At 31.4% G+C, this 63,174-nt stretch overlaps 4 protein-coding genes across 7 annotated transcripts; all 4 read right to left on the bottom strand.

Annotated features, from left to right (window-relative positions):
- Positions 1–26,116: 26,116 nt before the first annotated feature.
- On the bottom strand, positions 26,117–28,888 carry LOC137822972 (heavy metal-associated isoprenylated plant protein 9). Of its 3 annotated transcripts, XM_090294715.1 has the most exons (6): positions 28,683–28,814; positions 28,564–28,589; positions 28,332–28,470; positions 28,066–28,238; positions 27,886–27,976; positions 26,117–26,768 (listed from the first exon to the last, which is right to left on the bottom strand). In XM_090294715.1, exons 2-6 carry the CDS (start codon positions 28,582–28,584, stop codon positions 26,269–26,271), a joined length of 924 nt encoding a protein of 307 aa, XP_090150841.1. In that variant the 5' UTR covers positions 28,585–28,589; positions 28,683–28,814; the 3' UTR covers positions 26,117–26,268. The 3 variants fall into 3 exon arrangements, with proteins under 3 accessions (XP_090150841.1, XP_068484132.1, XP_090150842.1); XM_068628031.2 differs by having other exon boundaries at positions 28,581–28,888; XM_090294716.1 differs by lacking the exons at positions 28,564–28,589; positions 28,683–28,814 and having other exon boundaries at positions 27,729–27,976.
- A 5,083-nt stretch (positions 28,889–33,971) lies between these two features.
- LOC137823004 (uncharacterized) lies at positions 33,972–34,853 on the bottom strand. The gene is made up of 3 exons (XM_068628073.2): positions 34,717–34,853; positions 34,209–34,640; positions 33,972–34,120 (listed from the first exon to the last, which is right to left on the bottom strand). The coding sequence occupies exons 1-2, from the start codon at positions 34,774–34,776 to the stop codon at positions 34,224–34,226; spliced, it is 477 nt and encodes a 158-aa protein (XP_068484174.1). The 5' UTR covers positions 34,777–34,853; the 3' UTR covers positions 33,972–34,120; positions 34,209–34,223.
- Positions 34,854–49,583: 14,730 nt separating this feature from the next.
- On the bottom strand, positions 49,584–54,007 carry ILL3 (IAA-leucine-resistant (ILR1)-like 3). Its single transcript, XM_068626250.2, has 5 exons — positions 53,477–54,007; positions 53,275–53,400; positions 50,787–51,101; positions 50,462–50,590; positions 49,584–50,162 (listed from the first exon to the last, which is right to left on the bottom strand). Exons 1-5 carry the CDS (start codon positions 53,813–53,815, stop codon positions 49,785–49,787), a joined length of 1,287 nt encoding a protein of 428 aa, XP_068482351.1. The 5' UTR covers positions 53,816–54,007; the 3' UTR covers positions 49,584–49,784.
- Positions 54,008–56,031: 2,024 nt separating this feature from the next.
- LOC137820156 (NAC domain-containing protein 91) lies at positions 56,032–59,739 on the bottom strand. 2 transcript variants are annotated; one of them, XR_016515458.1, is made up of 6 exons: positions 59,133–59,599; positions 58,497–58,774; positions 58,113–58,418; positions 57,083–57,435; positions 56,621–56,995; positions 56,032–56,541 (listed from the first exon to the last, which is right to left on the bottom strand). XR_016515458.1 is itself a non-coding variant. In XM_068624018.2 (6 exons), the coding sequence occupies exons 1-6, from the start codon at positions 59,335–59,337 to the stop codon at positions 56,251–56,253; spliced, it is 1,764 nt and encodes a 587-aa protein (XP_068480119.1). In that variant the 5' UTR covers positions 59,338–59,739; the 3' UTR covers positions 56,032–56,250. The 2 variants fall into 2 exon arrangements, 1 of the variants encoding a protein (XP_068480119.1); XM_068624018.2 differs by having other exon boundaries at positions 57,127–57,435; positions 59,133–59,739.
- Between the last annotated feature and the right edge of the window lie 3,435 nt (positions 59,740–63,174).

Below are 63,174 nucleotides of genomic sequence, written 5' to 3' on the forward strand. Positions count from 1 at the left end.
ATTTTCAACCATATCTTTGATATTCTTACTTATTTTTCGGATGATTTCGTGTGCATAGTGAAAAATTAGTTAGGACTTTATTCACACACTTCATAATTATGTTCTGCCGAGAAATTTTATATGGATGAGTAGAATTTCACCTGCCAAAACTCTTGTGAGGTGGTGGAAGTTGTTTCATAATAAAATATAAGGATATTAAATTGGGGTTAGTATGTGTTTAATAGTCCTGTAACCTGTAACCGTGCACACGGTATTCTATAACAAAAATTACTATACCTAAATAGACTATATAATTATCTATAAATAAAATAAATATTACATAATAAATAATAAATAGTTAATAATTAATAATAACTAAAAATATATACAAATAATTTTTGTTTATAAATAAATTAGATAATACAAAATTATAAATTACATTCTCTCCCCATTCTTATCTACCTCTACAAATAAATCAATAAAACATTGACAAATGAGGGAAGTACATGAAGTCACCTTCTAGTCATATACAGATCTTCTCACCCTCTTCATTTTCTCCTTTACCAAAAGTCTAATCTTCTCTATTCCCTCCAAAAACTCTGATTTTGCTCTCTTCCTCTACTTTGCTTTTACTTTCATCCATTTGTCAAGTGCATACATTCTCATTGCCATATGGCACAAATTTGTGTTGGTTTAATACTTGAACAATTTATTTTTTTACGTGTATTATTTATCTTTATACATTATTTATATTAGTATCTTTAGTTTATTTATTTATTCGTATTTATTTCTTATATAATAATATTTAATTTATAATTTATTTATTTTCTTGAAAGAGTGTATTTGGTATTCCTCCCTCGTACTTATTTAGTTATTATTCTTAAATAAGTTTAAAATTATTTGTATTTAAATTTGTAATTTGTATTATTTTGAAGGTTAATGACATGATTATATTATTATATTATTATGCTTGAGTTAATTTTTTTCAAAAAAATAAAATGTCATTTCTTCGTCTATTTTTAAATTTCGTAGACAATTTTTTTATGGTATTTGACATTTTAAATTTTGTTTTATTTTTTTATTACAGTTTACAAATTGTTCATAAAGAATAAAATATTGAAAAGTGACGAATTAGTAGGACACAAATTATAAGTTAAAAAAATGAATGAATTAATTTTCTCTATAACATGTACATTACAATAATATGAACTAATTTCCATAAAAATTATAGAGGTAAATTCGAATCTTGGCCACCAACTTCCTGTTGTAGGTCCATCTCCAAAAATAACTTGCACTAATTACTGTAATTAAAAGGTTAAAATTATGTTAAAAAGTATAATTCATTATATTATAGAAAGTACAAATGATGATAGCATATTAATACAATCAAATAGTATTGATAGAAACAAAAACAAATTGTAAAATCCCCAAACATGTATGCCTAACAACATCAAATAATTAATAAATGACTAACTACTTAATAATCAACAATATAATCACAATCAACATTACATAATATTAAAACAAAATAAATAAAAAATAAAAAATCATGAAATAGTTTTATGAGTTTAATGTACTAACCATTGTTATAGCTTAAGCATATGTAACCATGTCAACACATTATAAATGTCAGATAATGAATAAAAATTTAAAAATAGTATGTATAGAGTAATGCCTACCACAAATACAATGAAATCAAATAAGATAACTAAACATAATAGCAATAAACATAAACATTAAAAGAAATAAATTGTTCTATTTTCAACCAAGTGAAACCTTGTCTTACGGGGAAAGATAATAACTAATTGTTCTGAAATAAAACACAAAAAATAAATAGTTCTTTCGTTTCAAACCAACAAAAACGATTATCCTAAAACATTAAAAAATATAATTATGCATGCATATTGCAAGTAATGCAGAGAACAAATACAATTAAAAACAATTACACAATTAAACATAATAACAATAATAATAAACAAAAACATTAACACTAATTAACTGATATGGTTTCCAACAAGGTGAAATCTCAAAAAATAAGTAATAGTTATGAAATAAACCACCAAAATTAAATATTTGTCTTCGTTTCAAAGCACGAGAAATGATTATCCTAAAAGGGAAAGAAATAAAATTATCCGCGTTAGGTAACATAATGACTTGTCATTAGTAGCAAAACCCTAATATAAGAAGAAGGGTTTTTGCTATCACATTTAAAAATAATTTTGTCGCTTCACGGAAAGAATGAAGACGACAAAAATTCTTCCCACCATTACCAAGTTTAATGGTTCTAGTAGGAAACCTTCATTTTAAAACCTTGCATTCGACCTCCTTCAGTGGTCCATGTAGAGTAACATTTTTGAATCTCCCTTTACGAAGATATTCCACAAATGGATCAGGAATATCCTTCAAGAGCATCCAAATAATAAGTCAACAAAAGGAATAGATTATAAGGCACGACATTTTTAAAAAAAGTAATGGTAAACTCACCAGATAACTTGCATGAACTTATATGTGTTTAATGTGTTTATCGCTTGCATATTTACAAATATGAACTCAAATATGCAACACAAAAGCACATAGAATTTTCTGATTCAACTTTTCTATCAAAAGCAAAATTAAACTGCTAAATTAGACAAATTGGATTACATATTACTCGAAAAAACATATGGATGATCTAAAGAAAAATTATTCATATATAAAACAATTGAACTTATTAAAATTCAATGAAAACTCAAAAAATGAAAAACATCAAGATTTTATATGAGATTCCTTAAAGCACACAAGGATGGTTCAAGATGAAGTAAATAGTTTTGAACTAAAACTTATAGATAATATGAGACAAATTAATCGATGAAAACACTTTAAAATAAAAGAAATAATTAACTGAAACAACATAAATTACACAAGAGTAGAAGGATAAGACACTTATCTCTTGAAGAACTTTGACTCTAGATACCACATGATGGAGTTATTTCTAGTTAAAACATCTTCAATTGGAGGAGAATGCATGTGGAAGGCGAGAGATTTGGTTGGAGGACAAGTTTCTAGGGAGCAGAAAGGGTGGAAAGGTTTTTCTATGAGAGAGGTTCAACCACTCTCTAGGAAGATGACTGGGAATGTAGAAAATTAGGGAGAGGTTATCCTAAAGAGACTAAAAAACAAGTGAGGTGCAGTTTGTGCATCATAACTCTACTGATTTTTACAATGCATCAAAAGTGTTATTTATAACTTTCTTGGTTGGCCATCGGGAGAAAGAAGAACAGGGAAATTCAAATTTGAATCCCCTATATATAGAAAAGTGGTGTATGAAGTGGATCAAATGTGCTCAAAATGCAAGAAGCATGCGCATTTCCCCATGTTAAGACTGACCTAGGGTTTCTCTTGGTTTTTAGTTAGCCCAATTGAAATCCTAGTTAGATTCTATAACCCTAATATAGTACAAGACCCAAATAAATACAAGCCCAAACACTTAGAATACTTGACTCAAATACAAAACTCAAATGTCCTAGACTACTTGTTCTATCTGCAAGCCTTTTTTATTTCTACTTTGTACATTTTATTACACATTAGGGTTAACCCATGTAGCTTAGATCTATTGAGATTAGTGGTAGCCTAATTTTCTTGTATCCTTCAAACTATGCCCTAGTTGTTGATGGCCTAGGTCCTTCCATAAATAATAGTGTTACTAACTTTTCTATTTTAAAGTTCTTTGATATTCAAATGTGACCTCGGAAAAAAGTTAGCTATCGTCAAGTTATTTGGAGGATCTTTGACGTTGGTTGGGTGAAAGTCGACACTAATGATGTTGTTAGGGGATATTCTAGTCATGTTGTTTGTGATGATATTTTAAAGGGAAGCGTGGAAAATACATTGAAAGATTCACATCTTACTTGCTATCAATAAATCCTTATATGTAGAGCTTCTAATTGTTATTATAGCTATTAAGATTTTTGTGACTTTAACTTTAATAGTTTGTGGTTGAAATGTGATTATACTTTGAGTTGTAAAGATGTTTATAGTTCTTAAATTGTTCATTGGATTCTTATGTGAGTTTGGGTTGGTCCAATGTTTCTTGCTTATTTTTATTTTATTTTTTCTATTTTTTAGTGCTACTTGAAATCTTAAAATTCATAGTGATGTTTAATTGTGATTTTTATTTTAAAAACATTAAGATAATTTATTAATATAAGACACTTAGGTCAATTTATTAATTTATTATATATATATATATATATAAAACGGCCACATAATTTGTACCGACCAGTTCTCAAACTCGGGCGTTGACCAAAGTCATGGTGGGGTCTCGAAGGCTGGGTCCACTGGGGAGGTTGGCAGGACAGGGCAGAGTCTCGTTGGGCTCACAGATAAGGGAAGTCGAGGAGGGGGCGGCATCAAGGCAGGGCGTGGAGGCCTCGGGCCTCGGCCACCCAACAATAAAGATGGACCGAAAAAGGTGGTTTCCAAGCCACACTCCAGTTATCAGTAAGTGAGAGGCCTAGATCACCAAGCGCCCATGCATGGGGTGTGGACGACGCGGTGGGGCGCACCACAGTTAAAGAGCCACTGGGAAAGAGACAACTCAGGAGGGTCACGTTCCAGGGGTGATCTGCATGCATGGTACATGGACGACTAGGGGACTCCCGGGGCGGATGACCCCAGAGATTGGGCGCATGAATTGGCACCCAAGCAGTCATCTCGCGCCAGTTGCACTCTGGAAGGGGAGTCTTACGCACTAAGGGCCCTGAGTGCAGGGTTAGTGACGTTAAGGCATGCCTCCAATTAAGTCTAGCTACAGTGAGCGAAAGGAGCAGAAACACCAAATGGTATATATAAAAGGTAACAAATAACATAATAAGGTACGCGTTTCTAATGCAAGTAACACACAGAGAGAACACACACACAGTGATCTCAGAGTTAGGAGTTTTTGGTGTTTCTTTTCCCGAGAGTTTGACTTGAGCGTCGGAGTGCAAACGGCCGCGAGGGTGCCCTTTGTCTCTTTCTTACATGTGTTTGTTCATCGAGGAAAGGGAACATAGAGACAGGGGTTTTGGAACGCAAAGTTATCATAAGTGCACGAAGACGTTTAGGTCACCGGCGAAAACATAATTAATATTTATTCAAATAAAAAATACATATAAGTCACTGTATCTTTTTATTTTAATATTTTTTCTACCATTTAAAATAGACACATTTGATATTCTATTCAGTAAAATCGATAATTTTGTTTAGTAGCACTTTTTATTTTATTTTAGTCAAATTAAAACTTCAATATGACATATTCATATTTAGAGTACAGTAAAATATGATTTAATTAATTAAAATATAATAAATTAGATAAATAATTGGAAAAAAAAATCAAGATGTAGTCAAAATTAAAGAATTTATAAAATAAAATGGAATATCTCTATTTTAAGACAGAAATAAAAAAATTAAAACTGTGTTTCATAATTTTTAATGGACTAATATCTTGTCAATCTTGGTATATTATATAATCAATATACACGTATATATAAGTTATTATTTTATTTCAAAAATTTCTTTATATTTATCATCATCTTCAATATAACATTTTATTATTAAAAATGTTATTTTAAAAAAATTGGATACCAAAGATATTTTTCACTTCTAATAACTACTTGTATAAAATATAATCATTATTTTTTACGGTTTTTTCACGTGATAAACTAATCTTACGAACTCTAGAATGCTTTAAAAATTTCATACTTCTTTTACATTTGGTAAAGGTATTTTTATTCATTTTTTGAAATGATAAATGGTGTTCTACTATTTTTAAAAAAAAAATATTGCAGGAATATCTTATGGTGCTAGCATTTTGGATAAAGTCTTTCAGTTTTGGATAGGTTATGATTAGAATATTCCTTTCTTTTTACCGCAGATGCCTCATTTTTTTAATCATATCATGGTTAGAGAGGAACATGATATTCCTAATTGGATTCTAAATGAGTCTGGTCGTTTCACTCTTAAATTGACTATGACTTTTTTCTTTGAACTAGGAGTTCCATGTGATTGGGGTAAATTCATTTGGTATTCATCTATTTCGTATTCCAAAACTCTAGTATTCTGGAAAGTTTTTCATGGGTGGCTTCCTACATATCAACATATTCAGAATAAAGATTTGCATGTATGTTTTATGTGTATGCTTTGTGAAAACAAGAGGAATCTATTCAACATTTATTTTTTGAATGTTCAAATGCTTTGCATATTTGGAGTTGAATTCGACAGATTTTTCTTACTTCTTTCATTAAGAGTGATGGTAGTCCTTTGGTTAAATTGATTAAGCTTGTTGTGATAACCTTTTTGTATGAGGAATTATGCTAGATTTCAGGATAAGATTAAGGTTTTTAGGGCTATTTCGATAATTAAAGACTTAACTTGTCTAGTGGGAAATTCGTCTAAATCTTCAATGAAGAATAATATGTTGGATTTCAACATGATTAAGTTTCTTGGTATTAATACTCGTTGTGGTAAAGTTCTTCGTCCTCTTCCTTTTAGATGGGAGTTTCCACCAGATTGGGTTAAAATTAACACTGATGGGACTGCTAGGGGTATCCTGGTCTTGATACTTGTGGATGTATTTTTCGTGGGAGTATGAGGAAGTTTATTGGTGCTTTCTCTGCGTTTCTTAAAGTTCAAACTGTTATGGTTGCTGAGTTTTATGGAGTTATACATGCTATAGAGGAGCTCAAAAGATAGGGCTTTCTAATGTCTGGCTTGAATGTGATTCAACCTTGGTTTGTGCTACGTTTACTGTTAGGACTAATGTTCCGTGAATGTTTTGTAATCGATGGAATACTTGTTTTAATTACCGTGGAAAAATCAGATTTAGAGTTGCTCATATTTTTCGTGAAAGAAATGCATGTGCTGATAAGTTAGCTAATTTATAATTTATTCATAGAAAATCATTTCATTGATAATATAGGCTTCCATCTAGTCTGTTCTTATAATTCTTTATGAATATGGATAGTCTATTTATGTATCGTTTTTGTCAACATATGAGTTTTGGTATAGTCCCTCATATTTTTGTAATTTTTTTTAATAATATTTTTTTCATGTGATGGCAGATGATTGTTATTGTTTGAGGTGTGAGCCTAACTGATATGTCAAGTTGCATAGTGATGTCTAACCTGAAAACTTTTATAAAAAAATAAATAAAAAATATTTAGTTATTATATTAATTAAATTAGATATTATTCTATATAAAAAAATTAGAAATATTAAAATAGTTTTTTTAATAAAAAAATTATAAACTAGTTTCTAAATTAGTATCTACCATGTTAGATTTTAACTACCAACTACTTTAAATTCAAAAATTAATAACTAATTAAATATCAATGAACTAATTAGATATAAATTTAAAATTAATTTACAAATTTTTATTAATAATAAAAATTAGTTTAAATATTAATAATTTGTTAATCTATAAAATAATATATAATTTAGTTATCATAGTAACTAATTATTTTTTCTGAAATTAGTTTTATTTAATAAATTTTTAATATTACGTGTACTTTTTTTCATTTTTTATCTCAATATATTTTAATATAAAATTAATGCATTAGAATATATAGAAATATATATATATATATAATAAATAAATAATAAAGCACTACTTTGATTATATATAAAATAGTTAATTTTAATTAATTTTATTTAAAAATGAAAAGAAATGATGATAAATAATATTTTAATTAAATATTGTATAATTAGATTTATGGGTTGTTAAAAAATATAAAACGCATGGTAAAATATATCTGAGGAACCTATAACATTTAGAATAAAGGGTTGTACCCAATAATTGAATAGTTTCTATAGTGAAAACTCTTTATCATTTGTTTTTAGTGGCATGTTCTATCATCACTCCTACAACCACATTCTTGGGCATTCCTGTTAACACACCATTTACCCATTTCTCATCTATCCACAAAATATGAACTCCCACCATTCAACTACTCCCAACACCCATTTACTTACATTCCATTTGCTCTTTAGATATTAAAAAATAAACATTATTTCTCCATTACTTTTCCACAAGCTTTGTTGACTATTCTTTTTGTGCACCAGTTATTGCCTTTTCTTTTTCTCACCATGCTCTTTTATCCCCAAATGGAATCTCACTACACTATTATTACACACCCACCCTTTTCTTCCCTTAGTTACTACCATACAATAGTAACAACAAGCTCCAACAAGATCCACTAATTTCATACTCATCCAAAACTCTCCTCCCCAACTATTACCTCCCATCACAAATAAAATATATACATATTTATTTTATTAAAAATATGATCAAATAATAAATTTAAATTGTCTAAATAAAATAATTCTCTCTTTATAAACTAGTTTTTCAAAATTAATTTACACTTAATATGATATCATAATTTATTTTAACAAAATTGTTCGATTTATCATGTCTAACTATGCATATAACCAATTATAAAAAATCTCCATGCGAGAACTTATATTAGACTTAAAAACAGATAGATTTGGTGTGAAATGTGAAGAAACATACATAGAAAATAAGATAAAACCTAAAATCCAATGCAGCATTTAAAAAACAATTAAATAAAATATGTGCTATGTGTACGCGACGTGGGGTGTGCATGTATCATTTTGCAAGTGTGGGAAAGATGTTTTTGGAAAGAAGTTAACTCTCCTCTTCCCTAACAACCTTCCGATCGCACCGCCACTTCTCGCACAACAACAGCCCTATGCATCAATGCGGCGCCATGTCCGGTCCCCGCCGCCACTGATGTAATCGTCATGGGGTCGGCGCCACCGTTTGCGCTCTCGCCTACGCCGTCGCCAAGGTGCCCCTTCCGATTTTCATCGTCGCGCATTGGTGTTTTTATAATATGGAATGAAATAGAATTAAAATATGTAAAATTGAATAAATTAGGGTAATTCAAAATTTTACACAAATTTAAATGTAACATTTTAGATATTTTTAAAGCTTATCAGTATAAAATTGATTTTTTTTTCGCAATAATTAACCTTGTATTTAATGTTGACTTTTATTACCAGGTTATTGATATTAATGAAGCTCTAAATCAGCTAAACTAGCTAACAGCAAAAGTTTCGCAACAGATTTATTGAGAAAAACAAATCATTATTTTGTTATTTTGATTAATTTAGGATTTATTTATAAAATATCATATAGAATTCTTTATGAATAGGTATAATCTATATGTATCGTTTTTGTTAATATATGAATTTTAGTTTAGTCTCTATATTTTTGTATTTTTTTTTATTTTTTCTAATAATATATTTTACATGTGGTGACGGATGATTGTTGTTACTTGAGGTGTGAGCATAACTGAGATGTCAAATTGTATAGTGATGCTAACATGATTAGTAAAAAATTATAAAATAGTTTTTAAATTGGTATCTAACCATTAGCTACAAAGATTTTAACTACTAAGTTTTTTATATTCTAATTAGTCTCTATTACTTTTTTATAATTCTAAAATATTAGTAACTAAAATCTTGGTAACTAATTTAGATGTCAATTTAGAAACTCTTTTATAAATTTTTATTAATAATAGAAATAACTTTAAATACCAATAATTTTGTAATCTCTAAAATAGTATATAATTTAGTTAATATAGTGACTAATTAGTCCGTCACTCCATGTTTTCTATTTGCACTCTAGTAATTTATTTATATACCCTAGATGGTCTAGAGCTGCATTGGGTCTAAGAAGGTTCAATTGTAATTCTAGCTAGATTTGTTTTTCTTCTATTTACACCTTATTGTAATTACCCTAATACGTGCCCATGAAATTGGCCCAAAACATAGCTCGAAAAAATGGTCCAAATACAAACCAAAAATAAATCCTCCAGAAGAGAGTCTTCTAACTTTTTTTTTTCCAATCTTTTGGTCATGACTCTTGTCAAGAGTCGAACATGAGTTCTTTTACATGGTCCTTCATCAATGTCCCTCTTGAGTTGGCCCGACCAACATAATTATATTTTTTTTCATAGGCTTAGTCTACACAAATACAACGTTTTTAGTCAGCCAAGTAGCTTGACCTACATTATTTGCATCCCATTTTGAAGTCGACAGTAACATCAAGGTTTTAATGTGTGCCACTTAGTCCACGTTTAAGTGTCAGTTTTCGTCTCTTTGTATCTACTTTTGGTCACCGTTAATTCATGTTTTTTTGCGTAGTTTTAATCGTTGCAGAGAAACTTACCTAAATTCAAAGGTTAACTCGAAAACCTATCTTTACAAATGTTAGAAATTTATGAAAACAAATGTACATATTAAATAATATTTATTACATTCAATTATTTTAAATTGACCACTAATTTAGAGATCAAAGTACTTTTCACCACTTACAAATCAAAGACCGCACAACATTTTTAATTAAAATCAGCAGCAGTTTAAAGAGTTTACCGAGACCTTTCCAACTTTTTTCTGTAAGTACAATAATGTATGTTGAAGAAAAGCTCATCAGTATGCTAACGTTTGATCATCAGTTCTTATGATGTTTGTTATTTTTTTTTGTCTTTTGTTATATTGTATCTTTTTTATTCTGTGTTTCTTTTACCCTTCTTTTTTATATTTTTTTTATAATTATTTGAATGTGAAATATTTTTTTTTCAAATATATTATTTTAAAAAATTAATTATATATTATTTATAATAGATTAATAATTACAATGATAAAATTAATATTAATAATAATATAATTCTCTTATAACAAAAACTTATTACTAATATTTTTTAATTCTTTGTAATAATAGTAATTACAAAAAGTATTACTATAATAAATTAAAGTTATATAAAAATAACACTTGAATAATATTATAATTAAAATTTATTAGGGTTTAGGGTTTATTGAAATCGTAATTCTTTATATTATTTCAATTTTACTATAACAATATTAGTTATAATACTTATTATTATCATTGTAAAATAATAATAATAATAGTAATAATAATATTTTCATAATTATAAGAATAATAAAAAGTTGTAATCATAATAATTATAATATAAAAATAATATTAAAAATTATTATAATTAGTATATTATTATAAAAATATATTTTCCACTGTAGTGTTACAATAATAATAATAATAATATATTATAATGATTTTTATAATTATATAATCAGTCATAATTATTATTATTATTATAAAAATAGTAAACATGCTAATAAGTGACTAAATATATTAATGGTTTCTAACTCAATATACATCAAAATATATTATTCATAATATATATGGAAGAATCAACCCAAATTTTAACACATATCCAAGTTCATTGTATTCATCCTTTTTCTCGTAATTGACAATTTGTCGTCTATTCATTATGATCTTCAGAATATTTATACTCATTAAATCCACTTGTGATCATAACAATGTCATGAATGTTTTGGTCAAATCTATTATTAATCTTATTATTATTAATTATATTAAGATTTCGTTTTAAGAAAAAATTGAAGTTAAATTTCATAACACATGCATAAAAACTTTAACCACTATACTAAATAAATATTTTAATTATATTATAATAATAATTATTATAACTATTCTTACTTATATGATTATTTTTACTATTATTAATAGGAACAATATATTGATAATAATATTTACAATGTTAATAATTATATTAACACTACATGAAAATATAAACCAATTTTAGAGACAAAAATAATTAATTATTATATTAACTAAATTAGATATTATTTTAAAAACTTTTTTTCTTTAATTTTTGATTTTTTTATTATTAAATAATTTCTAAATTAGTATCTAATTAACCACCAAATTTTAATGAACCTTCATAATACGAGGGACGAGGAAAAACTAGCATTCAAGAAAAGGTACATGTACCTGTATGGATATTGGAGGCCAAGTAATCTTAATCCACGTCGATACTCTGTCCACTTCACTCTTAGTTGTCTTATTCTTCACGTATAATTTCCTCTTCGCGTGCCTCGGTCGGTCGGCGGGGTACTTGCGATTGCACTCCGACGCTCAAGTCAGCGATGGTGCTCAAGTGAGAATTCTCTGATATTATGAAAAACGTACCTTTCCTCCTTTCCAAAGTCCCTTTAGTAGGTTGACTTGGGCCTTGGCCATGTGGACCAAGCAGCTGACGGTTAGAGACGTGCTTGGTGGTCTCTGGGTCGTGCTTGGTGGCTTCCTGAAATCCAGGGAGTATTCCAGAAAATTCAGGGAGTGTTCCAAAGAACGTGTTTGACTTATTCAGCGGGAATTATAACTGTCCATTCCACGTGTAACCACGTTCTTTATTTAATTAAGTCATTTAATGCAAACCATCTGATCGTTCGGCACCGACCGGTACACTTGCCCTCCAGGCTCGAGGATATGGATGGTCGAAGAGTCGTATGAGACGCGTGGGGGCTCCCGAGGTAGTGCTTGATAGCTGGCATCATTAAATGCGTGGCAGAGATGTGACGCATGGCAGAGATGTTGCTGGGGGATGTTGTCCCATCTTGATGGTTTTAACGGTAGGGATTTCGTGTCGATTCGCATGCCGAATGTGCTTAACCGTTGGATTGAACTTGATCTGACGGTGTTGGACGAGCGTTAGGGTTCTCTTCTCTCACTTCTCACCCTATAAATAGCGCTTCACTTTATCCTTTGAAGGTTTTCCAACTTTTTCTGCTCTCTGAATCTTGTGCCGTTTCCTTCGATTGCCGAGTGCCGAGTCTGTTGCCAGTGTCAATTTCTTCGTTTAAGGTTATCCTTCGAGGTAAAGGGCAGTTTATATACTCCCTCCTCCCTTCACCCTTCGAGGCGCCTTTTAAGGACAAAACCGTGACGGAGCACCGATCTCCAAAGCGGACAATACCTCAAATGCGATGATTGACCCTAGCAATACTGTCCAACGACTTGAGGTCGGAACAGTACATATTGCCTAATACAACAAAACTAATGCAGAAAAAAACATATTCCCAGATAAAAAAAATACTCTCCCCTTCACTCATTCAAAATATGAGAATTCCATTTACACATGGTTACGTAATATAAATCAGTTAGATGTCGTTGTTATCATAAACATTATGTTCTCAGTTTTACTTGTCCCAGAATTGTCCACGACAGGTATCTTAGATTTAGAGCACTTCAGAAAATGAACTCATTGTAAATATGCTTAATTCATAAGAACTCCATTGGACTTTTTTTGCATAGGCACATTATCTGTCAGAAAACAAAGCTTACATATGATTTAATCTCTTTGTAACACTGCTACCAAAAGCTCATCCAAATTTGTGCTAACTCCTACAAACGAAAAACTAACAGATTAGGACAAAAGTTAATATTGTCAAAAAAATCAGCATTTGAAAAGACACCTTCCTAAATTTTTGTTTTTGAGTCACTACTTTTTTATGCCTTTCAAGCAAGTAAGTAAAAGGATGAAGACACCACTCATAATAAGGAGAACCTACTCAATCTAATTTAATCTGTTATTCATCATCAAACTTTTAATTAGATAGTATTATTCTTTTGTCTCATACTATACTTATCCACGAGTAGTCCCATACAAAATTTCCCATTTTATTTAGCCTCAAAGTACTAAACTGTATAAAATGTGCTATAAGGGTAATTTATGTTAAACAGTAACTTCACTAAACCATTTATAATATTGATTCCAGATTGCCCATGAAATGCTATAGCCAAAAAAACAAGTGGCTAACAGTTTTCACCTCGTTGCCACAGAAAACACATAACAATTAAGTTGGGTAGATCTAAACCTCTTGTGTGTAAATTATCATTTTGTTGTAACTCTATTTTGTAATACTTTCCAAACAAACAAATCAAATGAGACTAAACGATGAGAAATTAGGGAAAGAGAAAAAAGTGAGTCGTGAAAATGTGATGAGCAACTTTCCTTACCTCTCTTGCATAGAATTGCTGTTTTCAACCATTTTGGCTTAATCTGTAATTTGGTGGTTTCTTCATATAATTTAATGCATGATGGTTGATCCTGTTTCCAATTATGAGCATAGTACATTCTGCATCACTTTCTAACACAATAAGACACTCAATTATCATATATTTGAAATTGCAAATTTTGTTCGGCCAAACCTATGTGTTGGCAAACAACAGCTAGCCAACTCACATGGCATATTTTGAAAACAGACAAATTAATACATGCATGTAACAAACCAAATATCCTCCAAACTTGCAAGATACTCCATGTTTTCACCATATTAACAATATATATTAAGAAATAATTTAAATTTAATTTATTTTTATAAAACTAATTTATAAGATGAAAATTATTTTATTTATATATTATAAATTTGTTTTATTTATATAAAATAATTTTATATTTTTTGAATTGAACAATTTACTAATACGTGTTATGTTAGGTAGATGATCTCTTTAGTTTTAGGCTCTTTCTTGTTATGTTAAAATAAGAGCCAAATTGTTTTGTAAGCTTTTTTTTATAAGGGTTGTGACATTCCTCAAGTATTTCCCTTTAATTCAATTGTCTATTGCTGATAAAATAAAACATGTCATATGAATGTCATGTTCAATATGTGTGTCCGAATACACCATTTAGCAGATTCGAATCTCTTAGATTATATATGATTATTTGTAATTCATCTATATAACCTGTTTTCTCTTCTTTTAATTCAGTATAATGTTTGGAAAATTTATTTAACATACCCCTCATGTATGGGCTTGAAGCATGGTACCTGACAGGAATTCAGTATTTTACTAAAAGAATGAAAGTGACGAGAATAAAATTTATATCAATCATCTACTTCAACAAAAGAATCTCTGTTTTTTTGAACATTTTCGAACTCTAAAATATTGTATACAAGTTTATCTGGTTCCAGATTACTTTAAGATAAACATAGATGTCTCAAAATTATCCAAGAAAAAATATTCAAAAGCTTCAACTATTTGATGAAGACACACATAAATGGTTGAACCCATGCTACATGACAAGTTACACATGATATTAAGTTCCTTTTCACCATGATGAGGACCACCATTTACCTGCAATTAAGTGAATCCACCCAATAAAGAGCTCGTGAATCCATTGCTTTTGATATGGTCCCATAATACCGTATATTATATATCATGATTGCGGTAATCATCACATAAAAAACGTTAATTGTGACATGCCTAATCCCTGTATATTCCACAGAGAAAGTGGTAGATTTCAAACCTTTTTCGGCCTAACCGCTTGTGCTTTGTATATGTCAGATCAATTTCCCACCCATAATTCAACACCCTTTCACCAGAAGTCCACTCCCAATAACTACCAGAGCCATGTATAAAAGGGAGTGAACTTTGCTTAATTTCTATGTCTCTCTGTAAAGTTTTGTTCCAAGAAAGAAGAAGGCAAGAAATATGATAATGGTAGTGAGCATGATGAAGATATTGGGAGAATACACGGCGGTGCTCACAAGGGTCACAGAGCAACTTCTTCCACGACGTAGCAGACGACTTGGCGGTTTCCGGAACCTTTTTTCTTCCACAACCTCTTCTGCAGAATCAGCTTCTTTCTTGGTTTACTTTTGATAACTAAATGTAACTATTAAGAATGTTTAAAAATTGGATTGATTTTTCTGTTTTACATCAATGTTATTACTTTCATGCACCAACTCCTCTCTTTCCTCACTATCTTCTACAAACTCCAAAATGCTTCAGAAAAGCTCTTACCATTTGCAGAAATTCTTCTTCTTGCTCATCTATGCCAAAATCTCTTCTCTCCTCTTCTGCAAGCAATGCCACCATCTTTTGCAACCTACACTCTATAACATTTTACATCTAGAACTATAGCAATGTCTGTATTTGTGTAGTAAAAATTATTGCTTTGGAGAGCAATTTTGTGAATCGTTAACATATATAGTGACTTTTTTTTTTCAATTTTTAGACAATATTTTAAAATCATTCTCTAAAGTGAATAAACAATGGTGAATAAATAATCTACAAATCTAAAATAAATACATATAGCATTTAATTTTTTTAAGATAACCAGATAAAGAAGTTAGAATTGTAAAAATTATATATTTAAATAAATAAAAGTATAATTAATAAATATTTCTTTGATAAAATTATACTAATTAAAAAAATCCATGAAGTAAGTTTAATAATAAAAATATTTAAAATTATTAATTACAACTAATAAAAAATAGGAGACAGTATAATGACAACAATATTTAACTAATTATATAATCATATTCATTAATTTCTAATCTATATTCATTACTATGATTATTTTAAAAAATAAAAAATATTAATAAATTTTGGTAATTTCATTTTCCAATTAAATATATAATTATATTTGTTATTTATAATGTATTTTAAAATATAATTATAATTTTTTTTATATTCCTTTTAAGAACATAGAAATTTAAAGAATTTTTTTTATATAAAACTTTTTAAAAATCTGACCTCGTGATTAGGCTGTTATGATTTTAAATTAAAAGAATTGTGCTTTAATTATAAATCATACTTTTTAGTTTAGTAATAAGTACTTCATCTAGTTATTGATGTTAAAGTCAAACTCATGAATTTGTACTATCTAATTAATGTTAATTAAATAATTAAAAAATAAATAAAAACACGAAAAAAACAAAAAAAACACTACAAATTTAACAGATATGAGGAATAATTTTTGCTTATCGATGAGCTCATCATCATGTTAAGAGACAACTTCCCATCAGTGTACCTAATAATAACTTTTACAACTTGGCATTAGTGAAATTAATTTAATAATAAATGAAACAGGAATTTAAGGATAAACTTGAATTTTATATCAGGCATAAAGAAACTATTTTATATTATTATTTTTTTCTTTCATCATCTGGTAGAGGAACTTAATTTGACCCTAGCTATCCAATGAAGCCATGTGAAATGTTTCAGTATACATATCATGAAATTAATTCCATAAATAATGAAAATTGAATTTATTGGTTTTTCTCAATCATTGTATTGGTTGTGAAGATGAGAATTTTGATGGGTCTTAATTATCCAGTTCTTTATGGAGTGCCCTTTACCATATATCATTGCAATTATTCTCCCTTTTACAGTTCATATTTCTTTTCACAATCATTATCTTTTCACCCTTCATTCATCATTAGGATGTAGAAGTTCCAAGGAAATCAAGGATAAAGAGAGCCACACAACAATTTTGTTTGTTCAATATTCTCAATTTAATGTTATAATCGGGGAAAGCGAAAATCCTCAGATTTTTTTTTAAGGGAATGTAACTATCTAGATATATGGCTTGTTATCACTAATCATTCAATAAAATCAGTAAAGGAAATAATTACAATATTTATTTGTAAAACTTTAAATTATTTAATGTACCGAACAGTTAATGTCACATATCGATCTTCGAGCTAATCGAGACCAACATGTCCGTGTAGGTCAATCGACACACCCAATTTATTAACGTTTAAATCAAGATCAGTAAAGGCAAACCACTATTAAGAACTAGGTAATATGTTCCTAAGCGGGATTCACTTCACTAATTTGGCCCAATAAGATAAGCTCATTAAAATAATATAAATAGTGTATATCCAAGAACAAGGTACGTCATAATCATTGTACACTTCCGAGTGCCGAATACCCCTTTTGTTGACTTGAGCGTCGGAGTACCTTATCTAGATACCCCATTCAGCATTCACCCAAGATAAAGCAACCAAGACTTGAAGGAGTAGCACTACGGCGAGAAGGAGCATACTGAGGTTCTAGAAGACTGTCCGATAGGAAGGAAGGAGACGAGGTCAATCAATAGTTCTCTAGATCTCATCTCCCTAGCATGAACATTTAAGAAAAAATATAAAGTTTAATGATTATATAATATTAATTAAGATGCAAAAGATTTTTTTTATCCGCAAGAAAAAAAAATATAAATCATTTTAGGAGTAGTCTAACCTTTTTATTTCTTTTGAAAGAAAGATTTTAAAAGGTTACCAAAAACTACCAACTCAAAATCAACATGAGCAACTAAAATAAAACACCAAAATCCAACTTACTCAAACTATCAAAGGCTCTTGATCATAAACAAATAAGTCAGCGAATTAAGATATCAGTAAAAAAAAAAAAAAAACAAACAGAAACACATTTAGTTATAATTTAGGATCAAACTTTTAATTAGACCAAAGAAAAAATTTAAGAATGATGAATCACTTAACCACTCAATTTAGAATTCAGAAAATAATAAAATAACCAACTGCTATTTATATAAATATCTCTCTCATTGTGTGTGAACTTTGATGATAAAAATTCCTAAACTCTCCTCACTATCACAACATTTTTTTATACTTCTTTATTGAACTCTTCATATAAAATCTTGAGAAGAAAAGTGTTGATACATCTTCCTTCGCCTCTAACCCAATTGTTCTTACATTAATGCTTTGTTTGAATTAGGGAGTGCGAAGGAGAGAGTGGATTTGAGATGATTTAGAGGAAAAGTGTAAAGAAAGTTAGGATGTTTGGATTAAGGTAAATAAAGTAGAAAGTGTGGAGAAAATTTATAAAATTTTGTAAATGACGTGATGAGTTAATTGAAATTATATATTTTTTAATTGATAAAAATGTAAGTTTACAAATTTATCCTTATATTTAAAAATGGTTAAAAATTAATTTAATATATTTATTTTTAATTAAAATATTTATAATTATAAATATTTGATAAAAAATTATTTTTATATTAAATAACATTATTTTTTTTATCTTTATTTTTTTTAATTAATATAATTATTATATAAATTTATTTTTTAATTATTAAAAAATATGTTTATTTTACTATTATTTATATTTATAATTTATTATATATAATATGATTAATTATGTTTTTTATAATAATTATTTTTTATAATGTTTATATTTTTTATATTTAAATTATAATTATATTTTAAATAAAAAATAAATTAAATTAAATTTAAAATAAAAAGAATAAAAAAGTAAATTAAAATTAATTAATTAAATATATATATATATACCACTTTGTTCCCAAAGTTGCGAAGAAAGTTTTGCATTGAAATGTTTTTGGAATTTATGTGTTTTTTTTGTCGTTATTAGGTTTCTGTGTTTTTCATTGCAAATAGTATTTCTACTTCTTTCTCTGCTAAGAAACAACCTAACTGATTTTCAATGGTTAGTTTACATTAATTTCGTACATTCAAATTGAATAAGCTTTAACCACATAGTAATTAGTAATTAAGAATAAAAAAAAACATTCTAATAAGTTAGAGAGTTGTATACTATCAGTTAGTATGACCTCATATTAAAAAAAATTGTAACTTAACTAACAGGACCCTCTTGCGCCATTCCTCTTTACAGTGGTAGCAGAAGGTTTGGCTGGTATAGTAAGGCAAGCGGAAAAGGCCAGATTACTTTCTGGTCTAAAGATTGGGAGAAAGGAGGTTGTACTGAGTATTCTACAGTATGCAGATGACACTGTGTTTTTCTGTGAGGACTCTTACACCAACGTGTTGACACTGAAATCCATCCTCAGGGGGTATGAGCTCGCTTCAGGGCTGAAGATCAATTTTCACAAGTCAAAACTTACAGGTATCAATGTTCAAAGAAGTAATCTTGATTGCTACACAAAGACCTTAAACTGTATTCAGACGGGTTTCCCGTTCAAATATCTGGGCCTGGAAGTGGGAGGTAACCCGAGAAAGAAGAAGTTTTGGGAGCCTGTGATAAACAAACTTAAAGCAAGGCTCAACGTGTGGAAAGGAAGATTCTTATCTATGGCAGGGAGAATATGCCTTATTAAATCCGTGCTTACCTCTGTCCCGCTGTACTATTTGTCACTTTTCAGAGCACCGGTCACGGTTTGTAGAAGTATCACCAGAATCCAAAGGAGGTTTCTATGGGGGTGGGGGAAGGAGAAGGAGACGATATCATGGGTAAGCTTGAAAGAGTTATGTAAGTCAAAAGAGGAGGGTGGCCTGGGTTTGAGAGATGTGCATAACTTCAATCTTGCTTTGCTGGCTAAATGGAGATGGCGTCTTCTTGTGGAAGAAAAAGTAAGGTGGAAGGATCTGCTGGTCTCGAAGTATGGGTCGAGTCTTAATGCTTCACAGTCACCAGTGAAACTCCAATCCTAGTGGTGGAGAGACTTGTTCAAAGATTATGGGGAGGACAGAGGAGATGATTGGTTCAACAAAGAGATCGGGTGGAAGTTAGGATGTGGGGACAAAGTAAAGTTTTGGGATGGATCGGGAACTCTAATCTCAAATCGTTGTACCCAAGACTTTTTTCTTTGTCCTTAAATCAGGGGCAAAAGGTGGAAAAGGCTGGTGTGTGGATTGGAACGGTATGACAGTGGTGTTTACGGTGGAGGCGTCCTAGATTTGTGTGGGAAGCTGAAATGGAAGTAGAAATGATGATTCACTTGTCGTCAATCAAGTTGAGTAGAGAACAAAAGGACGTCCAAGTGTGGGAAATGATGCAGGAAATGGGTTCTCTGTGAATTCTGCTTATGATTGCCTGACAAAACAGGGTAGAGGCCCACACTCAGAGGTATTCATAAACCTATGGAAGGCTAAAGCTTTCCCTAGTTTGGTGACTACAACGTGGAGGATCCTGACGAACAGTGTACCAACAAGAGAATGTCTAAGTAGGAGAGGGGTGATGTTGAATAATGCCTTATGTGCTATGTGCCAGGTTAATGCTGAATCATGTCAACATCTTTTTTTGGAGTGTAAACACGCGATGAGTGTTTGGTTCATGTGCTTAAGATGGGTTGGTATTTTGTTTGTTCAACATAATGATGTAAAGACCCACTTTGAGAATTTCCACCTGTTTCAGATTAGTAATAAACAAAATATGGTTTGGAAAGGGATCTGGACAGCAGTTGTGAGATGCATATGGGACCAAAGGAATACGGTGGTGTTCAAGCAAGGTGTTGGATGTGGAGGAAATTTTTCAAAAGGTAGAACTAAAATCCTGGTTATGGTTAAAGCACCAGTATTCTTCCTTCTCTTATTCCTTAGTGGATTGGATTTTGAATCCAATCCCCTGTATAAAAAGCATTAAGTAATTGGGGCTGGTAGGTTTTGTTTCAGCTGGGAAGGACGGGCTGTTAACCTCTGAGGGGCACTTTTTTAGTTATGAGAACTTGTTATTCTGTGCTGAAGAAAGCTCATATAGGTGGGGTTGGAAGGGTTGTGGGATATGCTCTTAGATAAATGAATTATAGTCCATGGGAACTGAGTTAGTTGTGGAACAGGAGCAGAACGTAGGCTGTAGTGGTTGGGGTACCTAGAGGTATTTCTCGGTTATATGTAGAAGGTTGGTTTGGCCACAATGAGCAAAAGCTAGTGGCATAGGACTAGTAAGTGGAGATGTAGTATTCTGGTTTTGCTGATTGGGGCTGCTGGGGCTGCAGAGGTCATGTTATGGGAAGCAAAGACGCTGAGCCTAGGATTTGTAATAGGTGGGATGCTGTTTGACGTGAGGAATGGTGAGGTAAGCTATATAACAGCTGGGATCTTTTGGTGTTGACTGACGGGAGGAGCATCAACCATGAAGAATCAGAATTGGAGAAGACCAGTTCTGGAAAATCCTGCTGCTGGTGCATAATCAAGAGCAGGAATTTATCGGTTTGATGTTTTCACTGTCTTTGGAACAAATCTTATGTCTTTGGCTGAGTAATTGAAAGCTTCTCTATGCTTTTAGTTCTCTGGATTGTAATTGTGTATTTGAGATTTGTATAAGGGTTGGGACACCCCTCAAGTGTCCCGTTTTTATTCATTAATTCATTGCTGATAAAAAAAAAACTTAACTATCTTATAAGATTTGTTAATTATTAACCGTTCAATAAAATCACTAATGTAAGAAAAATCATTACAATATCTGTTTATGATAATTAAAATCGAATGAAAAAAATATAAACTTTAATAATTAAATAATATTAATTAAGAATTAGAAGAAAATAAAATAATTAACTATTATTTATACAAAAGCTCGTAATGATAAAATATCTCAAACTCTCCCCACTATTACGACATCTTCCACATATCCTCTTTATTGAACTTTTCATGAAATCTTGAGAAGAAGAGCGGTGATCTACCTCCATCTCTAACCCAATTATTATTACAATAAGTAATTTTCGATGATTAATTTACAATAACTTCTTACATTACAAAATAAATGAGCTTTAACCACATAATAATCAAATAGAAACCAATTTTTAGAGATTAAAATAATTAGTTGTAATAGTAACTAAATTAGAGATCATTTTAGAAACTAAAAAAAATTGATTTCTAAATTAGTTTCTATTATTGTTAAATAGTTTCTAAATTGGTATCTAATTAGCTACCAAAATTTTAACTACCAATTATTTAGATTCTAAATTTGGTAGAAAAACTTGGTTGCTAATTAGATATCAATTCAGAAATCATTTATAATAATAGAAACTAATTTAGAAAAAAAAAATTTATTTAGTCCTAGAATTGTATCTAATTTAGTCATTATAGCAATTAATTATTTTTTGTTTTTAAAATTAATTTCTGTTTCATGATTTTCTTGTAGTGAGTTAAGAATAAAAAATTGAAAACATAAAACTTCCTTTATTATGTAGTTTACAAAAATTAACATCGGTGTTCAAAATATACATGCTATTGAAAAAGAATATGTGCTGCCAATATCTAATATATAGTCGCTTGTTTATATTTTACTGGCATTATTAGTTCAAATAACCACTCAATTAGGTTAAAATTTTTGGGAAGAAGTCTCACTTAAGTTATATATATTCTTCTTAATTTCATTTATACTTTATATTATAAGCATCAATTATTTATTATTATTATGATCATTTCATTGTTACTATTTACATTTTTAATAGAGAAAATGGTTTATTTAGTTTTTGAAAGTGTGATATTATTTTAATTCAGTCCCTCAATGTTAATAAATAAATAAATAATTGAAAGAATTTTCTATCTTATTGCATGCGTCTTTTTATTTTAAATATTTTTTTTCCATATTATTATTAGAATGCAATTGAGTCTGTTATATATAAAAATTATATTTCAATTATAATATGTAGGGTCTTATCTGAAACAGAAAAAAAAAACGAAAGATATACTTAGAGCTTTTATTTTAATTTAAATTCAAACTAACATTTTCATGAATTAAATAAATTATTCATTAATTCACTAGTACATCATGGACTCACAAAAGTCACCGGATTTGTATACTTGTCTTGTTCTTAATTGATGTCTATATATATTTAGTTATGCGATTTCGATTTTATGTTTAATTTACGTTAATTGATTTTTTTTTATTTACAATCAAGTTTTTCATTAAAATTTAATAAATTTTGTTAACATCACATTAATGTGACATTGATTGTGAGAAGTACACAATATTTAACATGCCATGCTAGAACATTGAAAAAGGAATTTAAAACTCTCACATCTATTATCCAACAACACACTATAACCATTGGGCTAATGTGTTTGCATAAGGTGTATATATATATATATATATATATATATATATATATATATATATATATATATATATATATATATATATAGAGAGAGAGAGAGAGAGAGAGAGAGAGAGAGAGACTAGTATGATTAAATTCATATTAATAGATATAAATTATTAATAATTATATACTAATAACATTAGAGTAAATATAAATTAAAAAAAAACTAGTAGTAATATTTATTAATACCTATTTATATATTTATCAATATAACATGATGTTAAATATTAATATATACGTATAAATATTAATATATACGTATAAATATGAATATATATATATGAATATATATATATATATGAATATATATATATATATATATAAAAAGAAGTAATATATGAGTAATAAATTTTATTAAAATAGAGTAATTAAGTTATAACTAAGATGTATAACATTTCATTTATTTGCGAGTCAAAATAAAAAATATTAAAAAATTGATCTTTGTTTAATTAAAGTGTGCGTCAAATACTGTAAAAATACAATTATTGTTTTATATAAAATATATTATCCTATATGTTTCATTACTCTCTTTTTTTCTCTCAAGGGCGTCCTTCATTCGATGATGTTTTAGCTTTGGAAGTAACTAATCCAGCTCCATAACTATTTAGGCGTGAATGATTTCTAATCCATAAACACTGATACAATTATTGGGATAAATTAACTTTAGAAATTGAACTTTTTAAAGTAAAAACATTTACAAGATTTTTAAAATTTTTGCTTCATGTGTGTGAATTATTATTATTATTATTATTATTATTATTATTATTATATTCGATTATTGCAATAAAAGCATAAAAATAAAACAGAAAATATGAAAGAGAAAAATAAAGAAATAAATATAATGAGTTTAAAAGTGTTTAGTTAACCAAATTAAAGAAAAAATAAATAAGAATGTGACCTGACGAATAGTAAGATAACTAATAAGATATTAGATGAAGTTTACAACTTAGGGTTTATACTTATTTGATTATGTTTTTAAGTTGATATGAAATCAGTTAAGTGTGGTGTGGAAATCCTGAAAGAAGCTAAACACACTGTGCTCGCTGATTCACTGAATTTCATACACATTAATTTTCTAGTTTACCGCTTCATCTTAATTAGTTGGTTCACATTTCCTTTTCAGTTCTCTTTTCACATTTAATGACATAAAATTACGAATATAAGAGGCCTCCCACTCAACAGATCAGTTAATGCTTGGGTTTTCTTCGATATATCTCTTTCGCATGGATTTGGGTAAGCAATTTTTCATGTATTTGTTTAGTTGTTGGATGTATCTTTTTAGGGTGTGACCTCTCTGGTGGGGTGATATAACTGTATTTGTTGAGTTTCTTTATTTTTGTCTGGGATTTTATCTTGATCTGTAGTACAATGTTTGTTGGATGATGTATAATAAGATTGTTACTAGTGTAAATTTGGAAATGCGAGGGGTGGTGGTAGAGAATCTGGTGTGTGGTTTGTGTGGGAAGGTGTAAGAGTCGTCCAGTCATCTGATTTCCGTCTGCGAGTTTACCTCGCGGGGGTGATGTCTTTGTTTTGAGTGGCTTGAAGTGTCGTTTGTTATCCACAAGGACCCTTTGGTAAACTTCCAACAATTCAGGTTGTGTTCGGCTTCTGATGTGGTTAATGACGTTTGGGGACGATTTGGGTTGGTGTTATGAGTGGAATTTGGAGACATAGGAACTCGGTGACCTTCGACAGGGACGTGGTAGATGCGCTCGAGGTATTTGCACTGGTATAGGTAAATGTTTGGTCTTGGATTTTTTCAAAGTCCTGTTGTAATTCCTTTATGTACCCCAACTAGGTTTTGAACCCAGTGGATTGTATGAGGCTGATTGTTTAATGCTTTCTTGAGTTGGTTTGGTTGTTCCTTATTTAAGTTAGAAGGTGTTCCTTAGTTGGAGGTTGGTAAGGCGCTAGCTCTTTATGTATAAGGGTTGGACCACCCTAAAGTGGTTTTCATTTATTTATTTTTTATTGCTAATTAAAAAAAACAATGTTTGTCGGATCCTTAGTTAGTAGAGTTCTAGGAAACCTGTTTTTAGGGTTTTGTATAAGGGTTGAAACACCCTGAAGTGTATCATTTTATTTTATTTATTCTTTGTTGATAAAAAAAAAAAGGTAAGCAATTTTTCAAAGAAAAGTTACAAGCTTCAGATCTGAGAACATGTTTGAAGAAATCACGTTTATAAAGTGAAAAACACAAAAGGTTAAAACTCCCATTCACTTTTACGTGAAAAATCACATTTCCTCTTACATGCTTTTTAACATGTTTGGAAAGAGCAAATAAGCGAAGAAAGGAAACACTTCAAAAAAACTATTCCTTCTCGCTCTGCTAATGTGTCATACAGGAAAGAACCGTAAAAAAGTGAATGACACACTGTTTTTTTTTAATCTGTCAAATTTGTACTGAAAGAAGAAAGAAGATGTATTTCTGTACTTAAATATATTAAATTATCCTTATTTTTACACTTTTTTATTTTATACACATATTTCCTTTTCTAATTTCTTCACAATTTGTGATACTTTTCTTTTCTTTTGTTTTTTCTGTATTTCCTAAACCAAATAAATCCATAGTGCATATTAAAATCCAATTCATGTTCTGTTGAATTCGGGAAACTGCATTAATGGATTCTTTTGCAGTATGAAAATATTATTAATCATCTTCATACAACAAATTGATTAAAAAGACGAAGTTGCATATATATTTCACAAGCATTTCCATTTGTTACATTTCAATAGAACATACATATCTAAGCTATAATTTGTTTATATTGTTGCTAGTTATAAAATATAGAACCCTTTCTCCTTCTCGATTTGAGTGATGAGTTTATGAAATGCAACATGCATTGGGATTTTCATCACTGAATAGCTGAGGGGGTGGGGTTGGTTCAATAACATAGAGTGGTGGTTGGTAATAGTAAGAGTACATCATCCTCTTCATGCTTTCATCATCAACGTTATCCACCACTCCATTCTCATCACCAACCACTTTTTTCTTCGCTTCTTCTTCTTCTTCAACGCCTTTCTCTTCTTTACTCTCATTATTACCATCATTGCCACCTTCTTCTTCCTTAGGTTCTGCTGGTTTCTCCTCTTCTTTCTCCTCCTTTTCTTCCTTCTCTTCCTCAGGTTTCACCTCTTCAGCTCCAGGCTTCTCTGATTCTTTATTTTCTTCTTTCTTTGGTCCTGGTTCAGGTTCTGGCTTGGGAACTATTTTGACCTGTTTTTTGGTGCGTCTATGAACATAGTCCACTAGCCTGTTTGCATCCATGGTCCCCGTCACAATAACCTTCCCTGTGCTAAGCTCTGCCACTGCTGTTTGAACTCCTACATTGATAACGAACACATGTTTTCACATTCAATAACATTATTTTGGCCAAAATCAAGGGATGATTTCGACTTTTTAGGCGTCTATCATTCATGTATTGCGCATGGTTATATTTAGGTTGTTCATAAAAAGCTGATAAAACAGTTGTTAGATGAATCAGTGTTTTGCTGATAAAAAAAAAAGGATGAATCAGTGTCATTAATAATTTTTAAACCATGTTGCATTTGTTAAATTGTCCTGCATTTTAGTTTACACGAGTGTTTACATTGACTAAATTTTATTAATTTATGAAATCGTGAATGAAATGTTTGATAAATTAAAAGAAAACTTGAATGATTATTTAATTTTTAATAATAATAAAATATATAAAATAAATATTAAACTATTATTTTAATTTCTAAAAGTGTTAAGACAAAATTTGGCTTCGCAAAATCTTCATTTCTTTCTTTTTTTAGATGCATTATGAAGCAAAAGAATGCCACGTCATATGTTTAGCCAAAGTGGTAATCTGGGAGATAAAAAAACATTAATGGATGGACTATTTTGTTAGTGTATACTCTTTGTCTTCTTAATTTGTACTATTTTTTATCAAGTTATATATTTTTTTGTATATTTGTGAAAATGACTTTATTTATTATTTTTATCTACATAAGGGTAGAAAGTAAGTAGGTCTCGAAAGATAAATATATTAATATTGGTCCAACACTTTCATTGAAAAAAAAAATCATGAAATTTTTTTTTGTCCTTTAATGAATATGTCACTCATGTTTTCCTCTATTTATTTTTTCTTATAGTCTATTTTTCCATATACAATCTCTGATCATAAGTATATCACTCGAAATGAACGCGAAAAAATGATAATTATTGTAAATGATTAATGGAGTTTTTTGTTGTCACAGTCACTAAATTGTACTGGAAGCACTAAATTTCATCCTTGATAAAAAAAAAAAAAAAAGTACCTGTCAATTTCTTTTCTGTTTTATGCATGCTTTGTTCAAAGTAATTCTTCAAAGTGATTGTATTCCCCCAAATGAAGTTAATCCAAATCAAATCAATCCTTTTCAACTGCAGCAATTAACGTTGGCATCACATTAGATGAGAATAAGTAAGTGTTACCTCTCAATTTGAGTATCTTCCGTTTGAGCTGCTCAGCACAGGCCTCACAATGCATGCTTATCTTAAGTTCCACAGTGACTGCTTCACTAGCCTGTAACAGGAAACAATTACCATTTACTAATTTAACTTTGTATACTTTTCTTTTCTCTGGAAAACAGGAAAAGGGAAGTCTCTTGATACCTGAGAAGTGACAACTTCTGGTATAGATTCTCCTTCAGGTTCTGGCAATGGAGGTATAACTTGGGCTCTTTTCTTTGTTTTCTTCGTAATCATGTTACATATTGCTTCAGGCTCCACTCTTCCCCTTATGGTCACTTGATTTTTAGCCATATCAATCACCACTCCCTCAACTCCTGTTAGAAGAAAAATACAAATGAATGAAAACGAGCGAGTATATGCATGCACATATGGAATCAAAACAAAAGTGACAGATGACAGAATAGAACCTCTCATCTTCATAATAGATTTTTTAATTTTCTTGGCGCATCCTATACAGTGTAAGTCAACAAACAACACACACGGAGATGGTGGTTTAGACTCTTTCTCTTGTTTCTCTTCTGCTGAATTTTCCTCTGCAGCTAATTCCTGCCAAAAACAAGAGAAGTATAACAAAATATAGTGAGTTCGAGCGTAGAAATATGCAAGAAAAATTGATATAAATGAGAAAGCAAAGCTCACTTGTTTTGCTTCCTCACCCATTTGCTCTTGGAATAACAAAGATGAAAAATGAAGTAAGTACTTTGATTTTTGGGAGAAAAGGAGCTTAAAAATTGAAGAGATGATGAGAAGACAGTTACATAAAGAAAGGGTAGGAGTATCACACAGTGAGTATGATAAATTGGTTGTGGGTAAACAGTAAATAGCATAAGCCAAAGTAGGATATTCCAGAGCACATGCAATGTCACTAATTGCAGGAAGAAACTCCTAGTTCAATATTTCTTTTGGAATATTTTCCAAACATCAAGGTTAACTGATGGCGAAAAGAGGGGAATCTGTTGGAGAATGGTTATCATATTTATGGACAGGAAGAAGATGAATGTGCATGAGGTGGAGAGGGCAAAAAGTAGCCTTGAAAATGATAGCACTTGCCGACTAGTTGATTTTTCATGTCCACCAGGTGATGAAGTGTCAATTTCTGAGACATATGCATGGCATGTGTATAAGTATATGTGACACTTGGTTACCACAACAGGAGAATTACACAGTTTTCTAATTCACCTTCCTACGTGGATCCATGTGGATCTTAATTTCGTATCACTTATGTCTTTCATAACTATTTACTTCAAACTTGCTTCAAATTATTATAGCATATTAATTCTTCGGTTTCTATGTAAGACTTTTCTCTTATTTATACAGAGAATTCTTTTTAGAATTCGAGGATAACGTTCCATTTTATTGTATCTAAGTGGGTGCAAATCTTATTTCAGGAGTCGGTTTTATGGGGTTGAGTTAGACTTAAAGTTTACTTCGCAATATGGTATTAGAGTCATTTCGAATGTATCCTAGCAAGTGTTTGTTGGGTTTATCAGACCACCCGCTATCGGATCGTTCGATGACCATTCATAATATGTTATCTCACACACGAGTTGTCATTAAATATTAGAACATTTCATTGTATATAAGTGGGTGCAAACCTCACCTCAATAGTATGTTTTACGCGTTGGGTTAGGGTTAATCCCAAAACTTTAGTTTCTCTTGAGTCTGTTTTCAAGATTCATAAATCGGTTTAAAAGCGATGATTTCACTGTGATAATGAAGATTTCGAGTTTTAAGACATAAGTTACAAGTACTCAATCTTGATAGGACTAAATTAAACTATGAGAAAATAAATTATGATACATGGTCAGGTTTTATAGAGTTCCTTTAATCATGAGGGTAATAACTATTTTGAATTTTAGGTATTTTTTCTTTTTAGGTAATAACTCTTTTTTCTATCACAGATCCGTAATTGCAAAATTACAATAACCACACCTATAAATGAAGTTTAAAAAAGTTTTTTTTTAATTTGTATTATACTAAAAATAAAAATACTTTAATATTTACAGTTAGATAAAAGTATTTAACGAAGTGAATAGATTCTATTTCAATGAAATGTCAAATATGCATGTCGGATAAAAAGAAAATTTTCATTAATCTAATTTTGAGATGTATGAATATGAAAGGAAAAAAAAAAAGAATGATAAATGTAATAAATGGTATCACGAAAATTAAAGAGAAAAGATTGGAAAATAAATATATAATGAAATTAAAATGGAAGAAGAAATAGATGCACTACATGCTAAAATTATATAATATTACATTTTTTTAGATTTAAGTTACATTGTTTGTTTATAATATATTTTTATCATACCATTTCAGTTTATTGTATAAATTTTTGAAGAATTAATAGTGATTTATAGTCAGATCATATCCTCTCCCACACTTTTTTTTTCCAGCTTCTTTTGTACAATCTCTATATTCCTTCTCTCTCTACCCATGCTTTTCTTAATTATTTTGTCTTCTAATACTCTTTTTTTTTTCAATTTGGTTTAGGCTATATTTTGCTCAATTATTTATGATTTAAATATTATTTTTAAGTTGAAAAAAAATAGAACTGTAAATATAAAGTCGAAAATGTTAGCTTTTTATAAATCCATAGTTTAGTGTATAGGAAGAGAAAAGAAAAAAAAATAACTAAGGTCTACACTTTATTTTGAAAAAATGTTAAAATTAGCTTTTAAACTTATTTTTTAATTTTTCTTTGTTGTAGTTTTTTCTCGAAATGTATTTGATGTAGATTTTTCTTATAAAAAAGAAGAAAGAAAGAGGAGCTAGAAATGATTATGGTGAAAACCATTTTGTAAAATCAGATACTTTTAAAATTGTAAAATTCTTATAAATAAAAAATATCTTTTTCATTTATAATTTTAAAGATTAGTCTTCAAACACCAAATTACAACTAGAAAAAAAATATAAATAATTTTAAAATGGTATTGACCACGTAAACTGATATCTTTTCTTACTAACATTTTTCTTTCAAATACTATTTACTTAGCTTAAGGTAGAACTTGTTTATTAAACTATCTTGACCGCATAACTAAAATTTCAGTTGCAGTGTAAGTACTAAAAAGTGTACATTAAAAAGTGTACATTAACTTGTTCAAGATTTTTGGATGAAAGATCATTTGCAAAAAAATCAATAAGCGAGTGTCATCAACGTGATCATCAGATGTACACTGTATTACAAGAAAAACATGAAATAAAAACTAACTTTAGAAAAAAATAATAATTAATTATTATAATAATTAAATTAGACATCATTTTATAAACTAAATAAAAAATTAATTTTTAAATTAGTTTCTATTATTGTAAAATAGTTTCTAAATTGATATCTAATTAGCTACGAAGGTTTTAACTACCAATTATTTAATTTATAAATTTGGTAGCAAAAACTTTGGTTGTTAATTAGATACCAATTTAAAAACCATTTAAAAATAATATAAACTAATTTAGAAATCATTTTTTTTAGTTTTTAAAATAGTCTTTAATTTAGTTACTATAGCAACTAATTATTTTGTCTCTAAAAATTGGTTTCTATTTTTGGTCTCCAAAAATTGATTTTTATTTTGATGATTTTATTGTAGAGTGTGATTTCTTGAAATGAGTTGTAATATGAGGCTCATACACTTCTTCTTAAATGGCGTATCCGTATCGACACTGGTAGGATACTTATCGGTGAAGTGTTCAATTCAAAAAAATATTTGTTGGATTTTTGAAAATTCTAACATGGTTCTAACACAATTTTAAAATGTATAAATACAATAACTTTCTAAAAACTCAAATTTATTGTATAAATTTTTATTATGATTATAAAAATAAGAACAAATTCTTTTGAACCAGTCACGAAAAATACCTTCGTGCTCCCAACAAAATCTGAAACATACATTTACACATAAATATTTATTTTCATTCCATATCTACATTTTAAAAATTATACGTATATTTACTTTGTGTACATATCGGTATATCGGTATCGTATTAGTGTGCAAATCTATACTACATAATTTGTAACATATTAAGCATTATCTTTCTTGAATATTATGGCTTAAGCAACGGATTCAACCCGATTTTCATGACCTATAATTGGGATATGAATGAAACGTGGGGATCTGATACAAGAAAGTTAGTCCCCACATGGACTGTTTCTCACCTTTTTCTAGTTTCAATCATTTATCTTATCTGCATTTCATTGCACCCTCATCACTACATAGATTCATTTGGATTCTACAATGCCTCTTTTTCGCTTTATGACCAATCAAATCCACCTTCCTCTATCAGATATAAACAAACAAAAAACATAACATATATCAAAACGTGATCATGGAAAACTCTCTATTACCTTAACCAGATCAGATGGATGAATTGGTCGGGTAAAATTGTTTTTCAATCACATCAAAACCAAACAAGTGAAACTTTAATTCCAAACATGCACATATTTGGAACATTAGTGTCACTGACGTATTCAAGTTGGTAACAGACATCCAATAGGAAAATATTTCAACTACAAAGCTAGCAAAATCATTATTCATTAATAAAGATAAAAAACAAATTCTGTCTGGTCTCGTTCATTCTCAAGGCATCACGCGCATCAATGAATTGTGGCCATCGTTTTTTTTTTCTGTATATCATTCTGCAAATTTTGAAATATTCTTAAATTTTTCCTTTCTTAATAAAAAGTAATGTTAATTCAACTTTATAAAATTAATTTATAAATTTATATATATGAAATGTTTCTATGCATCTCCAACAAATTTGTGTGAGATTTGACAGCCAGCAACATTTAGGAAAAAATGTAAATGGTTGAGCAATGTTTATTGAATACAACCCATGAGAATCTTGAAAGGAAAACATGAAAGAGTTGGGCACATTCTTTTACACTCTTTTTGCAACCGTTTTTAACACATTTCCTTTCAGTTTCAATGAAAACCAATGAGTATATTTTCACTCTCAAAACATAAGACAACATTGATGTTTGCATAGTGATCATTTAACTTTATCTTTTGCGAACTCGAAGAAAAAAAGTATAATAAATTTGTTACTTACTTAAAAGTAAATTATAGTTGCCTTTATAGATATTTGGTGTTTTGTGAAAAGACAACTCTTTAAAGAACATTTCTCATACAAAATGAAGGTTTCCTGATCTCATTCACCACTGATAAATTAATAAAGATTAATATTCTAAAGAGTTAGAACTCTTTTTTTTATGTAGGAGATTCAAACCGAAACATTTAATATCTGCTATCTATTTGATTAATTGTCTTTGTCATGGTTCGCATTATGATTTTCAAGGAAATAATTTTCTTACTCATTATGAAGGCTGAATTACTTATCACTACAAGAAAAAAAGCAATTTTGCGTGCATCTGGTCCCGGAGCCTGAGGATTCGCCGGTTTAGGAGGCATGGGAGTGATCAGTTTGGATGCAATCAATTCTGGAAGTAGGCGGGATGGCAGAATTGGGAGGGGATCGAATTCCCTCTTCTTTTTTACCTTCTTGTCCATTTATTCTTTGTGCTGCTGGACAAAAACGGACGCAAAAGCTAGAAAACGGACGCTTATGCGTTCGATTCGCGTCTGTTACACATCCCACGAAAAAAGCCTGGAAGCAAATGAAAATTAGCGTGGGCCAGAAAGTTGGACGCATCTTGCGTGGGCCAAGCCCACGCAAAACGGACGCAACATGCAGAAGATAGGTAGACACAAAATGGACGCATATGCGGCGGCTTTTGCGTGGGAGATCCGACGCAGAATTTTTATTTCACTTGTGCGTCGGTCTAGCCGACGAAAATGATAAAAATATATATTTAAAAAATATCAGATTTTGCGTGGGCTTGGCCCATGCAAAAGCGGACGCATGTTTAAAAAAAACTTGCGTGGGCCTATGGCCGACGCATGTGATGAAGAAAAAAAAAACATTTTATTTTGCTTTCTAACCAGATTACCTGTAAAAATTAAATACCAACAAAACCAAATCACATTGAAACAAATTACTATCATTCACAGTACATCTATAAACACCCAAATCCACAAACACATCCAAAGTATGAAATCAAAATCCACAAACACATCCAAAGTAGAAAAGCAATAGAAATAGTTAAACAAAAGATATGAATACTTGAAAAAATGTTACAACTAAAATTGTACATTACAAATTTAACTAGAAGTAGCAAAATGAATCTCATAGTGATGTGATAAACCTGTAAAAAAATATAAACAATATAAATAAATAAATCAAATAATTAAAATATTTAGTATATAATAAAAATATCAAATAGTTAAACTTACATTATAGGATGTACTTTAAGAAATAGGTTGATCATCCTGTTCTGGATCATACTCATGATGGAATTGTGTTGTGCTATTGGAAGTAGTTTTTTCACGTTCCATAGAGATAAGTTTATCTTTTATAACCTTCAGCTCATCCTCCAGGTATGCATACTTCTGACTCCACATACTAAGTTCAGCACGAAGCATTTGATTTTCAGTCACTTGTCCAGATTGTGAAGTGTCGGACGCAGAGGCTTGGGTGAGAGAAGAGACTCCTTGGCGGATGTTAGCAGCCAAGTCTGCCGTACCATATACCCGACCTCTACTCTTTCCTCCGGCAGCTTCCTTCCATGTTTGAAGCTTAGTTGCAGGATCAAGTTGGTGGACATCAGTGTTAGAGTCCTGAGAACTATTTGCTTGAAGGACCTTCAAGCGCTCATGATACTTTTCCTACACAGAGCATTACAAAATGAAAATGTTAGAAAATTAAAATATAAATATAAAACAATTTAAAAGAATAACTTACATAAGTTTCTCGAGCACGAGAATCAACCCATTCACCCTTCTTATTTGTGTGGGTGGCCATAAATAGTTCATCAGGTTCTGGAGGACGGCCATATTGACGTTCCTAATAATGTTGTACAATTAAAAGCATTATAGGTTGCAAATGTAAAATGATTTTCATGTAAGGCATTGACAAGTACTTACCAAGGTAACTGCAATATCTGAAATGTGATTTTCTACCTGTGGAGTGCAGTGCTCCACCACGAGCTGAACTCCTATTGACTTTATTTTGAGTTGATTTATCTTTGAATTTTTTTGAATCCCAATAGTTTAGAAGTTTAACCCATGCTTGCTGACCTATTCAATTTTGTGAATCCCAAAGTTTTTACTCTCTGCAGCCCTTATTCAATTTACACAACCCACATCACTTTTTTCTAATTTTCTGGCCCAATATGCTGCCCAAAGTTTTTACTCTCTGCAGCCCTTATTTAATTTAAACACCCTACATCACTTTCTAATTTTCTGGTCCCAATTTTTTTACTCTCTGCAGCCCTATTTCATTTTAAACCCATGTCACTAAATGAACTTTATTGTTTCAATCATCAATATTTTTTTTTAACACTACAAAAATTAAAAACTTCATAATTATTAAGAATTCTACTGGAACTTAGCCTTACTATAGTTTTATCTACTGGAAGACCAATTTAATATTGAGAAGGACCCAATCACATGGCTGAAAATCAAATTTCTACTATTCTAATAATTCATGTATAAGTAAAATGATTTCGGTTAACAACTATTGAAGAAAAATAGTTTTCGAAACTCAATTTTACAAAACAGTTTGATTTAAATTATAAATAAAGTTCTCAACTTAGATGAAACATTCACTAATTTTGATAAGAAATGACTTCAAATAGGCGTATGCAAAAGTGTATGAATGATGAAGTTTTGTTGTAAAGAAACACAAAATAAAAGACCCTAAACAAGCAATGATGTATCTGTACACAAATATCCATTTGTGAAGACAAAAACGAGATGGTATTTGTCTATTTCATTAAACACTGCACTATCAATTCAAAATCGGAAAGACCAAATTTAACATCTTTAAGAAACTGCGAAGGCTCTTATAAACGCACGACATCACAATAATCTGTGACCCACGAGGCTCTTATAAACGCGCGACATCACAATAATCCAAACCAGCAATAATCCAAACCACCAATAATCACACCAGAAACCAACAATAATCCAAACCAGCAACCACAACTCAATATCCAAATAAAAAATTATTAAAATGTGAACCTGAGGAGGAGGCAGAGCTTGACCGGTGGTAGAGAAGGAAACGGAAGGAGACTTGCACGCGCGGAGGAAGCTGGACGCGGAGGGGAAGCTCGCGCGGAGGGGAAGCTCGCGTGGAGGGGAAGCTCGACGCGGAGGGGAAGCTCGACGCGAAGGAAGCTGGATGCGAAGGAAGCTGGACGCGCAGTAAGCTTAACTTGACGCAGAGGAGGCTCGACACGGTGGAAGCTTGTGCGGAGGAAGCTGGACGCGGAGGGGAAGCTTGAAGAGGAAGATGAACCTGAAGGAAGCTCGCGCGCGGAAATGGGAAATTAGGTCTTCAAAGAGATTTGGGGGTTTTGAAAAACCGGGAACCCCAAAAAATTTCTATATACCCCCAAATAAATTAAAACATTTTTTATATAAAAAATTTTAAATTTAATAAAAAAAAATTAATTTCATTATATAACAAAAACTTTTATTAATTTATAAAAAAACAATTTAATTTAATTTAATTTATACAATACAAAAATTAATTAATTTTAATTTATACAATAAATATTTACTTTAATTTATATAAAATAATTTCATTTCATTTCTACAACATAAAATTAATTTAAATTGTAAAAAAATATTATTTAATTTATATTTAATTTATAAAAAATATTTAATTTAATTTATACAATAAAAAATATTTAATTTAATTTATACAATAAAAAATGACTTTAACATCTACTACCACAAATATCAATGAATCCTATTATTGCAATTGCTCTTGAGACCCTCATCATCCCTTCTAACTTATAATCCAAAATCTAATAATCAACTATATTCCATGATTTTAAGTTACTTCTATAACTATCACGAAATGACTCATATTTCTCAAATTGCTTATGATACTCTCTTTCAGCCTTTACAATGCACTTCTTAGTTCAACTCTTACCTTGACAATGGACTACGGTTATTAACTTCTTCCTGCTAGGGAGATGAGACCTAGACAACTATTGAAGTCTTCGTCTTCTTCCCTCGGTCGGGTAGATTGTTGGGTGCTTGACTAGGGTCTTTCTCATCTTCGTGCTTCTTTCCTCGGCTCTCGGTCTATGGCGAACACCGATGGGGGGTACCTGCGAAGGCACTCTAACGCTAAGTCAGTGAAGCGGGTGATCATTATTCTGGTAGGTGAACAGTAATAAATGACGTACCTTTCTTCTTCGAATGTGTGCTGTGTATATTATTTTAATGGGCTGACCTTATTGGGTATGATTAGTGGAGTGGATCTCGCTTAGGGTTGTATTACCTTATCCTTAATGACAGATTAACTTCACTGACCTTAGTTTCAGCGTTAACAGTAGTATGGGTCGGCCGACCGTGATGATTCCACTCGTCTCGGCCAACCTTCCATGGCACATAACTTATAATCCAAAATGTAATCATGAACTCTATTGCATGATTTTAAGTTCATTCTATATCACACCCAGTCGAAACTTACTTATTTATGTTACGTTTATTAAAAACTAAGTCTACTAAATTTACTATGTCAAATACCTATTATTTAGTATATTGGGAAACTATATTAACACACTTATAAGGAATATTGCATATGTATCATCTCGTTACTTACTACATTATTATGTGCTTCAGTTGGAAAACATTAATTTCTTTTCGAAATCATACTAAGTAACTATAACAATGAGATTTATAGAGCATGTAGTCAACTTTGGAACACTTTGAATATTGTATCAATCTAACAATTAAGAATAAGTTACTTACTCACGCACTTAATCTTAATATGTTTGTATCATATACATTTTCGCTAATTCATTAAGATGATCTTACCATTCATTTATGAGAAACATTTTTAGATCAAATTTATTCTCTATTTTTAAATACATCCATTACCATTTGCATTAATTAATTACTTCATCTTGAATTTATGTATATTTTATATAATATTTACAAAATTTAAATACGCATTTTATTTTTATTTTTTTTTTACTATTTTTAATTAATTATTATTTTTCTATATGTTTTCAAATCTTTATAAACTTTTTAAGATAACTTCTTTTAAATAATTTTAAAATTAAACACTTCATCAATTTAATAAATGTAATTTAACTAATTTATATCATAATTTCAAAAATAAAATAGTTATAACAATATATAAATAAAATAAATTTAAAATAAATAATTTTTGAAATAATAAAATATTTTATATAACATTTAAATAATTTAAATATATATTTTCTTTTACTCAATTAATTTAATAAATTTAATTTAACTAATTTATATAAAAAAATGATAAATTAAGTAATTTATTATAATATTAAAGAAATAATTTTAAAATAAATATAATAAAGAATTAAATATTAAAATATTTTTTATAAATTAAATAAATTTAAATTTAAAATCCTAAAAATGCGTGGGCCATTGCGGACGCATATGCGTGGGCTTTCCGGCCGACGCATATGCGTGGGCCTCAAGCTCATTCTTGCGTCGGCTTTTAGCCATTTTGGCCGACGATATTAGCGTCTGCAAGTGGCCCACGCAAAAATTTGGAAGCTAATTTTCCATTTTGCGTCCAATGTGATTTTTGCGTGGGTTTTACCCATTTTGGCCGACGATACTAGTGTCTGCAAGTGGCCCATACAAAAATTTGGAAGCTAATTTTCCATTTTGCGTCCAATGTGATTTTTGCGTGGGCTTTTACCCATTTTGGCCGACGAAAGTAGAGTCCGCTACTAGCCCACACAAGATTTTGGAAGCTATTTCTTAGTTTTCTTGTAGTGTATGCTGATGAGAATTTTACTATTCATTTGGTGTAATACATGCATGTGACCACTAATTGGTTCTGAGTAATAATAGTATCGGTACACATGGTTCCTGGAAATAATGCATGACATATAGTATCATTATTCTAGTACAGACACACATTTCTATATGTTTAAAAGTAATTTTACTACTCCTATGAAATTCAAAACGATTCTAACGTACATATCTAATAATATTTTAGGCACATAGCATTGTTGGATCTTCTTTATTATGCCCTTACTTCATTTCATGATTTCATGGTTTCGGGGTATATCTTCCACCACCAGGATATTTACCATAAGTTTGGAAAAGTTTACGTCCTGATCCGTAAAAAATGTGAATAAATAAATAAATGAAAAAAAAGAGACAAAGATATAGAAATAATGAATATTGCATGTTAGTGCATATATAATTGTTAAAATACCGAATTTCATTTTAAATTTGTTGTCTATGGGAATATCAATACGGGCTAGTCTATGTCTCATGTAGTGAACGCAAACTAATTTTTTTACCCTATAAAGATTAGTATGAAGGTATGCAGACCTCTGCATACAGTTTTTTATTTTAAGAAATTCAATAAAAATGTTTGTTATTAACAAATTGAATATAAAATAATTTAATCAAAATATTTGTTTTTTTTTTTACTATTAAAAAATTGAATAGTAAAATTCAATAATTATATAAAAATTAAATATAAATTGATTATGATTGAATAAAAATTGAACATATGTTTGCTAGATATAAAACATCAAACATCAATATTGTTTTCTTACATTTCAAACATAGTTAAACATCAAACATGAATATTTTTCCATTTCAAAACATACCCAAACATAAAACAACTACATCACTACATTAAAAATAGTCAATTTAAAAACATCAATATTATTCCATTTCAATAACATTATATGCATGATAGTACATTCCTCATTCATTCCTATCCAATTTGTAAATTAAGATCTTGTCGAAAAAAAAAAAAAAAAAATATATATATATATATAGACACTACAAAAAATATGCTTATTAGGATGGGAAAAAGCGGACACTAACTATAAATAGCGGACACAAAGATGTATTTAGCGTGGGCTTTGCATTTACCAAACTTTGAAAGTTAATATCCTCGACACAAAAAATTGGCGGGTGTGTGGGACACAATTACCGTTGGCTAGACGGTCACATAGGCGTTGCAATAGGTGTTTTTTGCGTCGGCCTAGCTTACAAGTTATCCACACAAAATTATAATTTATATTATTTATTTACACAAGTGTGGGCTTAGTCGTGAAGGAGGGGATAATGAAATTAGAAATAAAGTGTGGGCTTAGTCGTGAAGGAGGGGATAATGAAATTAGAAATAAAGTGTGGGCTTAGTCGTGAAGGAGGGGATAATGAAATTAGAAATAAAGTGTGGGCTTAGCCGCAGATAAGGAGACAATAAAATTAGAAATAAAGTGAGGGCTTAACTTTGAGTAGGGAGACAATGAAATTAGAATAAAGTGTGGGTTTAGCCTTGAAAATGTGGACACATAATTTTTTGGGCAGATTCTCTCTATACCAGATCATTTCGAACTGCACCTAATATGCGCAAGTGAAAAAGACCAAAATACCCTTAATGAAATGCAAATTAAGGTTTGGGTAAAATGTGCACCCAACCCAGCAGCCGCTAAGCACCCTTCATTCTTCTTTGTCAATGAGGCAATGCAGAAGCTTACAGACTTAAACGAAGAGTAGTCCAAGCATGTTCATTGTTCTCGTGACTGAGCTAGCGACGAAACCTTACAGACACCGCAGCGAAAGCAGCATTGAGTCACCGCAGCAACAACAAACAAAGTCACTGGAGAAGGAGACGCATTGTAGAAGGTGAGCCGAAGCTAAGAGTGAAACGGTTCCTCCACCACCACACCAACAACACCTCCTCTGCACCTCAAATGAACATCAACTTCCTCTGCACCTCAACCCTGCACCTTTTTTTCATAATAAAGAAGACAAGGGCAGAATGAGGTTTTAAAAACTTTGTTGGGTGCACATCCAAATTGATATGGTGCAAGAAGAAATTGCCAATTTTTTGTTGTGTGTATAGCCGACACTAAAGTGTTGCTGAATTTTGACAAATGGACCGTAGTGACATTGGACTCACTTGCGAAAAAATTTCTTCTTCTGTCCATATGGTGATGACTCCACTTTAAAATAAAACTTTGGATTTTAAATATTAAATATTAATATTTTTTAATTTTCCTTTTTTTCAATAGCATTAAAGAGAAAAAAAACATTGATGAATTGATAAGTTAGAAAAGACAAAAATAATAGATAAATTATTATATTAACAGAATTTATTATTTTAATAAATTAATTATTTTATTTATTTAAAGACTCATTCTTATTCCTCCACTTACACTCTAATCAACCACTTCCTTCCAACAACTAAACTTCACACTCCTGTTTTTCAAATCAAAATTACAAGAGTATTTTGAGTATTTTTTTTAAAAAAAAAAATTGTATAGTGCATTGCTTTATAACTAACAACAAAGACGTGTGTTGCAAGATATCACAAAATATTACAAGAATTTATTGTGAACCGATGAAGTCGAAAATTTAGGCAACTTAGTAATTTAACATACTCGTAGCCCGACAAAAATGGCGTCAATGGACCTCCGGGACCAAAATGGAAAACCTTGTATCAAAATTGCCTTCTCTTACGTGGCACAAATTAATCAACCATTCAAGTCACGCGGGTTCCCCACCATAATGCTGCTCATGAAATTTTAACTTCAACCAAGTGCTAAATCTGATATTAGTAACTTTGTAGTGCACCAAACCAATGAATGTCCAAATCTCATTGTTGTACAATCTTCTTTTTTTAAATCAGTTTGTTAAACAAAAACTGCACCAAAATTTACAGTAGCTTTGCAACAGTAGTTAATGTCACCGTGCCAGCGGCGCCAGCAGAATTCAATCATCCTTTTTTTGTATTGAAGCTTTTTCACAAGCATCTTGGCTGCAATTCAACCAAAACTCAAATTTGTTTACACATCAACACGGATTCAACTCATGTATTTCTTGTACAGAATTGTTTCCGGTGCCAAAACTAAGGCATTATTGCTACAAACACGTCACCGACCCGCACTAAGGCACAACTTAACAAAACACTCTCTGAATGAAGGCACAAGCTATGATCACCGAATTCGACTCTCCAGTTGTGTACCGTCCCGTCCCCGAACGTTGACCAAAGTCAAAGTCAAAGTCAAAGTCAAACACGTGGTGGGACCCGCCAAGGGGTCCAGGGGAGAAGGTCAATAGGTTGACCACTTTAGGCGTCGCCAAAAGTGGGCGTCGCCAGGTAGAGGCGTTGCCATGATAGGCGTCGACTAACTTAGGTGTCGATGCTGTCATCCCCCGATACCCACGGGTAGGAAAGACCGTGGAGGGGACGACACGATAAGAGGCCACGGTACGGACTAGGAGGCCTCGGGCCCCGATACCACAGAACAATGATGAGGGAAGAAGAAAGGTGGCTTCAAGGTCATATCCCTAGTACCAGCAGGGAGTAACCTGACTGGTGAAGTACCCACGCCACCTCTGGAGAATCCCTGGGACAGATACAACCCAGGAGAGGGCCACGCCCGAACCATGTGCATGGTACGAGAGGAAGGCAGATACACTCCCAGGGCGAGTGACTAGAAGTTGGGCGCATGAGTTGCCACCCAAGTCGTCACCCCTCGCGCCAGATGCACTCTAGGGAAGGGAGACTTACACATTGGAGTTTCCCTAAGTTGGGTTATAGCGTTGTAAGGCCTTCCACGTGGAATCACAGTTAAGTCAGAAGGATACGTGTCAGTAAGCACTGAAACATCAAGGTATATAAGCTTCTCTAAAAGTTTACTAAGGTACGTTCTACCAGTTGCACATTTTACTCAGTTTACACACTCACTCAGAGAGCGAGAGAACAAAGTTAGTTACGATTCAGTTACGGTTCTCCGATACGGAGATTTTGATGTTTTTTGCTTTGTTGACTTGATCGTCGGAGTGCAAACGGCCGCGAGGGCGCCCCTTTGCTCACTTCATTTCAGGTACTCACGGCGGCGTAAGGCGGAGATCTGGAGTTGAAGACGAAGGAGTCATTGTTCGCAAGTTAGAGCCACGCACGAAGACTTTCTCAGTCAACCGACAGGAACAAGTTGCAAGAACAAAATTCTCACTCGCCAATAATTTCTAGAACCGTAAATGCAGAATTTCAAACAGAAGCGCACAACTATTTTTCCTTTTCTCCAGTCAATTTCATGCGTCAATTTCAATTTCAGACAATGTTTTTCTGCGCATAAACTCAGTGGGAAGAAGAAATTTGTGATGAACAATCACAATAGCAAACTCAGAAACACAGATTTTTGGAATCAGAAATGAAAACAAAAGAGAAATACAAAACCACAAAGCGAATTTCAGTTTCCTTACCGTGCAACAATTTGCTTCTTATGTAATTTCGTTTTCGCAAATTCACTTCAACAGTTTCAAACAGAGCACAGTTTCAGCGATTCAACTCAATCAATCTCGTGCTCTAGTTATGTCAATGAAACTGTACCGGTAGGACACCGAACGACCTAGGATCCAATCAAATAACATTTACAACATAATAAATAGGTAACAAAGAGACAATTATAACTAGAGTTGAATGAACGTTCCGAAATACTCGGATAAATATCTCAAGGCAACAATAAACCGAAAGATACACTCCCATGATTTCAGAGAGTCACGACACATGTTCTGATCAACTCACTATCCAGCCCACACAGGTAAGAGCCCGTAAGTCAATCTATAAATAGAACTTCTGAAGGGAGAAAATGTACGCTTTTCATATCTTAGGAGAACACACTAAAAATACTAGACAAACTGAGCACAAGCAGCGAGAGGAAGAACTTCAAGGAACCAGGAGACTACCGACACGTCAGCGAATTGTATACTAGTGGACAAAAATTACCTAGACCCCATCATCCGTACAAGTACATAAACAAACTCCAGTTTGCAATCCTTCACCACTACAAAAGATGTGTTCACAAGAACCCACCAATTCGTCATAACCTTCACCAATACAATTATGTTTTTCTTTCTCAATATCGCACCAAAACTCAAGCACAAAATAATGAATGCAAAAGTAAAAGAAGGCTCAGAAAAAAGGACTAACACTACAAGAAAAATAATTATATTAATATTATTAATATTATTCATATTATTAATATTTATTAATAATATTCATATAATTAATATTTATTAATATTATTCATATTATTAATATTTTTTAATATTATTCATATTATTACTAATATTATTAATATTATTATTAACATTATTAATATTATTATTAATATTATTATAATTAAAATTATTATAAATATTATCATTAATATTATTATTGTAATTAAAATTATTCTAAATATTATTATTAATATTATTATAAATATTATTAATATTATTATGAATATTATTATAAATATTATTAATATTATTATTAATATTATTAGTATTATTATTAATATTATTAATATTATTAGTATTATTATTAATATTATTAGTATTATTATAAATATTATATTCATATTATATTCATATTATTAATATTATATTCATATTATTAATATTATATTCATATCATACTAAAGCATTTGCTTGGTCTAGTGGTTAAATTTTCTCTGAGTTTTGTGAAGGAACCTGGCTTTTCACTCTCCCGCCTTGCATAGTCCCAACTCATAAGGACTAGCTCGCAATGCTGCCCAAAATTTGAATATAAATTGATATGATGTTGAAAAATATTGAATAAGCATATAATTAAAATTAATGGCTTAACCAATATATCATCGTACAAAATAAATGGTCATAGTACAAAATAAAATATGATTTTACTCCCATCAGTAAATAGAGAGAAAGAAATGATGGTTCAACTAGTTCAGTCCAATTTGAAGAAACATTATTGGCTTTCATAATTATTGTCTGCTCGAACTCACACAACTTCTGACGTGATTGTGTGAGCTGTGCACCCTCATATCTTATGCGATAATGTTTTTCATGGTTTTAGTTAAAAAAAAATTAAGTTAAGGTATTTTTTTCTTATTTTAATCTATCTTTCTCTTTGCAGTCGGCTATCATCATGGTGATTGACGTTGTTGAACCTACTTGCAGGATTTTATTATGTCTTTATTGATAGAATGGCTAGAATATATTCTTACGATCTTTGAATGTTGATTCTATGGAGTTTAGAATGATGCGCAGATTGAAAATGTTATTATTAAGCTTGAAAAGAGTTTTAAATCATGACGAAGAAAAAAGATTAACATATGCATTCATGAGTACTTGGCTAGAAAAATCTATGTATGATGCAGACAAAATATTAGATGAGATGAAAATTGAGTCTAACTGGTTCTATTCTTTAAAACTCAAGAATGCTCGAAATGGTAGATCAGCTTGAATAGTTAGTCCAACAAAAACATATGTTTTGTCTTGTTAGTATTATAGACGAGTTACCCACCTTGTCTGTACCACAAGTTATTTGGTTTATGAATTTGAAGTATGTGGGGAGAGTTTGACAAAGAAAGAATTTTAAAATAATTCTTATTACAAGACAATCTAAACAAGGAAAAAGTAATTTTTATACTTGATGTTGATGCCAATAATTGCAAAAAAGCATCCTTCTCGAATTTTTTTCAATGATGAACAAGTTAAGGATTATTTCGATGTAAGATCATGAGTTTACATCTCACACAGACAAGATGTATTGGAGATCACAAAGAAAATTTATGAATGTCTGACTGTCAGTCATTGTGATATAACATATTTGAATATGCTCCAGATCAAAATAAAGATTGTCACAGATTACTTATACTCAATAGACGACTATGTCTAGATATGCGATCAAATATCCATGGTTAATATGTGGGATATACCAAGTGTCAGTAATGAAGTCCCTTATCATCTCTTATGCTCGCTTATCTTGTACATGAAATGATGTTTTACGTATTTGTTCTATGTTTTCTAGTGGATTTAAAATACAGAAATGACAAGTAATAAGATTATGAATGACAGAATGCCTTCTCTAGGGATGAAAATGTGGGCTAGCCCCGCCCTGCATAGGCCCGCCCCGCATAGTGAATGCGGACTGATTTCTCTGCCCCACCGCGCATAAGGGTCAGTCTGTGGGTCTGCATCAACCCGTGTACAATTTTTTTTAAAACAAATTTAATAAAAATGTTTGCTACTGGAAAATTGAATATAAAAGAATTCAATCAAAATATTTGCTACTTTTTGTATTGTTACAGATAAATTGAATAATAAAATTCAATAATTATAAAAAAAATTAGTATAAATTGATTATAATCGAATAAAAAATTGAATCTAGGTTTGCTACTAATATCAAACATCAATATTATTTTCTTTCATTTCAAACATTGTCAAACATCAATAATTCAATTAAGATAAAATATCATACATGAATATTCTTCCATTTCAAAATATACCCAAACATCAAATAACTACACCACTACATTAAACATAGTCAATTAAAAAACATCAATATTCTTCCATTTCAATAACATTATATGCATGTTAGTACATTCCTCATCCATTCTAATCAAATTTGCAAATTAAGATTATGTCGAAAAATATAGGATAAACATATAATTAAAATTAATGGTTTAACAAATATGGTCATCGTACAAAATAAAATATGATCTTACCCCACAATAATCAACAAAAATAAATGATGGTTCAACTAGTTCAGTCCAATATAAAGAAACATTATTTCAGTTGATAAGCACTGATAACATGTTTTTCGTTGTTCAATTGTGTAAATTATTAAAATTATTGGTTCAACCAATATGATTATCGTAAAAAATAAATATAGTCATAGTACAAAAATAAAATATGATCTTACACTCACAAATAAACATGAAGATAAACACAATGATCTAAGTAGTTCTGTCTAATTTGAAAAAACATGATCGCACTGGTTCTTTCTATATTTTGACATAAGTACACAACTTTGCTTCTTCTTTTTTGTGGGTCAGCGGGTCAGTCTCTCCGGTCCCGTTGGTCCGCACGAGCTGCAGGTTATGTGGGACAGGCTTAAGCAAGTCAACAGGTTTAATTACTGAACATGTTCCATGCTTTTTGCTAACGAGCTACGGGTTCCATCCTGCATTACATCATTTATTAGTAGATGCACTTAGAAAATTTGTACTAATAAATTTATATTGATAATATAACCATGTAAATAATAATATCATTTATTTAAATTTTAATATTAAACATAATTATAATAAATAATAAAAATATATAATGAATAAAGACCGGAAAAGAGCAAATCATCAATTTAAATATATAATGACTAAAATGATGAAGCAGTGAGATAAATGATCTTTGCACTCTCTAACATTTTAAAATGGACATTTTTTTTATTTCTAGTCCTTATAATATATTCATTAGATGATTTTAGTTTTTATATTTTATTTTATTTTTAAAAAATATTTATTTGTTTTTTTAATTTTGATAATATTTTGTAGTCCTTATAAATTGTAAATTTATTATTGATTCCTTTTATGTTAAAATATATTTTTACTTGTGTCCCCCATTATATTTAAGATTCACCAAGCTCTTTAATAGACCATTGTCGTACCATCAGTGAATAATGACAACCTAAAATCGTTAAATAAAATTCTATAGCAATTAAAAGCGTAATTTTTTTATAGAAAATGAAATCATAAAGCATTTATATTACGAAAATTACAAACATGTTTAAGCTATTAAAATATAAAAAAAAAGTGCAGAGATAGAAAAAACGAAGACCTGTAACTAAAAGGCTTTTAGTTTGTTTCTACTCTTTACCTTATAAATTTGAATAATCATTTTTAAATGAGAATAATGAAATATACTTTTAGTTTTTCTACCTTTATAGTATATGTTTGAATAATATTTTATGAGTATAAAGAAATATGTTGCTAGCATTGTTTTGAATATCAAAATGAATGGGTTTGATGACGATCTCGTCAACATGAAATCCACTCCATACAAAACATAAAATATCTTTTATTTTTTTTCACCTCCATATTTTTGGAAGTTAATCTTGAATTCAAAAATAACTTGTAATCCAAAATATATTTTTAAAAAATGGTATTTTGGATTATATAATCTGAAAGTTTTGATTTAAGAGTAGCTTCTGGATTACATAATACGAACACACATTTGAACAAATATTTCTGAATTATGTAATAAAAAAACTAATCATGCATTTAAAAAAAGTTTCTGCTAATTACAAATTTAGACAAAAAAAACTCCAAATTACATAATCTAGAATATTACAGAGAGACATTTTTGGAATACCAAAAATTTATGAAAGTGAGAGAAGAATATATGAAAATGCATGAAGAAGCAGTCTCATTTTTAGAACGAGAAATTCTCTCTTTACCTCCATATCTTATACCTCTATATTAATAGTGGAAAAGTCGGTTTTAATATTTTTATAATTTTTTAAATAACTTTAAATAAAACATAACTTCACATTTTTTTAAATAATCTCAATTGCACCTAGTATCATATACCTTCCTTTCAGTCGCATCATTTTCATTCTTCTTCCGCCATAATGTTTGAGAGAACAGTTTCATCATTTGAGTGTGTGTGAGAGGATGTTTGAGATAGCAATTTCATCATTTGAACGTATGTGAGAGAGTTGACGAGAAGATTTGTTGTATTTGACTTTCCCCAGTGTGAAGATATATATATTTTTTTTAGTTTTGTATCCATTTTTGCACCTTGCTGAGATTTTTTTCTAGGTTGTGTCTTCCAAAAGAATGAAAAAAAAAAAACAAAAAAACACCTACTACCAATATAAACATCACAAACTTATCTCAATCACCAACATACAAACTTATCTCAACCACCAACATTCATCACCAGCCACCACAGACAACTATCATCACTTAAAGATGAAAAAGACATCATACTAAAAAAGATCTTGTTAGAATTAAAAAAATATGGAGGTGCATGGAGGATTTGCCTTTTAGAATTGATGAATGAGGGAGAAGGAGATTGATTGAACAGGGTAAGTGTTTTGCATTCTCAAGTAACCACTTAGATAGAATTACATAGCCCCCACTTAACTGTAAATGCAAGATTTGTGTAGTTAATGTTATTCTTACTATTGAAAGTAGGAAAATTCATAGTCTTTTCATTTATATTCCATTGTGAACCAAATTTAATGGAACTTTTGGTGAATCAATTAAAGGCATCAATGCTACTACGAACAACCCAAAAAGATTAATATATTATGATTAAGGCTGCTTCTTCCTGCACCTCCATACCTTCTTGTGCCACCCCATAAATTTTTTGTATTCCAAAAATACCCTTTTCAATATTTCGGATTACATAATCTGAAAGTCTTTTTCTAGATTCAGAATTAGCTTCCGGATTATGTAATCCGGAAGTCTTTTGTGATTAGCTTCCGGATTACATAATCCGGAAGTCTTTTCTATATATAAGATTAGCTTCTGGATTATGTAATCCAGAAGCCTTTTTTTCATATGTGTTATTAGCTTCTGGATTACATAATCCGGAAGTCTTTTCTAAATATGAAATTGACTTCCGGATTATGTAATCATAGACTTATTATTTCAAATCCAAGGGGTGGAAAAAAAAGGATAAAAGGGTATTTTCATATTTAGTATGGGGTGGCACAAGAAGGTATGGAGGTGTAGGAAGAAAGAGTCTATGATTAATGACTACCACATGGGGCTTCTTATTTTAAAAAACAGTGCGAATTTGGTCAGGTAAATATATTACAGAACAAAACTCTACCTCCCTAAAAATTTATACACGGCACAAGGGTGTTACATCGTTTCTAAAAGAACTTGTCTTTGGTGTAACCATGGAGCATCACATAATAATAGAAGTAATCTAACAATTTGATGAAATATGTACATGTTTCTTAAATAGACAAAATCACCAATGCATTTATGAGCTATTGAGAAAAGAATCTCATTGAACAGTATGGTTATGCTCTTTTAAATACAACTCAGCAAGAGCAGTGTGCAGAGCTGTCCCTATTGGCAGAACCTCCTCATCCAGAAAGAAGAAAGGGGAATGTGGGGAGTGAATTGCTCCCACTTTATCATTTCTGATTCCAATGGAAAACAATGCTCCGGGAATGACTTGTTGAAAATATGCAAAGTCCTCACCTGCCAGCACCTTCTTGGCTTCATGCACATTGTCTGGACCAAGCAGAAGTTGCCCAACTCTTACCACATGCAGATGCAGATAATTGTCATTAACAACAGCAGGATATGGGGTGTAGTACTCTTCTTTGAAATCAACATAAGCATTGCATCTGTGCACAACTGCCTGTCCTTCAATAACCTGCAAGCATTTCCTAACAAAATAAACTAAACAAATTTATAGAACAAAACAACTAAGTTCACTATTCATCCTTCTATTACCACAGACACAAGTATGAACAAAATAAAAATACAGTTTTGCTTTATTGCTACCTACACGGAAAAAGTATAGCTTAATAAGAAACTGATTTTACAAGCAACCCAAAATGACTTCTGCTGAATTTCATAGATGAGGCAAAGCAGAGATGAACCAGAACTTCCCAACAGCTTGTGAAAGTTTCTGAATGATACTAACAATGTCTAAATTATCATTATTCATACCTCCTTTAATCGCTGTCTGAAATGGTACATGCCTTCAGTTGTCTGGCTCCTAAGTGTGCCTCCAAATTTTACATACGAGGGAATCACGTTTAATGCAGTTCCCCCTTTGACAAAAGTAACTGATAGCGCCTGTGTGACAAATAAATTATGTAAGGTAAACGGAATAGAGGAAAGCTTAGAAATGAAATAGCAAAATTTTTCATGCATGAAGACAGATCCACAACAATGGGCTGAAACAAAATTTTGGAAAGTTTCTCTTTCGTTGCATTTTAAACGGCTTTGGTGAATTCTTCTTGCGAATGTCAAGCTTGAGAGTAGCACATACTAGACTTTGAAGAGGATCAGTTTCTCTTGAAACGAGCTGTTGCAGTGCCAAAATTGCAAATGATGTGGCCAGCACTGGATCTACATTCGTGTGGGGTGATGCAGCATGACCACCTACTCCTACCATCCTTGCCTCAAACACGCATCCAGCTGCAGTAAATGCACCTGGAATGGATGCTATGGCTCCAGTAGGTGTTGTAGCATCAATATGTAATGAAAAAATTGCTTCTGCATCTTGAAGCACTCCTTCCTTTATCATTTGAGAGGCACCCCTGGCTCCTTCCTCAGCAGGTTGGAAAATAAGTCTTACAGTTCCCTTTAATACCAAAGATTAGAACTCAGTCTTCAAAGAACAATTTTTTAGTTAAAAATAGTTGTGCATGTGCCAGTACTTCAAGCACACAAACACACACACACACAAAACAGTGCTTACATCATTATGCTTTTATACTATTACCAGGGAAAAGGCAATTCAATATTGTGTGCATAGTTGCAGTAGTTCCAACATTACAGTACAGATTTTCTATGAATTTATGATATGTAACATGTCATCTAATCCAGCAACTGGTGGTATTAAAGTCAAAATAGACATATTCTTAAGAGGCACTGCTATAACTTCAGAACCGATGAGAATCAACACTCTCAAGTTCACCTGCACATTTATGACAAGAATAACCCATATCGAACAACTTCTTAAATTTCAAACTGGCATAAAACCCCAAAGTTATGAAGTAGAAATTTCAAAAGCTCAGAGAATCTATAAAACTTCAACTAGCTTTGGTGTGGTCTCTACCAGCTTCCCGAAGATTAGGTAATTATCTGGTGGGGCAAAGATAACTCAATATCTTGCCTAGGCACTCTGTCTGTGGTTGGCCATGGGCTCAAATCCAATATAGAACAGAAAGAAAGGATTACATAGGAAAAATTATACTATGCGAGGAATAAGAAGCCAAACGAATTGCAACATTAGCAATCTGAAAAGGAACAATTGTTTTCTGTATGTGAGATGCCTAATAATGTGACAAGAAGAGAATGAACTAATGTAGAACCCAGGAAGCGTTTAAGTTGACCTTGGAACATGCCTAAAAAGATAAATACTTCCCATTACGTTTTTTATGAACAAACTATCCCAAAGGCTTAAATTGTTGGGTATAAGCACATGAATGGTTTAACTTTGTGCTTGAAGGGTGGAAAATACCACCTCAACCTGTGCAGATATTTAGATTTTATTAATAAGAATGAGGGATACAAGATTGAAACCCTAGATCACATGGTCATAGAGGCCCTAATATCATATCATGAATCAACTATTCCAAAAGCTAAATGTTAGGTGAACATAAGAGAATGGTTTGATATATAACAGTTTTGATTTGAACAAATACAAACCGTGACTTACAATAGCCAGTAACACATCTTGCTTTGAACTATATGTTTGCCACTATGGTAAAGTTGTCCTAGCTATTTTATGGTCTGTTTTCTCAACATTTATCGTGATCAGTTAGTTGCAATGAGTTAGTTCATTAGGAATGGCCAAAAAGAAAGCTAGTTCATTGGAGAAAAACTGGTCATGTAACTGGTGCTCGATAGAATAGAATTAATTACTCGGTACTCAAACTGAGTTTGATATATATAGGATATGCAAAGGAGAGACAGGTTAAATACAATTGTATTATAATCACCCAACACGAACAAGCCAGATGTTCTCATCCATGCTTGAATCTCTAAACTGAATTAGCAAATATTTGCACAGATTGATCTTAGGATTTTGCAGAATTTTCCTAACTATAGTGTTCTCTCAAAAAATGATGGACCAATTAACAACAACAAAAATATGCAGCAGCATGAATAATATTATTAAGCAGATCAGTTTCAGGGCTACAAGCAACATACGCACTCATCCAAGTGATGTAGATATGTAGGCAAGAACTAGTGTCATACAACAGTAAGATAGCAAGATGTCAACATTACAGCAAGAATCCAAACACATGCCTTCTTTCATATACATAACAAAACAAAAGCTGTAAAAGTCCTTAAATTCCTATTCTCATATAACTAAGAATTTGATCAACAAATAGAAACAACGGTTCAACTTAGAAAGCCACCTTGTCTAGATACCTATGTTTGCTAAATTGACTTGACACTAATTTATTTGGATCCACAAATAACTCCATCACGAAAGACTTCACTCCAACCAGAGTTGCTTCTGGATTCTTTCGACCCATGGAATTTACAATTTAAATCCACAGATACCTAAGGGGGCTAAATGGTGTTCAAATCTGGGTTTTTTCATAACTTCACCAGAGACAGCAATAGACAACATATCAAAATTACATGGTCAGATGTACAATCAGTGTAGGACTTTGGGTTCTAAATCTAAGAATAGTGTATTGTCTTTTTTGTGGAAAATGGTTAAAAATGACCTCAAAAGAGACAAACACCAGAAACCTAAAAGATCCACCTAAATTAGACAATGAGAATAGGAAAAGAACCTGAAGCTTATCTTGGCGCTGGCTGAGCAACTTTGCAGCCCCAAGTAGCATGGTGGTGTGAGCATCATGTCCACACGCATGCATTCTGCCGTCAATTTTGCTCTTGTGTTCCCACTCAACAAGCTCCTAAGCATCGCCACCATCAAATCAAAGGTACATTCACATCCACATACACATATCAAAGAAGTTAAAACGGGTTTACCTGCATGGGGAGTGCATCCATATCAGCACGAATAGCAATGATGGGGCGAGAGCCCGAGCCAAGTTGTGCAACGACGCCGGTTTTGGCAACTGGGTATGTGTATGGTATACCAAGCTTGTGAAGTTGTGCGCGTATAAGAGAACTGGTGTTGTGTTCTTGGAAAGCCAGTTCTGGGTGTTCATGGATTTGCCTTCTCACCGAAACCAACCATTCCTTCTCCTTCTGTGCTGCGTCCAGAATCTCTTTGGCATACACTTCATCCTCCTCGTACCCGAACACGGTCGATGATGACAGAAACACGCCCAACAGAGAAATGGCTGCGATCAAATACGCATTCATCTTTCAACACTTTACACTCTCTGTTTCTGTGCTAACTGTCACTTACTTCACCAATTCTAACTACTCCTCTTTCGTTGACTCCTCATATCTTATAAACATGAACGCACCACAAGAACACAAAAGAATATCCTTTTTTAGATTATTAATTATTTTAAAATGTTATATAAAAATAGTGATAATATTATAAATCATAAAGAAGCGAGCAAATCGATCCATGTTTATAAATTTTATAAGTTAGTATTTTTTATTTTCTTCAATTTCTTTGTTTTGTTAGGTCAGTTCATTTAATGTGGATAACATTATCATTAAAATCAATTCATTTTTCAAGACTTTTTTCATTGATATTTTTTGTAAGTCAAGAATAATAATATATTAAAGGTGTATTACACGGATGTATTTTATTATTATTGAATTAGTTTCAAATTTTCACTATTTTTTTAAGTTTTTAATTAGATCTCTATATTTTTTAATGTATTAAATTTTAATCCATTTGAGTATAATGTTATTAAATGGATCACAATGTGATAATTGATCTAATTATTTTAACGAACTAACGTATTATCAACCTCTTGACTTTCCCAACATCAAGTTGTCACAACACAAATTATATTTTTGTGAAATTTTGTCTAGACATTTAAAAATGAAGTATTTTTCCATTTAGAATTTTGACAATGAGAGAAACATGTTTATGTTTTATTAAACATGTATAAAGTTTTTTTTTCTTATTAAACTCAATTAAGTACATTAAAGGCATACATATAAATAAGATATAAATAAGGTATATCATCACATTCAATTAGACATATTATCTAACATCATTTACTCTTTTTACAACTATTTCACACTTTTCTTACGGTGTTAGTTTACTCTTTTTTTTCTTTTTCTTTTTTTTAATATTATTATTATATATTTAAATTTATAAAGGTATAACATTTAGGATTATTGTAATTTAATCGCTTAAAAAAAATTTAAAATTTTATGACAATCACACTTTTTTTTTATTCTTAATTATGTTATATTTCTTTTTTTTAAATAATTGTAAGTTGTATGGTATTTTAACTCATGTCATATAGGAGGATAATAGTAAATAAAACTAACACTATAAACACCACAAAAACATCACAAAAGAAGTACTAATATCTTTTTTGAAACTAGTTATACGCATAAAAGGAAAATAAAATTGACTTATTTTAATTAGTATTTCACTTATATTACTTACATTTTTTTATGTATTTTATATTATATATCAATTTTGTCAAACTCCTAATTTAAAAACTGATTGAAAAGGATCTGAAAACTTGTAACCCAAAGATTATAACTCGATTCAGAAGAGTTACCATTTGAGTTACTACTATACATAACATAATTAAAAATAGATTCATAATTCATGAAATAGTCCAAATACATAACATAATTAAAAATAGACTCATAATTCATAAAATGATCAAAATACATAACATAATTAAAAGTAGATTTAAAATAATGTTTAATACAGATAAACTATCCAAGAAAACCATTCACATTAATTATAGAATAATCATCTTTCTCCTCCAAAATGATCTTCATTTTCATTATCATTAGAGAAAACGCATCGCAAGCAGCAACGCGGAGACGACAGGTTCTGAACGGGTTGGATTTTCAAATTAGGATTTCTGGATTTTATTTGATTTTCAGTTTTTTTTTTTTGGCTGAATCATGGAGGCCTAGAGATCGTCCGATCCAACCCATAAATCACTAGATCGCTCAGATTCGAATAGATTTCGATGATCCAACTTGTTTTCTTCCGATGATCCAACTTGTTTTCTTCTCAAAAGATAGTAAGATCGACAATCTAGATTGCTATCTTGACAACATTGTTGTAATCACCTAGCATTTCACTTATAGAATACTATTAAAAAAAAAATAGCAATGCACTCCATGTAATTCATCCGGTAATATACCGAGTTACCAACGTAGTAACATTATTGGAGTGAGGTGTGACAAAAGGTCCATGCCACATAGTTGTTTGCCCCTTTAGCAGTTTATATACAATAGTATGGTATGACATTATTCAGCCATTACGGTAAGTATTTTTTCACTTACATATTTTTGTAACATAGAATTGTCATTGAAAGTTAGATAATTTAACACTTGCACGCAACTCAATTGTTCAACATTCAAGTTACTTTTGTCACCTTTGCTAATATGAAATGGAGATGCAGCAAACTCAAAAGGAAGAGTTAAAAAGTTGGCGGGAGGCACTGCACTTCCAATGTACATCAAGAGTCTACAGACTAGCCAACCTGGTGAGTATACATATAATACACCAACTACATGTTGCACTGCATATATATTCAACTATCAACAAATCTAAGTAGAACCTACAGGCCTCTACTTAATTGGCACAAAAAAGAAATAGAGGCAAAAACAAAAACGAAGAAATGATCCCTAGCAGTTTAGAATTTAAGATATCCGCAGATGTCAGTAAAGACCACTAATGAGACCATTAGAAAGGCAGAAACTACAAAAATAGAAGAGCACTTGGCACGATTGGAGGTAGCCTTTGAAATGTATGGCACCCTTCTGAGCAATAAAAAATCCTTTAACCCCAAGGTGGAACTTGCTTTGGCAACTTGTCGACAAATCTTTCTATTGCCATTTGGTTCAGGTGTCTTCTGCAGTTCATTCCCATCATTAGTAAGAGTAGCACTTTCATCCGAAGCATGGTTTTCTGAAGCTTTCTCCTCCTATCAAAGAAAAACAGATGTCACTACACAAGCAAAGACACCTACGTTGCCAGACAGGCTAAACAAACAAAATTCTTACCACTGCAATGATTGATTTTGAGTCAAGCTCATTTTTCACCATCTTATTTGAGAGTTCATTTCGCGTCTTCTGCACCAAACGAATTCTCCTCTGCGCTGTACCTTGTGTAACGTTTGCACTTAGCTTTTCATTTTGAACCACTCGTGTCTTCCTAATGATTCCAGTATCCCCACAAGGAACTGCATTAAAGATACTACATTGCTGATAATCAGTAAAAGCTCTCTGGGAATTGTTTTGAAATAACTCAACATTGCTCTTCTGCTCATCACCACCACCACGGTCAATGGGGATGCCAGTGGTGCTGCAAAATTCTGGAGCTATCACCAAAGGAATCTTTCTGTCGTTTGCCTCCTCAGCGTAACCAGCTTGCATATACTGCAGCATACAACAAGACTAACATTATACAGCAGGCAGGAAAACCGTTTTAGATTGTTAGAGCTAAAACCAGGAGTAGGAAACTACCTAGAATGAACAAAAGACAAAATAATGTAGGAGCTGTTACTCACTGTCATATTGGCAAGTTCAGAATCTATGTGGCTGCCTAAAACACTATTCTGAACATTAAACGAGGGGGAGCTCCACTGTTGACAATTGGGCTCCTCGTAGGGTAGTTCGTCCCAGTTAACAACAGAATTCAAAAAGTCTGAAATGTTTGTCTCATTGGTGCCATATTGAAGCCCATACCGACTATCTGATTCACTGTTTGATTGATAAGGAAATTCTGGTTGAAGTGCAAGTACAGGGGAAAATAATCTGTCATACAATAGCTCGTTTTTTGGATCGTAACACATATCAACGTTCCACGGCTGAAACTCCTGTAGGTAAAATCAAACCATAGGAACTAAATCAATAATTCGAGTGTATGAAAAATCAAATCGAGGTGAATGAAAGCAATAAAACAAAACAAATGTATAATAAAAATTGTTGATTGGTGATCTTTTAAGTAGATCCAACTCTCAAAAATCATAATTACAAGATAAGGTAAGTTAGGTCAATTTTCTCCATAAACACTTCCAGAAGAGGAAATTAAGAATAAAGAATGAAACTAATTTCTCCATAAACTAAAATTAGTGAATGCAGATCTAGTTTATAGGAGTTATTTCTCATTAGCTTTTCCAAAATTTAATTTTTAACTTATGCATCAGTTAATTTTAGTTTAGGGGGAAACTAATTTCATATTTCCTTCTTATTTTTATCTCCTAAAAGTGCTTATAGAGAAGTTCCTCCAAACAAGCATAAAGCCACTCCCATAACCAGCTTCTGTATTTTAGCAAATAGACATTAAGCTCGCTCTTGCTAATAAAGATTGAAATAACGTTTAATGATCTTCTAAATAGCCTAAATCCCCCATTATGAGTTTAAGATACGTATTGTTTTCTATTTGAAACTGTGTCTAAATAGAAATGACAAAAAAGAATAAAATACCATACATATTCCTAATTCTAAACCACTGATAACTAATAATCATAAATAATAACTCAGTTCATCTAACCTCTGCCGCTGGTGCCACATAATTATTTTGTGCATCAGAAATATCATATCCATCACTATGACAATCAACAGGAGTTATAACGTTGGATATTGCTTCCTCAGAGTGCGTAGGGATAATTGCCTGGTGCTTATCATCCTCTGTAACAAGTGATGGGGACACTGCAACAACAGCCAGACCAGACTGTATTTCCTCCGTAGAGTAATTGGCAGCAATCGGAGTTGAAGCAGTCTGTTCTGCCTCATCACAGTGCGAAACTTCAAGGCTCTCGTCGTGTTTCTTAAACAAGCGACAAAGGACATATGCATTCTGGTAGAAAACAAATTGAGAATCATAATCACTTCATATAATTCCTAAACTAATTGTAAATCGCAATACGCTATGTACCTGTCCAGGATTGGTGCCATCAAGCTCCTTCAAGGTGGGGCGATATTCGTGCATAACCCAATTAGTCCTCTTCCCTTTGGGTGCACGACCAGTGTAGAACACCAAAGTCTTCTTCATTCCAATCAACATCATCCCAGACTTAATTCTACGATCCTTCCCAGTTGCCTTCCAATACCCATGAGTCGTTGCCCTGTTCAATCGATGCCCATTCGGATACTTTCTGTCCTGTGGACAGAAGAAGAACCATTCCGGATCCTTGTTCCGTACCACCGACAAATCTACAATACAAAATCCAATAAACAAATTTAAAAAAAAAAAGAAAACCGTAGAATCTCAACACACCTCATCTCACCAGACATGTGGAGTCTGAAATTTATAATACTAGACACACAATTATCCATCTAAAGATAATTACTAAGATGCTCTTTAATACCTTCTAAAAATCGACCAAGTATAAGGGGATGTTTTAGAAATCTCACGCTGTTTAATTAAATTACAAAAAATATATATACAAGTGTAACACAACGCCAACTAACTATCAGATTGAATTATTCTAGGGGGAAAAACTACCAAAAAGAAAGAACACGGCCAGCATGATAAGAGATAATGATCGGAAAAGGTTGAAGAGAAAAATACCAGGCATGTCCCACGGCTCCCATTTGCAGACATCAATTTCTCGGATAACCCAAACCTCGGCACCATTGCCGTTAATCTTCTGTCGCAGGTAGTAATCGATGAGTTCCTCGTCGGTAGGTCTGAATCGGAACCCTAACGGTAGAGAATCCAGCGAGACGGCGGCGACATCGTCCCCGCGCGACGGATAACAGTCGACGGAAGTCATGGTGACAGAAGGAAGAGGAAACTAAAAAAGAAAGGGAAAAAAATCTGGAAAGGAGCTGCGATGAATTATAAAGAAATAGACGGAATCGGAATTTGAGAATCAAGGGAATAATTCAGAGGGGCTTGTGTGTGTGTTAGGTGGTGTGGCCCATAGCTTTTTCTCGCTTTTATTTTTCTCAGAGGAAACACGCATGAGCAGAGAAAGTTTCCCAGACACTGCAGTGTAGTGTAGTGGTGACTCACTAATTTTATGGATTTCACGTAAGAGAGAAACCGCGTTTAAATTCCTCGTATATACCGTGTGCCATGTTTTACCCTCTCCTTTCCACGAAACTACGGTAATGCCACTTATTCAATTCAACGCGCTGAAGGCATGCGCCAGGGACAAGCGTTGGGGTGAATCGGAATGTGAATTTTGGTATTATTGATGGTAGAACTAGTTTAGAGGGAAAAAGGACATGTTGTCAACCAAATGGTATTTGGACACGTGGCACAAAACGTGCACCATTTTACGTGCTGGGTAAGAAAACCATAAACAAATAACAACAACAAATAAAATAATGCTGTGCTTCTTTCGGACAATTTTTACACATTACTATTAGTTTTCTAAAATTCAAAAATCTCGAAATTGTTGTAAGAAAAAGAGAGTACTATAACGCCTTTAAAAATACTTGGAAATATAACAAAATATAGATAATAATTTATTCAGTATTTGAATACGTATTATATATATAATAATCACTGAATTTATATTTTTAATATCTTAATTATTTATTATTATTTTAGTCTTTATTTAAGGATTAAAAAGTAAATAAATAAAATTAATTTAAGCGGAAATACTCAATTAATATTCATATATTCCATACTTTTTATGATTGTTATTGACTGTTGAATTTTTTTTATATAGGTTGACTTTCCAAGAAACTTATCTTTTTTTAGAAAACAACATATTTTTTAGAAAAAAATATATATAAAAATTAAGATAAAGATATGAAAGACGTATAATAAGAATTAACAGAAATACACGCATCTATCTGCATTTTTTATTATTATTTATATTTAGTTATATTTAATATAAAAAAAGGATTATATGTATTTAAAATTTATTAAAACTAAATTCATCAAGAAAAAATATTTTAATAGTTTTAATATCATAATTAATGTTATATCCGAATAAATATAAATTGCATCGCCTTCCAAAATATTAAATTTAATATACTTTATAAATATAGTAAAAATTTAATAAAAAATCTAAATTTTATTTTATCTCTCTTTAGGGGTAAATAAATAGTGTTTTATTGGTAAGGTTCGTTATTATACCTAATTTATTGTATGTTGTTATTTGATCAAACAACTGTCAAAATTTGTTTTAATAAAATAAATTTATAAAAAAGAACTAATTATGATTCAATAAAATTTCATGATTATAAAATTTGATGCAGAGCACTATTTTCTTACAAATAATTGAAAAAATTTAAACTTATAAAATTTGGTTGGGATTTTTTTAACTGCTATCAATTATTTTTCTATTTTATCTTTATATCAATATTTAATTTTATTAATGTATTATGAACATTACATTATTTTCTATTTTTTTCCAAAACATTTGGTATACATGGAGGGGGAGAGAGAGGTGTATGTTCAAATTCATAGAGAGTGTTGCCAAAGAGAATAACTTTGTTGTAAGGGATCGAGACATGCTAGCGTACGCGTCTAGCTCTGTCGAGTGATTGGTGGCTCTGGCGTGAGGGAAGAGTCACGGATTCGAGAGTCGGACTTTGGAAACTTTTGGGTGGAAGAGAGGATATTACGAAGTGAACTTTAAACCTAACTCAACTCCATAAAATCGGCTCATGAGGTGAGGTTTGCACCCACTTATATACAATGAAATGTCATAATCTCTAGTCGATGTGGGATCTCCAACACCCCCCCCCCCCCCTCACGCTGAGAGTGACAGCTCGTGCGTGGGATAACATGTTATGGGTGGTCCGATAACGATCCGATAGTGGGTGGCCTGATAAGCCCAACAAGCACTCGCTAGGATAGGCTTGAAATGGCTCTGATACCATATTACGAAGTGGACTTTAAGCCTAACTCAACCCCATAAAACCGGCTCATGAGGTGAGGTTTGCACCCACTTATATACAATGAAATGTCCTAATCTCTAGTCGATGTGGGATCTCCAATAGAAGATAAAGGCAATAAAGGAACGTTTTGAAGGTTCTTTCATCCACTTGAGAGAGTCTACTGACGTTTGATTGTGTTTCCAATAACCTCTATATCTCTTTACCATTTCTCTTCGAATGAACTTCTCATTATTCTTCATAATACTTTAACAGTTAAAATTAACACGATTTGAAAATCATGAGGAAGGGTAAGGAGAAAAGGTACAACAATCTGCCATTACAGGTTCAATTTCCCTTTCTTGATTTCTACTCAATTTTAGGTTTTCCTTTCATATCCTTCACCTTCACCCCCTTCAATATGGCGTCAACTCCAAAATCAACATTAGAGTTTCAGGAAAGAGATTTGTTGTATTATGGGGGAATGACGATTATGAAATATTGAGTCTCGACAACTTGGATTTGCAATGGAAACTCATCGTTTATTTTAGTTTAATTTTATATCTCAAAAGGATAATAAAAAAGATAACACTATTTTTAAATTCAAAACTAAACATTGCAAAGTGAGGCTTGCTAAGGAGCATTGCACAATTGCATTTTTTTTCTCCCGTTCATCTTCACTTTTAGCTCATCAAACACCTTTTTTGTTTTCTATTTTCATATTCAAAATATGAGAAGTCATAGTTTTCTTCTAGAACCATGAAACCAACCAGCAAGTGTTGTTTTTCAATTATAAAGTAGAAGATGGAAATGTAATGTCTGAATTTACTTTTCTTTTTTATTCCTTTATGCGCGTGTCTTTGACATTATATGATGACAATATTATTATTATTATTGTGATGACACAAATAATGCCATAAAATACTCGAAGACAACAATTTAATCAAACTTATAACAGAACTATTAAAGAAAACAACAACAAAAAAGAATAGTAGGATTTTGTTCATTAAATAAAAAACTGAAAGGGAAAAAATGTACTAGATAAAAGTGTGTTGGTGGGAGTGAGAGGGGTTAGTCTATGAGAAAGAGAGGGCTTAGGGAGAAATGGGGAGGTGCGTTAGTCTATGAGCGAAAGGAGTGAGAAAATGGATTGGGAGAGGCATCATGCGTAAAGTGATGGGATGCACCACTGTCAAGGTACCAAAGAGATTCATGGGTAGAGGGAGGAGAACCGAGAATGGATGGTTCATCATTGTCACTTAATGGAGGAGCAAACTGTGAGTGGTTAGCAGAGAAAGAAGATGAAGGTTTTTTATCATACTTATGCCAACATTCAAACGTGTAATGGCCAGTTTTCCAGCAAACTTGACACTAAATCTTGGTGGAAGAAGTGGAGTTTGAAGAAGATGAAGAAGAGATCCATGATGGTTTTGGTGTTGATTTGTCACCGACAAACCGAGAAGACTTAGGAGGGAACTTGGATCTTAAGAAGCCACAAGTGTTTCGGTGAGCATTTGGAGAAGATTTGGTATGGTTAAAAGAAGGTTTATTAGCTTGACAAAGAAGATCGTTGTTGGTGCGATATCTTTCTACCTGTTCTTCCTAAAAGGAGAGCCTCAACTTCTTCTATTCTGTAAGGGTGCTTGTGAGATATGACAGAGGTAATGAAGGCATTACACTCTTTATGTAATCCATCAAGGATAAGTTCAATGTGTTCTTCTATGGAGATGGGTGATCCAGCAGCAGCAAGGGAATCAACAGATTTCTTGATGTCT

Source organism: Phaseolus vulgaris, chromosome 9, assembly GCF_051622355.1.
Source record: "Phaseolus vulgaris cultivar YP4 chromosome 9, ASM5162235v1, whole genome shotgun sequence".
In the NCBI taxonomy this organism is placed as follows: domain Eukaryota; kingdom Viridiplantae; phylum Streptophyta; class Magnoliopsida; order Fabales; family Fabaceae; genus Phaseolus; species Phaseolus vulgaris.

Excerpts from the sequence above, each read along its gene's own strand:
- LOC137822972 (XM_068628031.2), bottom strand. The coding sequence starts at position 28,751 with ATGCTATTTACTGTTTACCCACAACCAATTTATCATACTCACTGTGTG. Across the intron at positions 28,471-28,580 it reads GTTATTCCAAGAGCAAATGG|GAATTAGCTGCAGAGGAAAA; the intron begins GTGAGGAAGCAA and ends TGTTTTTGGCAG. Across the intron at positions 26,769-27,885 it reads GAAGATACTCAAATTGAGAG|GAGTTCAAACAGCAGTGGCA; the intron begins GTAACACTTACT and ends TTATCAATGTAG.
- LOC137823004 (XM_068628073.2), bottom strand. The coding sequence starts at position 34,776 with ATGGCCACCCACACAAATAAGAAGGGTGAATGGGTTGATTCTCGTGCT. Across the intron at positions 34,641-34,716 it reads CTCGTGCTCGAGAAACTTAT|GAAAAGTATCATGAGCGCTT; the intron begins GTAAGTTATTCT and ends TGCTCTGTGTAG.
- ILL3 (XM_068626250.2), bottom strand. The coding sequence starts at position 53,815 with ATGAATGCGTATTTGATCGCAGCCATTTCTCTGTTGGGCGTGTTTCTG. Across the intron at positions 53,401-53,476 it reads TGGATGCACTCCCCATGCAG|GAGCTTGTTGAGTGGGAACA; the intron begins GTAAACCCGTTT and ends GGCGATGCTTAG. Across the intron at positions 50,591-50,786 it reads CTGATCCTCTTCAAAGTCTA|GCGCTATCAGTTACTTTTGT; the intron begins GTATGTGCTACT and ends TTTGTCACACAG.
- LOC137820156 (XM_068624018.2), bottom strand. The coding sequence starts at position 59,337 with ATGACTTCCGTCGACTGTTATCCGTCGCGCGGGGACGATGTCGCCGCC. Across the intron at positions 58,775-59,132 it reads GGAGCCGTGGGACATGCCTG|ATTTGTCGGTGGTACGGAAC; the intron begins GTATTTTTCTCT and ends TTTGTATTGTAG. Across the intron at positions 58,419-58,496 it reads ATGGCACCAATCCTGGACAG|AATGCATATGTCCTTTGTCG; the intron begins GTACATAGCGTA and ends GTTTTCTACCAG.